The sequence below is a fragment of the Coturnix japonica genome, chromosome 19, assembly GCF_054131305.1.
Source record: "Coturnix japonica strain WE chromosome 19, WE-NBRP24, whole genome shotgun sequence".
NCBI lineage: Eukaryota > Metazoa > Chordata > Aves > Galliformes > Phasianidae > Coturnix > Coturnix japonica.
Genome location: NC_140681.1, coordinates 12,241,999 through 12,302,946, shown reverse-complemented (window position 1 = coordinate 12,302,946; position 60,948 = coordinate 12,241,999). Strand labels below are relative to the sequence as shown.

At 50.4% G+C, this 60,948-nt stretch overlaps 1 protein-coding gene and 2 long non-coding RNA genes across 5 annotated transcripts in view; 1 reads left to right on the top strand and 2 right to left on the bottom strand.

Annotated features, from left to right (window-relative positions):
* Nucleotides 1-513: 513 nt before the first annotated feature.
* On the bottom strand, nt 514-32,788 carry PMEPA1 (prostate transmembrane protein, androgen induced 1). Of its 2 annotated transcripts, none has more exons than XM_015882069.3 (4): nt 32,669-32,788; nt 9,057-9,211; nt 5,036-5,089; nt 514-4,937 (listed from the first exon to the last, which is right to left on the bottom strand). In XM_015882069.3, exons 1-4 carry the CDS (start codon nt 32,769-32,771, stop codon nt 4,389-4,391), a joined length of 861 nt encoding a protein of 286 aa, XP_015737555.2. In that variant the 5' UTR covers nt 32,772-32,788; the 3' UTR covers nt 514-4,388. The 2 variants fall into 2 exon arrangements, with proteins under 2 accessions (XP_015737555.2, XP_015737556.2); XM_015882070.3 differs by having other exon boundaries at nt 514-4,934.
* Nucleotides 32,789-49,828: 17,040 nt separating this feature from the next.
* LOC146757859 (uncharacterized) lies at nt 49,829-51,320 on the top strand. The gene is made up of 2 exons (XR_014935810.1): nt 49,829-49,935; nt 50,995-51,320. It is a non-coding gene; the product is annotated as an uncharacterized LOC146757859 (long non-coding RNA).
* Nucleotides 51,321-54,088: 2,768 nt separating this feature from the next.
* LOC116654289 (uncharacterized) overlaps nt 54,089-60,948 on the bottom strand; it is an 18,254-nt gene continuing 11,394 nt past the window's right edge. Inside the window, exon 2 of one of the 2 annotated variants that reach the window (XR_004309419.2) lies at nt 54,089-56,092. This is a non-coding gene — a long non-coding RNA (uncharacterized LOC116654289). Of the gene's footprint in view, nt 56,093-58,356; nt 59,513-60,948 lie in introns of those variants that run through there. The other variant, XR_014935809.1, reaches the window with a different exon arrangement.

The following is a 60,948-nucleotide window of genomic DNA, read 5'->3' as shown; positions in this document are numbered from 1 at the left end:
AAATGGGGAAAAAAACAACCATCATTTCAAAAGGGTGATTGGAAACCAAAGCTGTTACAAAGCTCCCTTTGTAATGGCTCCCTGAGACATCAGTGTGGGGTCAGGGCTGAGTGCCTGGCCCTACAGGTGGTGGAGCTGCTCTGTGCCACACACACGGGTTGGGATGCACACACCGCTCCCAGCACCAGCACCAGGACGGCCTTCCCTGCAGAGCCCTGCTTTGGGATAAAGCATTGCATGGACAGCAAGTGCACATAGCTCCAGCACTCGTGTAAGCTGCTCAATTGCTAAAAGAAGGGAGCAGGTTTCTGCTCATTTACAGCAAGATTTAGAGAGAAAAAGGCTGACAGCCAGTGTGTGATACAGGGACCAAATGCTGGCACACAGAGCACAAAAATACCCTGAAAACATTCCTTTTCCAAAACTTGCAAAAGAAAATGGGAAGAGCTCCTTAAACGACGCTGAGTTGGCAAACTCTGGTTTTAAGGTAACAAAGTGAAAGCTGAAGGCAAATTGTCCAAAGTATTGTAAAATTTATTGTATAAGTATTGCAGCTTTTAGAATGACATATAATTGCCACTATTGGTTACTGTTACACAATAAGCGTTTACAACAGAATCTTGTAAATTGGCATCAGAGTACATATTCATACTAAACCAGCAAAGTATAGGTAAGTACTGCATTGCGTGTGCGCTCAATAGTTTACATAAGTTTAAACTTGAACAGAACTCGGGATACAGGACTGCCCGTAACAAACTCCAAAGCCAAAGCAATGCGACTGGAAGGCTGAGGAAAGATGAATACAGTGAGGTGTGGCTGTAAGGCAGGCAAACCAGGACTGCAACGCTGCCCCTTATGGGATTCTATAGCACGGCAGCAATTTGAAGTGCCGTTTCTGGACAATGTTTTTGGTTTATGGTAGCGTTGTGTTGTACATAGAGGATGTATGATTGAAACAGAGAAAGGGATTATGAATTCATTCTGTCCTCAGCCAGCACTGCTGGTGCTACACACCTAGAGGCAGTCCTTGTTGGATCCTTACTGAAAACATTGGGCTTCTATTTCTCTCACCCAGCAGTTAGTGCAATGTAGAGGTTGTACACACATACAGAAAGTGAGTGCTCCAGAAATCAGATGGATTTCCATATACCCCCAGTTAAGGTACCTCAGTGAGGCTGTCTCGCACCAGCAGGCTGTGGATGGGACTGAAGCCCCAGTGAAACACACTGCTCCTTGCCAGCCTCATTGAGAAAGCCACGTTCATTCTGGTGGCACACTCAGGATGCTGTTTGCCATACTGTACCCTAAAGAGATCCCTCAGATTAACGACCCCTTCTAAGGCCAACACGATTCCTACAGCTTTGAGCAAAAAGGCTGAGCTGAGCACTGGCAATGCCTTATTTCTCCTGCTTTTGTCACAGTAGGTCACTGCTGCAGCTGCGGGACCTGAGAGCAGCCGTGGGCAGGTCCTGCATAGAGACCAAAGGGAGACAGAGTGTGCAGCCAGCACCTGGCCATGGAGGGGCTGGGGGGTGGGAGACGTGGACCCCGAGGCAAAAATAACATTAAATAGCAATAATAAGGACAACAATAATAAAGAATCATCATAATAATTAAAAAGTGTTATTTCTAAACATCCATTCAGAACTTGGGAGTTGATCTGAGCCCCAGATCTGGTCCTGCATTGGAAACACAAGGTGTGCAGGACTGCAGGATGCAGAAAGGAGCCGGGCACAAGGGGACAAGTTGGCTGTGCTGAGCTGAGCTGGGCTGCCCTGGGGCTGGGGGAGCCCACAGCAGCTCCAGGGGTGTGTGGGACATGGGCTGATGGCAGTGCTGCAATGGCAGCTGTAAGCTCATTCCATGCCCCACATGGCAAAGGAAAGTGGAGCCAGTAACTCAGCAAAGGGGTCAAGGAGCTGTGGGATGCTCGGGGTGAGGTCTGTGAAACTGAAGTTTGCATTGGGAAAGGATGGGGAGGGAAAAGGGAGAAGGAGTTGAAATGCCAAGGACTGATGGAAGACCCGGAGCTGCTCTGACTGCACAATGCCAACACGGCACCGCTTGGTGCCCACTGCCCCAACAGCATCACTAAGAACCCCTGCCTGCCTCGGCTGCTCCACGTGGGACCATGATCCACATCGCAGCCCACACCCGCTGAGGTAACCATTTGGTTTTTGTAGCAAACACACGAGATAAGCTCAGAGAACAGAACACCTCCCGGAAACAAAACCCAACCACACTATGCACGCGTTCTGGCTCAAGAGGGCAGCAGACATTACAGATGTCTTTTGGTTGGTACCTCAAGTCCAACAGCTGCTGGGATTCCTGACCCGTGCCATGGGCAGGAGTCCCCAGGTGACCCAGGCAGCATCCATAACCCATGGGGGGGCAGCTGCCCTGTGCAAGGCGTGCAGAGCAGCACTGCTGGGTGGCAATGCCCAGGATTTCCTTCTCCCCTCTTGCAAAAGGGAGTGATGCCGCTTCGTTCATAAGGCACTAAATAGATATGTTACATAGAGATTCGTTTGTATAAACTCACTTTGCGCCTTCCTGACACACTCGAGTCACTCCTTCACATTTCTGGTTGCTTCTTTTGTGGTTTTGCACGGCTGTAAAGCTGGGAGGACCCCGAGAGCTGCAGAAAAGTGCTCAGAAGGACTGAGAGAATACAGGATTTAGAACAAAAAAGCAAAAAGAAAATAATCAAACTTCAAGTTCAGCTATTCTCCATCTTCATCAACACGTATATAAATACCGTTCAAATGGCCACAACTTCACAACTGTTCTCACATATTTCTCTTTTTCAAGTAATAGAAGAGTTGCTTAACAACAACTTATTGCCTTTTATGTCTTCCACCTTTCTCACTGCTGGGCAACGGCCCCACACCTCCCAGCACTGACACTGCAGCACAGAGCACAGCGGGACGGACGGCTCGCGGAGCTGAGCTGAGCGCAGCACGGATCTTCCCAAGAGGTGAAGGGGTTTTGCTTCTAAAGCACTGAGCCTATCCGGTTAGCTTTTAATTGACCCATCACAGGAACAGGCTCGTTCCCAGCTCACACCTCACACCTGTCTAGTAGGGCTAAGAAAGCAAAAAACAGAGCTGATGGGTGCTGGGAGCAGAGCGCGGCCCCACACAGCACAGCGGTGCAGCAGCCCTGCAGCTGCACTCCAGGTCTGGCTTTGGGGTGAGGGGGTTGAGGTGGGCACAGCCGCTCTGCTGCTTCCACACCTACACGCAGGGCCCTCCAGGCTGAGCATGGAAAGAAATAAACCAAAAACCACTTTGTTCCTTCAGACACAGAAGTTTATTCTCATCCCCGCTGCCGCCATCCCCCCCGGAAAGTTTGAGGTTGTCCAAAAAATAAAAATAAAAAAAATAATAAAGAAAAAAATCAAGTAATTTCTGCCTGCTTTGCCCCCCCAACCCCTCCCAACCCCCCTAGCCCGGCTGCACAGCCCTGCAGCACCCACAGCCCCACTCACTGCTCCTCCATGGACAAACATCCCTTAACAACTGCATGGTAGACATGATAGAGGCTCTGACCAACACAAGCACTGACATATTTATATTAAAAAATAGTGCAAAAATCTCAACATTTATATAAATAACTCTTAAACCCCTGCTTTTGATTTCCTTTTTTTTTTTGTTCTTTTTTTTTGTTTTTTTTTTGTGGTTATTTTTTTGTCCGTCTCTTTTTCACGTCGCCATCCACGCGCTTTGAGTCGGCACCCAAAAAACGGCCATTTCTCTTCTAGTTCAGAAAACAACTATTTTTTTTTTTGTATGGGTTTTTTTTGTGTGGTTTTTTTTTTTTTTTGAATAGGCCTCTTCTAATACAAAAATACTCCAGCTCCGTCCACATACCGCTCTTCTCTTCTTCTTAATATATATTTATATATTTATATTGCAGATCTTTAAACAAAACGTTTTTGTGGTTTTTGTTTTTTTTTTCTTTTTGTTTCTTTTTTTTTGTTTTTCTGTGCAAATATTTTGTCTTTAAAGTTAAGTGAAGGAATCAAACGAAACCAGACCAGCATTCACACACAGCTCAACTACAACAGAAACCAAACGACAACAACAACAACAACAGAAAAAAAAAGGGCTACCCTTGTTTTCTTTTTCCTCTTTAAACGCCAAAGACAGCTCAACGAAGAAACGCTTCTGCAAGCTTTGTGGGCTTGTGCATTCAGACCAGACATCACAGGTAAATATTTATACATGGAGAGATGGGGAAGGGCGTTAGTTTTTCTTTCCTTTGCTCATCTTGTTCAGCTCCCAGTCCCTCTCCTTCTTCCTTTTCACCACAAGTGCAGACTGTTCCACTCCCTTGGCTTTGTTTTTTCTCCTTTTTTCTTTCCCCCCCACTCCCCCTTTATATTTTTAAAACGGGTGCCCTTTCTGTTTCTCCTTCTCTTTGTTCCACGCCGTTGTGCTCTCAAGGCCATTGATTTGTGAGGGATGGAGTCTGCTGCCCTCCAGCAGTGAGGGCACCCCACTGTTGTTCTGCTGGTGCTGATAGAACGTGGCTCCGGGGTAGTGCCCGATCACCTCACTGTATGTGGGGGGCGGTCCCTCCATCCTGCCATTGCTCCCATAGCAGGTCGCGCTGATGCCAGAGTTACTGCTGGGGGGGCACGGCCCCCCGTACACCGAGTTATCTATCAAGTCACTGTCGAAGATGGTTCTGTTGGGGGGTGCGCGCACCGACTCCCTGTTGAGCTCCATTTGCTGCTCGGGGTCGCGCAGCTGCAGCGTGCAGGGTCCCTGGTACGGGGGGGGCTCCTCGCCGTCCGACAGCGAGATGGTGGGGGGCAGGTCGATCTCGTGCTGCAGATAGGGGTAGGTGGGCTGGAACCTGTTGAAGCGGTCCCGCTGCAGGAAGGACGGCACCGCCAGGCGCTCGCTGGGCCGCGGGGTGTAGATCTGCTGCTGGAGGGGAGAGAAAGAGACAAGAAGGGATGGCAGGATATGAGGTGCTGCCCTGGGGTGTGGGGACCGGCGGCACTCAGAGCCCGGGCTGTCCTCACCTCGGCCATCCCGCTCCCTGACACAGTGCTTTCCGACGGCCACAGGCTGCCCTCCTGCATTGGGAAGGAGAAGAGAGGTCGGCGTCAGTACAGCCAGGCAGGGCCCCCCCTGAACCCACTTTCCCCCACCCTGGGAGGAATGGGAATGCTGCTTTTGGAACGCCGCTCCAAGCTGGGCTTCCCTCCCTTCCCATCCCATTTAGATTTGATAAATCAGAATGAACGGGGAGTAACAGCAGCAAACAGCTTTCTCCAGGCTGCAGGCCTCCTCCTCCCAGCCATGCCCGCCCCGTGGGTTCCTCTCCCGACCCCAGCAGTGTTTTTCAATAGGTGATTCATGAGCCATGGGTGATTCACAAGATATCAGCAAATGCTCCATGAAATAATGGCAAGATTGAGAAAAACAGAAAACCTCACACCCACATTCTGATGCAAGCAATCAAGAAAACCATGGGAAAATAAAGGCAGTTAAATGAATACTGAAGTTTAATCTCAACTTGGCTATAAAAAATACATCCCTAGCACCACAATGGTTCTACAGTATTTATTCCCCAGAGGGATCAATGGCCCCTGGTTACAAAGACCGAGGAGCTGAGGCTCTGTTCCTCTGGGTACCAACCCCAGTGCTGCAGCCTGCACCTGGGAGCCCACAGCCCCTGCAAGGAATACGCACAGCCTCCCCAAATGGCCTTACAGCCCACCATCAAAACCAACAAACAAACACTCTTTCCATTGGTTGCTGATACTGTGAGCACACCATTCACTTTTACATTTCTGCCCCAGGACCTGAAGTATTTAAATATACATATTGCAACACTGCTCCAGGAGAGAGAGCTGGAGGAAAACAAGCCTGGAGGGCTCATAAATCCACCTCTGCTGGCTGGCACTTCCCAGCTGTGTGCAGGTGAAGCTTTGGGGCTGGCACAGTCAGACACCAGTGGGAAAAAAAACCTGCCAAGCCCCCCTTTGTATTTCCCTTTTAGGATGAAGTGTCCCAAAAGGTCACTCTCCACCTCATCCTGGGGATGCCCAGGGGTTTCAGCTGTCTGGCAGCAGCCTGCCCCTCGCCCAGCCCTTCAGAGCCATTCCAGCCCTACAGAGCACCCTGCAGTGCTCACCTGCTGCCCCGAACACAGAGTAAGCCCCATGTTAACATTTTCCCCTTTTCTTCGTTTTCCCCAGCTCTGTGACACATTTCTCCCTGGGTATGCAGCCCCATCAAACCGTTTCTGGAATAACTGCACATCTACCTCAGAGTGATCCTGCTTGCAGCACAAGGAAAATGGTGACCTATACCAAAAGGAGATGCCCCAATATCTCCCCCTGCTCAGAGCCCCACTCCGGCTGCAGCCCGCAGTGCCGGCCCTGTGCTGGGCAAGGCAGCAGCATCACACTGCACAGCCCCAGGATGCACACAGCTGTTTACACAGGCACCGACTGTTTAGTCTGGGCTGCTCTAAGCGTACTCCTTGCCTGCAGGCACCGTCTGCATTCAAATTCCCCCAGCAGCACGAGCTGCAGGCAGCAGGGCAAAGCCAGGTCAAGCGGGTGCTCAGTGCCATGCTGGCCTCCTGCGCTCTAAAGAGCCCCTGTCTCATCTTCCTGAGTCAACAGCAGGATGAAAACCACCAGAAACCAACAGCCAGAGGTGGGCAAACCCACAGACATAGAGTGTGTCTGTTCTCAGCCCTGGTGCTGCTGATGAACCCCACCTGGGGCCTGAATTCATCTCTGCAATGGCTGCGCCCCCAAGGCTTTATTTTCTCAGAATGGAAGTTGGGTCTGATGAGCAACTTGGCTGTGAAAGCCCCTTTAAGTATCCCAGGATTCACTTTGGAACCTCAAGACTTCGTTCTGATTTCATTTTACAGCATGTTTGACTTCACAGAACCTCTTGCTTTAGTTATGTCAGAGCATTTCCACTGCCGAGCAGAGCGACACAGATTAAGTTTCTGAGCTGTATTTCCCATTCTGTCTTAGGGGAGGGCCTCTATGCTCCAAAGATGCAGGGACAGGGCCATTCTTTTTCAATAAGAATCCATGTATTTTCAGTCACATTTCTTCAAGAAAAAATAAAGGTACCTGCTACAAGGGGACAGTTTAAGAAGCAGAACAGATAGGACTGTGATGCGCAAACAGGTGCAGCAAAGCAGGCACTCCTTGCTAGCATTAACCACATTAAAAACAAACCACCTTCAGGGAAATGAATTTCTCCTTCAGTTGTAATTTTTGAGCTGCAAGAACTAAAAAAGACGACTGCAGCACATCTTGCAGCACTCTGACCATGGGATGAACTACTTTAATATTTTAAAAGATGAAAAGCGTGTTTGTAGCTCCAGTGCCTGTCTGGTCACGACAGCAAAATGAAGTTTGAGATGTAAAAAGCCCAACACCAGTTCAATGCAAGTTTAATGGCTCACACAAGCCGGTTCTGAGCTGAGTGCAGCCGCTGCCGCACGGCGCACAGTCAGACTGCAGCAGCTCTCCCCAGGAAGGTGCGCTGTGCTGAATCCCAGATGAGCTGCCTTGAAGGTCATTATCACAGCTGATGCTACTGTGAGATCTCCAGGGCTTCTTGTGCCTCCAGGGGAGCTCTGGGGACTTGCAGGAACTCATCACCTCACCTTGCTGTGTCAGGGCAGGGAAGGGGCAAGAGAAGAGGGAGACCAATAATTGCCCCAAATGGGGGTTGCAGAAAGGTGCAAAAGGTTCCGTGCCCTCATGGAGGTCTGGCAGCCGTCTCTTTCCACATTAGCCTCCCTTCTTCTTCTTAAAGAAAATAAAAATAGCCAACCTGAAAAAGGCTTGTCCTGACGTACAGTCTGCTGACACGATGCAGAGTGCTTTGGTTGAGCTTGGGGCACCCGCAGCATTCCTTCCCAACAGGCATCTTCCTCCAGCAGGAGCAGCACGGTGCAGGGACAGCAGTGTGATGGGTATGGCAGGCTGTGCAGCCTTCAGCAGTGCTGTGCTTATTAAACCTGATGGCAGAGCTCTGCTCTCTTAAAATGAAATAAAAACCAGTACAGTACTTGATCGTTTTCCTGGTTCTGCTAGAAGGGAACGCAGCCCTGCAGAGGCCAGCACAAGGCAGCAGTGCCTGCTCAGCCTGCCCTGCACACCTGGAGATAAGAGCAGTGACCTCAAGAAAGCCCCACTGTTTAAAGAACTTTAAGATTTTTCAGGGTGAATGATGCAAAAATCCATCAGCACAAGGTATCCCTGCACAGGGTTATGTAGGCAGCACTGAGCATGCTTACCCTCCATTGAATTGTTGTGTCTTTTCTCTGTAGGTTCCTGTAAATGAGCTGCTGCATCTCACGAACCCTTCAGCTCTGCATTGACCAGCACCTGCCATAGGCTGGAGAGGCTCTCCTTGAGCTGCGGGGGCAATTAACACATTTCTTCTTGGGCTTCTATGAACCACAGAGCCCGAGCTGTGCTGGGAATCTCCCAAGCATCCCCTTGGTGAATTTCCTGCTCATGTGTCTGATGGGCACTTCCTGACACCTCCATCACAGCAATGGCAGCGCTGCTTCACCCCTGGCAAAAACTGGCTATCTTTCAGGATTTCCCATCCTCTCGAAGGCAAGGAGCAGATTAATACACTCATATGGGACTCCCCAACTGGAGCTGCTACCAGACTCAATGGTTTGGTGCTGTAAATGTCCAGGTGTGTGCATCTCCAACATCTTGCAGTGCAAGGTGGTTTCAGCAACAAGGCACACCAACAACAGCCTCATGCGGTCACTTCATTCACAGAAAGTCCAAGCTGCAAAGCTTTGAGCTGCCTGTATACTACACCATACAACACCCTGAAAAGCCAGAGGCATCCCTACAAGGCCCCCATGTCCAGGGGCAGACAAAGCCAAGACCCAGCCTGGTCATCTCTCCATGCAGCAGTGAGCCACGGGCAAACCCAACTGAAACAAACGCCTTTGGCTCTCACATCTCCCAAATTTCACATCACTTGGCAAACAACGCAGTAAGACACAGATGGGAAGAGCAGCGTGTGACTTACTGATGACAGATTCTCATCTCTCCGCCTCCCTTGGCTGTGCCGGCTGATGAAGGATCGCGCAGAGAGTTTGTAGTGGTTCAGCAGGCAGGTGATCACCACCACCATCACCATCATCACCACCACGATGATGATTATCTGTACAAACTCCAACTCCGCTGCAAGAGAGAGAGAGAGAGAGAGACATATTGTGAGCCACCTGAAAAAGCAGCACTTAATGGAGTGTGAGAAGGAGGAATCTGGCCAAGCAGGCGGTGACATAGAACAGCTGCATCCTTCCCCCACAACACTCCCAGACACACACGTGGGCTCTGTGTGCTTCCAGCCCAGCTACTTCATAAAAAAACACATTAATTCATGTCTCTGGTGCCCCAGAGCAGCCTCTAGGAGGGACCTTTAGACACGACTCACAAAGCACAGATTTCCAAACTACAATCCGGGTAAAACTTGATCAAACTCCCCTTCCCCTCCTTGCATGGCCGCCACGCAGCAGGGCTGCAGCACCGCACTGCTGGCCCAGCTGACAGCGGGAGCTTGAGCAGCCTGAACTGGCACACAGGAGAGCTGCCAAAAACCCTCCAAACAAACAGGAACAAGCAAACAGACTACCCACTTAACTCCAGAGACACTTGGCATAGGAAGAGAAAAAACAGTTCTGGGCATTTCCACTTTGCATGTCAGGAAGGACGGCTACAAAATGCACTTTTGGAAGGCTCTGCCTCACACTGCCAGGGACGCAGCCACCTGCACTTTATGCAGACACACACAAGGCACGTGCCCGCATGCAGACTCAAGGTGCCCAAGGGCAGCACCACGCTGCTCGCGGTGCCTGCGATGCCATCTGCTGAGTCAGGCAGATTTGGTTCTTTTAGTGGAAAGTTTTCCCCTGGCAGGTGGCATTTAAGTGCCAGTAAAAGCAAATAAATGTCAAGAAAACAGCCCAGGTGGGAAGTGGGGAAGTGCTGCTGGTTCCCTTGGAGTTCATTCTGCAAGCAGCAGCTCTTTCTGCCGCCGGACAGGCACGATGCCCAGTGTCCCCAGATCCCAGAATGTTTAATCCACATCATCCACCACCTGCATGATGCAGAGTTACGCCCTAAAAGCAGGAGCCTGTCCTCACACGTGGTGCTAAGGAGCCGTGGGAGCTCAGGAACCCATGGCTCTGACACTGGTGGAGCTGCTACCAACTGTGCCGGAGCAAAGCCACCGTGGGTCCCTGGGTAGGAAGGGGCTGGTGGCAAGGCTGACATGGGGGGATGGAGGAAGGGGCTCCCACTCTGTAATTGCACTTATGACCATCCATCAGCAGGAGAAGCAGCTCTGGGAGCAACTGGGGAGCAGCTCTGCAGGCTGACTGCAATCTGCCCGCTTCCAATCGGTCACCAAGGGCACAGCCCATGGGTTTGTGAACCCAGAGCCCCAGGGCGGACAGGAGCCCATGGGCAGGGAAATGCCTTCTTGCAGAGAGCACTGCAGAAAAGCAAAGACAAAAAGCGACAACACAGGGTTTTAGGAAGATGAGTCAATCCAGCCTCAGAACGAAACATGTGCTTTGGCCTCAGCAAGAGGATACAAGAAAAACTGAATGAGGCCAGTGATGGAAAGCTTCCTTTTTAGCCTAAAAAAAGAAAAAAGAAATGAAGAAAAACAAGTAGCGCTTCTGAAGAAAAGCAAGAGGAAGGCAGTTACAAATGAAAGTTCCCTTCCTAGAATGAGAAGCACACTGAGCAAATCCAACCCAGCTCCACTGCTCACAGCAGTGTGGTGATGCTCACAGCATTTCGGCCATCAGGAAGAGCTGCCCCACCTGCACTGCAGAGCTGGGAGGATGCAGCTGGGAGCAGCCAGTGAGGAGGGGGTACCCGTGGAGGAGGAGTAGCTGTGCTGGGTGATGCACTGTGTGCTGCTCGCTTGTCAGACCCCAAACTGGGGGGCTGTGATGTGGAAGTGAGTCCAACCTTACGGCAATCACACTGGTGGTATAAATAGCAGAGGATTTTAATATCCCTTTGTGGGAGGGGGATGACAATTAAGCCGCAAATTAACATGCTGTAAACTGCCACAGCCGCAGCCACACACTTCTCCATTCTCCTTAGCACAGGGAAGCAAACGCCTCAACCACCACAGCAGAGCACATCTGAGCTCATCCCACAGCACAGAGCAGGAGCTGAACGTACCCACGCTCAGCACCACCAGCAACACACCTGCCCTGCTGTCTCTCTTGTTGCTGAAATGAAGAGTTGCTCTTACTGACAAAACCCAGCAGGAATCCCCAACCCCAATGCTCCCACTGCCCAATGTGGCAATTAAATGCAATCCTAAAGAGGTCCGCACACAGCTGATGCTTTTCAAGTTGCAAGAGACTCGCACCCACTCGAGGCGTGAAAGCTGCTGCCAGCTCTCCCTCTGTTTTAACTGGTCTTCATGGGCTCCATGTTCAGAGAGGGGAAAAAACAAACCAAGGTGCAGCAAAGCTGGATATACCTGTGTAAATTTTATCCAAGCAGCTCAGCCAAACTAATGAAGAAAGACCATCAAACAAACCCCACCAAACTTTGAGTTAATGTGCTATTACATAAGTGCAACTCAGCTGCTATGCTAATAACAAACCTTTGGGGAATGAAAAACAAGCCAAACTGCAGAGCACGTCATTTCTAATTCCACTGGTATTCTTAAAACACACACACAACAAAACAGGGAAAAAAATACTCAACGCATTTTGTGTTTGGCTTCCTAATCGTCGTCACTTTTCAATTAGAAGAGACCTCATTCCATTTCTCTCTGTAATTTTCCCCAAGGGAAGTGTTATAAATGCACGAGGCTTTACAAGATGGGCAAACGCAGCCTCCCAACGCAAAGTAAGGTCACACTAATTTAATACTGCATCATTTTCACCCCAGAATCCATTTCACACTCTCAAGTTCAGACACTGCATTGAGGTGACACAACCTGCCTTCCTGTGCTCTCCATCCAACTCTGCAGCCACTGAGCACACACACAACTGCTCTGCAACATCAGCATTGCTCTCCCCTCTATACAGTGTCACTGCTGAAGACAAACACCCCAAGCCCAGCAGGCAGAGAGAGGAATAAAACAGACCCACATTCTTTTTACCTTCAGTCAGGTGTAACACACCCTTGGGTCAAAACTGTTACCTGTGTGCCTCAGTGATGGCTCCTCTATATACTGGAGTTGTGTTTCATCTGAGAAGTGAAACTGCTCAGGAAGTAGTGGCTAAGCTGAACAGATGGATCTATATTAGCAGCAGTTCCTAAGTGAAACAAGCAACACTGCAGCAAACTCTGCTAAAAGTGCAGTTTTTCCAACCCAAAACAGAACAAACCCGAGAATCCCCAGCAGAACACTTTGCTTCTCCCATCCATTTCACTTCCTTTGGGTGTTTTTATCTTTCAAAATCCCTCACAGTGACACGCAGCAGACTGCTGGGCACTGCAGCAGGATGGGTCCACTCATGGGCTGCAAGTGACCATCAGAAACATCCTCGCTCAGATGTGGAGGAAGAGCTGCTGCTGCTGCAAGCAGGCAGCCCCTGCCCAGCAAGGCCACAGGTGGGACAGGAACAGGGCTGGCAAATGTCACTGCTGCAAGGCAGCAACCTTCTTGTTACCTGGGAAGGATGGCATGTGCACCAGTGATTCTGGATGCTCTGCCCAAACCGGGCACAAGGAGTAAGGCTTTCACACCTCGCCTGCTGAAACATGGGCAGGTGTAGTGTGGTGGGCAAAGCACAGCTTCCCTACTCTCTCCTTGCTCTAGTAGCAAGGAGTGTGAAGGACTGTCTGCATTCACGTTAGAAGGAAAATGATGGAGTTAAGCTTCTGCTGGAGGAGCATGAACCCAGCATGGAGCAGAGAGCACCACAGCCAGGATGCAATCCCAGGGCGTGAATGAGGAGCGGCACAGGACTGCCCAGGGCACTATGCCTGGCAGGGCTTGGACTGCCATGGGACTCACCCTGTGCTGCTCCCCGAGGCAGAGTGGAGCTGAGGAGATGCTTTCTGCCACCACAGCCCTTGCTCCAGGCACTCAGCAGCACTTCCCCACTCCTTGCTGTGCATGGTGCAGGGCAGAGCACCAGCAGTTATTTATGGAGCCTGGCTGGGGCAGTGACTCAGCATCATGATTCAACAGATCCCCATCCAGCTCCCGTGGAGACAAAGCGGGGCACCACAGCAGGACAGCCCACAGCACCGGGATGAGCTCCAGCACTGACCCTGCAGCCAGGGGCAGTCGGGCCATGGCGGCTCTGGGGCTCATGCAATTCTCAAGTGAACTGTAATGCTACATTGTACATCCCAACTTCCTCCAGTATCCTTGGGAACCCAAGCTCAAACCTCTCAGCACAGCCCCATTCACAGCCCAGGAAGGTCCCCATGCGCACACACATCAGACATGACAAAATCAACTGGGTGAATTAATAAAGAGTGTTTGCAGCTCTGCAGTAAGTGCTTCCATAACTCACTGCTTCTCCAGGTTTCCATTAACACCTCTGACACCACGGCACTGCCCTGGCAGCGTGACTCTCTCATCCACTCTCATCCCAGGTTTTGGAGATGTTCATCCATCCCCACCTTTGGGCACCTTTTGCTTGAGCAGGTTCCTTGCAGACATCAAGTTACATTAAAATAACAGTAAAGGCAGTTTTTGGTGGAGTACGGACAGGTGGCGGACTGAGGGCATGCTCTGGACCAACCTGTGGCTCTTTGGAAGGATCTGAGGGTTAAAAATACTCAACCAAAGTGAGTCCAGCTGAAATATGATGGTTAAGCCAGATGCTCATCAAAGCATCTGTAAAAGGATGCGGGCTAAGCAGCACAGCCAAACTGCAGACCTCATTTTTTCTATGCAAAGCATGTGAGTGTGAGATGAGCCATGTGAATACAGGCAAACCTTGGAGCTTTGTTTTTCCCAGGGAACAGCCTCACAACCCTTCAGCAAGCAGCTGCAGGGTCTTGGTGTCTGCTGCATCCCACAGCACCAGGACCACATCTGTGCACAGCCCCACGCCAGCACCCTGCTAACACACACTGCATGGAGAACACCCTGGTACAGCAGCATCAAGGTACCCGGCATGAGCATCTCCATCCTGTCCTTCACAACCCCGCCTGGAGGGGGGACATGCCCACTGAGCAGAACATCGCATCTCAACTGCTCTCATTTCAGCAAGAACCAAAACAGCTCCAGGCAACAGCTGCAATCTGAGGGCTGCCAAGGAGGGTGCAGCACCAAGCGCTGCTTTACTGGAGCGATTTCACCCGCGGGATGCCAAGCTCCACTTGTGAGAGTCTGCTGTTCTCTCTCCCCAAGACCAAGGCACAGGAAGAAGAGATGAAAGAACAAAGAAGTTCAGATGGCAGATTGCTCAGCCTTTTGCCTGCTAGGTCATCTGAGGAACAATCAGACCAGGCAAAGTCATGACTGCAGTATTAATGTTTATCTGTTACATTTATCTTCTAAATAATACCTCCACAAAACCACATACGAAGGGCCCATCAGATTGTCAACAATTGTATTTGTTTATAAGACAGCAGGGGAAGTACTATCTACCTTTAGATAGATACAGAGCGTGATACTGCCACTGCTGGCAAATATCAGCAGCATCTTGAAGCTGCAGCTGCAATGTCGAGGCACAACAGAGCAGGATCAGGCCCATGGCAAAGAGCTCGTGCTGGATTCAGTCCTGCCTCATGCATCATCAGCGCAGTTAGCAGCTAAATTACATTTCCAGACTCAGCCCGCTGGTTCTGATGCACAAAGCAGAAGTAACGCCACGTGAGGCAGCGCTGCCTGCAGCAGGACGGCTGGCAGCACCTCTGGCACCAGGGCTCACAGAAGGGGTGGATCTGAGGAAAACCACTGCTGCAGAATGGGCCACGGCGGCCCAAGGAGTCATTCGCATCATGCCAACCCCTGGAGCACAACTGCACCTTTAATACAGTTCCTTTTCATCATCTGTCACCCCAGGCAATCAAGCATCACATCCTCTGAGTCACTGACAGGCAATGGCCTCATCCTGCACCCCCACTCCCTTTTTTTGTTTGCTTTAAAGGAAACGGCCCCATTTCACGCTTACAGCTGTGCAGTCATCAGGCGGGTCAGCAGCTGCCTGGTCACAGCATCGTTTGGACCTGAAGGGTGAGCGCAGCAGGCTGCGGGGCTGGGGCTGCAGCCATGGAGACCCATAGGGAGCAGTGAGCAGAGCCAAAGGGGAACCATCAGCACAGCCACACGCAGCTCTGACATGGGAACTGTAGGCATTACAGCAAGGATCAGCAGCTCCTTCAGCCAGGACACCTTCTGGGGTGGGGGCTCACCCACTGAGCGTGTAGGTGCCTCCAAAACCCTCCTCACTGCCCTGAACACTGGACAGGACTGAAAGCAGCAGGCCTTGATTCTATTCACACACAGCACAGACCGACCATCCCAAAAATGACCAAAAAGACACTCAATATCCAGACTGAACCAAGTGACCCTGGGAGACCAAAGTGGTTTCTTCAGGGATATTTCTTGGGGTAGTAAAAATAAACCCATGAATAAATAAGTACCTTTGGGGACACTGGTGATCAATATGCGGCTTGCTGCCATGGAGGTTTTCTTCCTCCCAGCCAGCAGAAGCCCACGACAAAGGAAAGCACATCTCATTTATGAACTTAGCTATAAATACTTTTGCTAACTGCCATTTAGGAATTTCATTTCCTGCTTGAGCAAGTCCTGTTGAAAGAGGCAATTACCAAATTTGTTTCTAGTTATAGAAATAGATGTTTGTTGCTGCCCACATCTGTTTCGACAGACGAACCGCCAGTCGCGGATGCTCCGTGGAGAGCAAACATTGCACCCAGGGAGGGCTCTGCCACCTCTGCACAGTGCGAGTGCCAATTAAAGGCGGTGTGTGGCAGGGGAGGCCTGGCCCTGGCATGGCAGGGCACACACCTGCAGCTCAGGGTGGGCTGTGAGCCCCCAGCTCCCACCTGCTGCCTCTGATCGGAGGGCAGGCAGCACCGCAGCCCCAAATCACACAACTGCAGGGGCTGGAAGGGACCTCTGGGGATCACTGAGCCCAGCCAATGTTCCCTGGGGTCAATCGTACAGGAAAGCATCCACAGCAAGAGACTCCACCACCCCCTGGCAGCTGTTCCAGCACTGCCAGCCCAATGCCAGCACCCAGCTGACTGGGACCCTGCAGTGGCACAGAGCCGTGGCACCCACATGGCCAGGGGCAGACGGGTGTTGAAATGCAAATTGAGCAAGCTGGCCAGAGCCATGCATGGAAACCAGATTTGCTCAGCTGTCAGCAGGACACCTCTCCTTTCTGTACCTCTTTTTAGGTGCTGTTATCTTCCCCAGAGCTCAGCAGCTTTATGCTTGGACAAGGAGCCATGTTTCACAAGGGCAGCTACTTCCAAAGAACAAATACAACTTTATGTTACGTTCATGCACTGCATAAAAAATGCCAGACATGGGCAAATGCTCACACATACACACTGCATTTGGTCACTGCCATACTCAATTTCAACTCTAAATCTGGTCTGACCACCACTAGACAGGAGGGAATGTATGTGTGCACTCCCATGCAGGTATGTGGAAAAAATAAATGTATTCCTGTTCACATATGCAGGTCAAGGCAAATGGGGAAGGTAAAACCACCCCAAGTCTGGTAAAATTAAGAGGTAACAAATCTCAACCTTGATTGCAGCAACAGCCCTGGAAAGATTTTAAAGAACTCCTGCAGCAGATACACTGGAAGGGCCATATTCTGCTGTGCTGGTTTGCAACTCTTTAAGCAGACACAAAAAAGCATCTTTTCTGCTTGGTAAACCCAGCAGTGCGTGCTGAACAGGGCTGGTTCCCAAAGCCCGGGCTGGTGTTCCTCTCCTCCAGCCAGGCAGCAGGAGATGCCCCACCCCACCATCCCATCTCCCCCCATCCCATCCCATCCCATCCCATCCCACCCACCTGCACCCCTCCTTTGTCCCACTCCCAGACCTTTCCCATGCAGCGCAGCCACCAGAAGGCAGATTGATGACACGGGGCCACAGTGGAAAATTGACGGCTGCCCGGCAAGGTCAGCGCCCACAATGGGCTCCGGGGGAGGCCGTCGGGATGTGGCCATGGTGGTGAGGACCCCTCAGCTCCCCGTGCCCCACAGCCCTGGCTCTGCAAGGAGGGGACGTCCTGTTCTGCTTCAGTGGCCACCGCGGGCGACCGCCACCTGCCCATAGGGACAGGGATGGGGACAGCAGCTGCCCTCACGCTGGGGCGGAGGAAGACTTCGGAGGATGGGGAAGAAGAGCACAGAGGGGAGGATTATCCAACAACACAGCTTGTCCCCTTTTCATTGCATTTAACAATAAAGCAGTAGCTATAGCAACGGGGTTAATTAATGCGCCCTATTTGCATAACTAAAACTCTGACCCATTCAAACCTCGCTGATATTTTCATTCTTAAACCTGGCCCGCAAGGCTGTGCCCTTATCACGGGGAGCACCAACAAAACCATCTCCATATGCACCGATAAACCCACTGATATCTGCATACACCGCTGCTCCACCGCTCCTGCAACGCGACCTGCGGCAGGGCTGGGGGGGATGCGCTGCACATACCTTTATCCCTCCAAACAGCATTAACATCTGTGAATACACATCCTAAAAACAACAACAAAAATGGCAACTGAAGGGTCCTTCCAGAAATAAAACGGGGGAACAGCGGTTTTTTCAGGGATGGAGGGAGGAAGGCGCATTCCAGGACAGAGGGGTAAGGAGACAGGCGATGCAAAGGGCTCAGACTATCGTATAACCAGAGGGGGAAATGTCTTCTCACCACAAACATGCATCTGCATGATGTCTAGACAGTCATAAAAAGGGCAATTAGAGTACTGCAGGCTGCAGTAAGCTGATGTCTCCTCTCTCAGCCTAAACAGTTGAAACACACTGCGCTAACTTCGACAAAAAATATATAGGTGGAGAGAGAAAGACACGTTTGTGAGGAAAAACGTTTTGAAATTCAGTTTTAAATAAGCCGGTAAATGAATTCAACCTTGTCAAATCTTTGCCTTATAACGTATCAAATATTCCGCCTGCGTCCTGTCTAGACTGCGATAACAAAGGGCATTTAAAGCCCTGCAAGATGCGCTGACAGAGTGGCCATTTAAAGATGCAGTATTGCTTTCCCCATCTAAAGCGATTTGTCAGATGGAGTTGAAATGAAAACGATAAGCAATCACCCCGGTTCGCAACCATTTAAACAGGAAAAAAATAACAAAAAAAATAACCAAATGCCCACAGCCTGCAGATATAAATCCCACTCAAGTCGTCCCAATGTATCATCCCAGCAGGATTTGTCTGGCAGCTGCTTATTATTTTTATTCCTCTACTCTGAGCCGCCACCACCTCTGCCCATCACACACATCTCTACACCCCAAGCGGGTTAAGTTTTCAAACAACTTTGGTGTGTTAAGTGCAGTAAAGCGATGCTTTGTGGACAGACGCTATGAAAACCAAGAGGGACAACAATGAAAAGGATTGTTTTTTGCCTTGTACTTGTAAGCTGGAGGGGGAGCTGCCTGACACAGCCAAGCACCAGTTGCCATCGCTGACCCACTCAGCCCAGCCACTCCTGTCCACAGCACAGCAGAACAAATCTCAGCAACCCATGTGCACACACCGCGTTTTTACTTCCTACCATACAAACAAGGGTACTATGGGAAAAGCAGAAGCAGATACAACCCTGCCTAATAGCGAAACACTCCTCCCTTCCTGAGCTTCATCAGCAGCTGGAGAACCCAGATCTCAACAAATAAATGCAAAGTAGGGCTCAGCAGACTGATGCTGCAGCCCCAGGCTCTGGCAGGGAACCTGAGGGCGGCCCCATGCAGGCAGTGCAGCACCGATCCAGGCTTTGCTGCAGGGCTGAGACAGAGCACGAGGAGGGCACACCGGGGCACAGCACCCCTATGGCACAGCCACCCCTATGGCACAGCAGCACGGCACAGCCCAGGGCAGGGAGGGCAGTGAGTTCAGCGCCGGGGTCACGGCAGCTCCTCGCCCTCCAGCATCCCACCAGCATCTCATCTGCACCTCCCTCTGCCTCCCCACCCTTGTTTCTTAATTATTATTTTAATAAGAGCGTTTCCAACTTCACTTGCTCATTCTGCAATAGCCCAAGGGCTACAACTGTTCATTAGGTGGAATTTCTGTTTTAATTGCACCGACACAGATGTGTAGGTTATCTGGAAGACATTACTAAAATGAGCAGTAAAGAATGGGGCTGGATGTTTCCCTCCTGTACAGAGAGATTCATTTAGCACATTCCCTACACAAAATGCACTGCTGGGCCCTTTGCGGTGCCATGTTGGACTAGATGATGTTGTAGGTCCTTTTCTAGCCTTGTGATTCTATGATTCTGTGGTTCATACATGCATACCCTCATGCCCTACAGCCAAGGACTGGCCTCCAGGAAGCCTTTTTCCAGTAGTAGAAGTCAGTCTGTTCTCACCATACATACATATATACACACATTTTATCATTATTATTTCTGACCCTCACCAGGATCTGAGAAGATCAAGCCCTGCAGGAGCAAAGAGGTGTCAATGCTCCTGAGCTGTGCCCAGCAGCCCCCACACCTCATTCTGTCCCCTCGCTCCACTCTGAGGCCCCAGGCTCAGGTGGGACCCTGCCTGCCCCCAGCACAGCACTGTGCCACCAGGCATGGCTGTGCCCCACACAAACCCCACTGCCCAGCAGTGCTGCAGCTGTCAGACCAGCTGTGGGCTGTGCAGGAGCTGCTCTGCAATTTATGCTGGCAAGAGACAGTCACCCCTCAGCCCTGGGCTCACCGAGAAGTGGCTGCCCGTGTTAGTCCTATTTGAAACGTTTGTTTGCGTTCCATTCTTTCACCCTTCACACATCACACTGTGCACAAACACGAGATGTGGGAGCACAGCAGACCCAGGAGCACGTCACTACACCCAGAGCACTGCCTAATAAGGGTTTCGGCACTCTGTAAGTATTTAATAGATTCTAATTCAACAATAAAAAGTATGAGCCTGCTGATTTTTGGCTACATCCTCTTGCCAGGAGCAAAAAGGAACAGCAACAACCTTGGCACCAGTTCTGCCATGCACACCCCCCGTCCCATCCCTCCTGCCCCATGGGGCACCAGGTGCACCAGGTTGCAGCCACAGGGTGGGACAAACACACACCACGGACTCAGGTCCCACCTCTGAACACAGACAGAAGCCATACAGAGCATTCAACTTCAGCTCAGCTCTGCTTTGATTCTGAGCTGGGGGAGTGCCAGCAGGGAAATCACAAATGCTTCCCGTCAGGAAGGCTGAACTAAGGAATACAATCTTTCCTGTGCTGCGACGGGGACTTGCTTTGCTTTGTGTCTGCTGAAAACCTTTAATGTTCCACCATCCTACTTTAACAAAACCCTGAGACTGAAGCATCTCATGTGCTAAAATTCAAGAGACAGAAGTGCACCAGTACCATCCGTTATTTCTAAGTGCTTTGCTCAGGCTCGACTTGGTTTTGTGTCTTGGTCCTAGATGCTTTTTGGCAGTTTGCTCTAGACTTCCTGGCAGGGGCTAAAAGGTTTTTATTTAGCTGGTGTCAGCTGAGCATCTGTGCCTGGGAGAAGTGGAGCGGGGGCGATCCCGACTGCCTTTCAGAAGCACATTTCCTTCTGGGTGCTGCCCAGGTGGTGTTAAATCCAAGCCCAGCCTGAACCCCAAGACACACGGGGTGGATAAGGGATGCTCAGAGCATTATGCACAGATTGTGCAGGGCCGTGCAGTGGGGATGGGGTTGCAGTGGTCATAGGGCATGTCCCAATAGGTGCCAGCAGCTTGGAGGATTCCATGCCCTTCACCTGAGCAGGCAGCCCCATATACGGTAATACTTTGTGAGATGTCATACAAGCTCCCGCTAGAGAACTGCATGAAGAGAAAACAGGAGAGCTGCTAAAAGCTCCTCCATCCCTGCCAGAAGGAAAACGCCGTTACCAAGGATGGAAGAAGTACTTCAGCAGACAGAGGCTCAGAAGCGCCCAGTGCCGTGCCCTGAATGCAGCCCCGGATGGGTGACAGCCATCCCTGCAGCCTCAGCCTCTGCCCCACAGCCGGGCACCTCCTGACACCACGCGTGAATTATTCCTGGTACCACGCACGGGGAGATTGACGGATCCTACAGCGCGGCTTTATCAGCAGTTTGCAGCTATGGAAACAAACCAATTTAGACTAATGTAACAAAATACCCAAACTGACAACAATGAAATAAAGGGCGAAGTCTATGGGTGTTTTCACAGGGGAGCGTGGAAGCGAATGCGGCGTGACCCAACTCCTGGGAGCTGGGTGAGGTCCATGTGGCAGCTGGGACAGACTGTCCCCAGCCTCCAACAGGTGATGCATTTTCCCCATGTCATATTTCTTGCACGGTGAATCCCCTTTTATGCAAACCCTCTACCCCACCCTCTTATTTTTAAGCGTGCAAGTGCTGCACCCCTTCCAAAATCAGCTCTCTGCTGGGGCACCAATGTACCCCACACTCCACTTGAGGCCAGCACCCATGGGAAGCCCAAATCACAGGGCAAGGCTATGGGTGCAAGCTGCACAACCATCAAGCAACAGCAAGGATCTCCTGCAAGAGAGCACAGCTCAGGGCAGTGTGACAACGGGTCTCCAACAGAAAACCCCATACAACAGCTGTCCCAGGAACCCATCGCTCCCCACCACACACAGCACCTGCACCACAACATTCCTCACACCATGCCCAAGTTTTGCAGCTTTTCTGCATAAGCAGAGGCCATTTTGCTGTACAACCAAATTGTGCCACCAGGCTCAAAAGAAAGCAACTGAAATAATTACTTTTTATTTCATGTTTGGTTATGACTTATACTAATAAATGCTTCATAAAAGCCCAGTGAATGATTTGTAGGCATTATAAGCATGTTAAAGATCCGTGTGTGGTTACAAGCAAAGGTCATAAGCCCTATTGACTTTGAGGGCTCTATAAAATTGATTAGTTGTTTATTAAAAGCATTTATTCATCACTTGTAAATACTTTATCCAGTTGGCTCTTCTCTAGCCATTTAGGATACCACACTTAAGCAAAGACTCCTTACTTGTGAGGTATTCTCATAAACTCAGATCTAAATTGAGGGAGAGACCCACAGATGTTATGATGCCTTCTTAAAACAGCAAAGGCAGCTTTGCAAACAGCTGTAATCTCAGACAGACTCAGCAGGGCTTCCAGGGTCCCATTCTGTGTGTCCTGCAGGCTCCATTCTGTCCATCCTAAAGGTCTTGGGATCCCGTTTTGCCTGTCCTGAAGGCCTTGAGATCCCGTTTTGTCAGCCCCTTACACACCGAGCCTCCACAATTAGACACTGGCATCTCCTGAAACACAGCACGTCCCCAGTGTACCAGGGGAGGGATGACCAAATGACTTGGACTACGAGAAAAGCTGAATAAGCAGCACAGCATCCCACAGGGGACGCAGGAACACCTGCACACACAGCTCCCTTTATGAATTCCACAGGGACTGTCTGTCACTGATAAGGGTTAATCACTACTAATTAGTACCTGCCACAGTCTGATTCCAAGGCGTCCTGCTGGCCCATACAGCTGCCTTTAACCCCACACCACAGCCAAGGCTGCCAGAGCCGCAGCCACACCACAGCTTCCAGCACCTCACCAGTCCTCCGTCGGGCTGGGAGAAACCACTTTCCACACACCCAGGAGTGCTGAGATAAGCAACTTTTTCACCATGATTAAGGGTCGGAGAGCGGCCGTAAATTACTGCAGCAGCTAACTAGCTCCAGCTCCGCAGGCTCAGTCAGCTCACTGATTTCAAGTCACACTGATTTAGAGGAACAACTCCAGATGTACGGCACATCGATCCTTCAGGCACAGGAGGCACCGAGGAGCTGCTGAGCTGACATGGGCACTGGGGGCAGCCCTGCTGGGTGGGTGCAGAGCAGCCAGTGAGACTTCGGGCAGTGCCTGGCCAAGGTGCACCCAGCAAAGGAACCAACGGGGGATGATTTACCTTGGGATCAAAACATCAGCCCCACTTCTTGCAGCCGATGTGCTGAAAGGCACTGAGCGTTAAACAGAGGCAAAAAGTACCAACCAGCAACATCTGGAACTTATCCTTCCCTGCCTCTGCAAGGAAAAAAAATCACACCCTATTCTTTTTGAGAAAGAAAACTGGTTATATAGAATTATAATGCTGCAAGGGGAGAAAAGCAGAGATTTTCTTTGAAACTCTGTTTAGACAATTAAAAAGGGATCATTTCAAAGAAGAAACAAATCGTATCTCAGCTTCTCCCACCCCGTCTCAGTGCCAGCTTTCCTCCCATGTGTTGGCTGGGACAAACCGAGTTCTCATTCCTCCAAGACCTTCCATAAGCTGGAGGGATAACCAGCCCCCAACCCCCCCATTCCTTCAGTTTGTGGCAGGAAGGTTGAGAGGAGCCTCGCTTCCCATGGAGAAACTACACCTGGGGACCAGTTGTCCCAGAGAGGAAGGGTCAGTTGTTACCCAAGAGAGCCGATGCTCCGTCTCTCCCAGCAGAAGAACGGAAAGGCTTTAAATATAGAAACAGGAAAGCCTATCTGGATTACTGTAAGGATGCAGGGTCAAAACACGACACCCTTCACTTCCTCAGGCCCCCGGTGACAGTCTGCCCTGAGCCCAGGGCCCACAGAGCAACCTCCCAGCCCACGGAAGTGCCTACAGCCATTGAATTACCGACGTAACCGCATCGAACAGGCTGCAAAACAACACGGCAGCTCTTGGCACACACACTGTCCGGCAGGAACAGCTGCAGGAGCTGCACGTTTCTCACCTGCTGGCAGTAACAGCCCCAATAAAGCCGCCCTGTGACCCAACCGTGCTGTGCCAGGCAGCTCAGTGCTGCAGGGTGAACTGGCGGGCACACACAGGTGAGGTGCAGCCCATCCTCCACTGCCTTTCCAACAGCACAGAGCTGCAGGAGCTGATGGGGATGTCTGCATGGGAACAAGGCTGCTCCTAGCACCACACCCATTCCTTGGGCTCCTCAGCCCTCCATGCCCCCATCTCCCCAGCAACATGGACAGATTACAGGACTTCACTGGGACGCTGAATTCAGAAGCCGTAAAATCACTGCGCAAAAAAATTACAACTATTTTTGTAGCAGCCAATTAAAGCTCGTATTTAGGTCCCCTTGCATAGCCCTGCATTACATAAAGCAATTTTTTCCACTCGAAATGTAGATTTTTAAAGGTCGTTCTGCTTAATTTAATAAAGCCTTCACTTGGGTCTGCAAATCTGTGGAAGCAGAAGCAAGGAGGACGCAGGGCTGCAAGAGGTGGAGCTATACCTCTAAAGCAGACAGCAGGAATTGGGGGGGATGAAAAGCATCTCCTGAGCCACAAACCCGCTGAGCCTGGAGAGCACTTATGGCCTGAAGTGCAGCAGAACCCCATGGCCGGGACAAAAGAGGAATTCCTGAACATCTGCACGGGGCTGTGAACCCACTTGAGGCACTGTGCTGCACAGCAGGATGCACCGCCAGCATGAGCCCACCCTGCCATGCTCCATCATCTGGGAGGGCCTCTTTCTGCACAGCGCTTCTGTCTTTATACATATAGGCAAATATGTGTATATACACACACACACATATATATATGTATGTATGTATAGACACACATATAAACATACTTAAAGCTGCACTAACAAAAAGCACATAGTGAATTATTAAATGGAGGCTGCCCGTTATGTTTATGGTTCCTTACAGCTCAGGCCTGGATGGCAAGTCAATGGATGCTCAGTAATATTTATCAAGAAAACCTATGAAATGTGAGGATTAAGAGCCACCAGCAGAGCAAATGGCACGTACCCCACAGAATGCCCCACACATGGGCAAGCACCGCAGACCCAGCCTCATGCTGAGCCCTTCCACATGGCAGCTCCCACTGCACAGGCTGAAGGAAAGAGCCCCAGAGCGAGATTTCTGTGTGTGTGTTATACCGAAAGGCTCTAAATTGTGTCAAGGGCAGAAATACAGACAGGGCAGGAGCTGCTCCAGGACAGCAGTGAGACATCCTACTGCAGGGACGCCCAGGACACCTGGGGACAGTGACAACACCGAGCCCAGCCCTGCGCCTGGTTATCACCAGCTATAACCCTAACAATCCCAGCACCACCCAGGGAGGATCTCCCAGCCCCATCTGCACAGAGCAGAGCCTGGGCTCACCCCCAGCACGGCCAGAGGCAGACAGAGGAGGCAGCAGCTTTGGGATGCCTGGAATCGCTCATCCCAGCACTCTGCACTCAGACATCTTTCAGGAACTCACCCAAACAGCCCGGCTCCCTCCCCACCTGCCCTGCAGGTAAATCCAGCATGCTGCTTGTGCAACGTGTTGACTTAAAGCCAGGGCAGAGGCAGCGAGCTGTGCAGACAGCAGGAGAGGCTTTCAGCAGTCTGGGTCACTTCCCTCTGATGCACAACATGCGTCGGGCCAGGCCTGGCTCCCTGAGTGAATGTGCAGCAGGACAGTCATGGCCTTCAAGGCTTCGGCCAAAGGACAACAAGGACATGTTGCCAAATGTGCACTTCTGGCCCGGCTGCTTTCTGTGGCTATAAACACCAACTGCCTCCTGCTCACACCCAGCTCACACCTGAGTGCCTTCCCCAGCTCCACACCAACAAGGCAAGCAAACTGCTCAACACACCAAAACCCGAACGGTGTGATTCTGAATCAAACGCAGCCAGAACTGCTTTTGACATCAGTTACCAGGGGGAAAATTAATGCTCACAAAGAGTGAAATGGGACAGAGATAGAAGAAAGCTGTTTCGCACGATGCCGGTCTCCTCCCTTGGGTTTCAGAGCACTCCTTCAGATGCATCTGGCAGGAAAACCAGCTCACCTGAGCACCACCATCTCTACGGAGATGTCACACAGCCATTTAGCACGACGTGCAAATAAGAAATGCTACCGCTCACTAACAAGTTAATTACACATTAAGCCAAAATCTGAATATAAAAGATATAGAGTGAGGTCTGCCATAGTGAAGACCAGGACTTTGCCACTATGAACACACACTGTGCATGTTCACATCTGCATCTCAAGAAGGTTACGGGTAATAGCAAAGCAGTTATGAAGGGGAGCTCCTTAGGAGACAAGCCAGACAATTTATTTCTTGTATCAGACCTACGTTAGCATTTAAATAGGGCCTACTGCAGCAATATTTAGCAATGCGCAGATGTGGTTTTTGAGTAATGGTTAGTGTTACTTAACTGGTTATACTCACTAATGTAATTGACACCTATTCCATCATCCTTAATACACCCACTTCTTTCTCCGATACCATAAATAGATTAGAAAAGTTTCTGCAGATGGCCATGACCCCATTTGTTTGTGCACTTAGCCATGTATGAATCACTCTTGGCTTGTAGCAGCACTCTGGAATTACTGAAAGATAACTAGTCGGCACAGACACCAATAAATGAATCATGCTTTCCACAAGACCAAACCTTTGGGCTTTTACAGACTCCAATTACAAAGTAAGAAGAAAAGAACAAAGAAATTACTCAGTCTATTTGCACAAAGTCATGCAGAGTTGATTCATAGTTTTGCAGAATTATTACTGACAACCATTTGTAGGGGGTTCCAGTAACAAACCAGCTACTTAACATATTGGGCAGAAGGAAGGGAGGGAAAATGTCCCCAAACCACGTCCTGCATGTCATTCTTGAAAAGTTGTATTGATCCCTGTGCAAAGGCCTCTTTTCTCTGCCACTATGTTCCAAGCCTGGTTGTTAAGCAGCTCTCATTCTCCAGGGCTAAGCTGTGTTTGGCTGAGTTGCTTGGGCCAAGTTGGCAAATGTGGGAAATCCTGTTGCACCTGCTGAAGTGCCCACGCCTCATGCCAGCAAAACGCTGCACACACAGCTCCTCATCCTCATGTGCATGAGCAGGGCCGCAGGAATGGATCACAGAGCTGACACGTGCAGAAACACATTTCTAAATGCGCATTCTTGGGTATATACTGCACGGAAAAGATCAGCCAGTCAGCAGTACTCCATTAAAGATATGTGCGAGACTGAATACACTGAACACAAATGTGTGAACCACTTGGAAGGACTGTGGACATCCACCAACACTGACAACTTGTGAGGCGAGTTTCTGAAGATGTGCAAGATAGCTTTATGTAATGCAGCGCCTGTGACAACACCAACACACACCGCAGACAGAACACCCTGCTCTGCATGCACTGAGTCCAGTCCTGCACCAGCTGGAAATCTGAAGTCAGCTTACTTGCAGGAGACAGGTGACTCTCCATCAATTACAACCTTAGCAATATTATCCTCCTTGACACGCTCCACGAGCTGTGCTAAGTTATATGGATCCATAGGTGAAGCGGGGCATGGTGCCTGCCTGACCCCCACAATAAGCACCAGCACATTGAGTGTCACAACTGCATCTGCAGATCACACGGCCACGCTGCCCTGCATCCAGCCCATCAGCATCCTGCCCCAGAAACTGATGCAGAATGATGAGGATGAATCCAGCAGCAGGTTGCTGACATTTTGGACCAGGATGCAGCAGATGAGTATATGCTACGGTCTGTCTCAGGCAGTGCCATACCCTTTGCCCTCTAAGGCCCATCCCTGCAGGCTGACTGCTTGCAGGTGAGTGGTGCAGCCTTTCTGCATGCCAGCTGAGCTTGCTCTGCAGATTGCTGCCAGCCTTGTATATCTCGAATCAGAGCTCAGGAGAGGATAAAGCCAGCACCACAAGAGCAAATACAAAGCTCTGCATCCACCGGGGAACACTTAACTATTTGTCCTTCACTCATAAGGCCACTGATTCCCCAGCAGAGGGAAGTCCTACTCAAACTGGCTGCAAGAAGGAATGATGCCACACAAGATTTAAACAAAAACCTTAAACCCTCTTTACAGGAATAAGCAGAGTTTATCTGAAAATGTGCTGGAGATGAACAGGGAAGAAAAAGGTTCCCACTGGCACCACTAGAGCAGCAGGCTGTCATCAGAAAGCTTCTTGTTTGCTAGACTCAGGGTGCAGCAGGAGACCACAAGGCTGCATGTGCCACATGGGAACATCAATTTTCAGGTGTAAAAAAACCAATCAATCAGGTATTTGCGATGCTGGGTGGGTGCTCTGCTCAATGTTGCAGGCCATACTGCAGCAGAAATGCTTCTCACATTGGAGATGTTTCAGAAGACTCCCAAAGCTTTGATAATATTTAACATCTCTACTAATTTCCTTTCTGGCGTAATCGTGAATGTACCACAGTAGCCAACAGATCTGGGATGAAGTACAAGTTCTCGCTGGCTGCAAAGCAGGCAGGAATCCTGTGTGCTCGTACTGTTTTCTCCCACAACATACCTCTGCACAACTGACTTACGACGAGAAAAGAAATGGTGAAACTGTCATTACAAAGAAGCGTTTTAAATGCAGATCAAAGTGCCGCCCTGGAAGCCGTATTCCTGGCCAAACCATCAGAGCTCTCCTGACTCTCAATAGTTCCCCAAATCCTTCCATTTGGACCATGAACTACAGCTGAAATTTATCTGCTCTAAAAAAAAAAAAGAACAAGACATCTCAAGTCCTTCCTCCGCCTACCAACCACTTCTCTCCCAACTCCATTTTATACAACTTTCTCATATTGCTCTATCAATTAACTTTCACAAACGGGTTCACGTCTGTGCACACACAGATGCTGCCCCAATGCTGCAGCCCATCTCCAGCGTTTCCTCCCCAGGTAATGACAAAATGATCCCACATCAATTCGGCCACACAGCCGGGACGAGCGCTGCGTCCAGCATCCCCACTGACACCAATGCCCCCTTTGCTTTATGGCTGCCTGGCAGAGCGTTGATGGCATGAACAAAGTTTCTGCCCAGCTGTGGTCCTGCTCATCCCTCCTGCGGGCAGAGATGCACCAGCAGCAGGTGCCCCATGTCAGCACCAAGGGCTGCAGTGACCCAACAGCACAGACCTCCCTGCAGGCAGGCAGTGAGGTGCGAGCCAGTCTGTCAACAGAAAGCCACTACAAATAAATGCCCTTTTTTAGCTCACAAGGGTTACCAAATTCTGCCAGATGCCATTACCTGAAACAAGACCAGCAGGGACAACAGCACAGTGAGTTACTGAGGAAAGCAGCTGGGCTGTAATTATGCCTATTAGTGACACCATGTACTTTGGTACTTCCCTTGAAAAGGTCTCCTCGTGTCTACCCATTTATAATTTAGGTTTACAAATTCATTCTCAGGCTGGATTTAACTTGCCACCGACTCTCAGTGCTGGAAAGCTAAAAATGTTACCACGTTGGGTGCGCAACAGCAAATAAAAACCAATAAGGAGAGAGAACACTCCTCTGTAGGCACTCCTCTCCATCTGCAAAGCAAGCAGCTCATTTATACACTGAGCATCTCGAGGTGTGCCAGACCCCAACAGAGCTCCTGGCTCTGAGGGACGCAGTGTGGGTGCTGTGTGTCACAACTACAGGGTCACCACTGTCACAGTCAGCACTTGCAAACAGCAACGGGTGAAATGACTGCAGGGTTGGGTGAGGGCTGGACAATGTGCTGCCCCTGGTACAGCCTGCAGCCCCCATGCCCTGCTCTGCACCTCCTGCTGGGGCAGCCAGCACTGCGCTGTGCTGGCCCTGGGCACCGCTGCTGTGTGTGCAGTAGGGTCCTGCTGCAATGCCATCCAGGTGTTCACCCAGAAATAATAATAATAATAATAATAATAATAATAATAATAATAATAATAATAATCTGGACCGTTTTCCTCCCATTTCTTCCACTACGTCTTTTCATTCTCCCATTCAGCCCTGATTATAGCAGCAGGATTACATCACTGCTCAAGGGCACCAAACCAAGTCTGGCTTTATGACCCCAGTGCTGCAGGACTGGAGCATGGCCAGCCCCCAGGACAGCGCCCGCCCCCACCCTGCTCCTCACAGGCACCCCTGGGGATGATGCTGACCTGCACATGGAGCAGCGCTGCCTGCAGGGACACATGGCACGCTACCGGCTTTGGCTGCAGCCAAACTGAGAACCACAACCGGAGCACACTTAGAGAACACTCTACATCTTGCTAAGACACTCAGCCTCCCTACAGCCTCCTGCAGGAAACATCACAGGAGGGAGGAAAAAAAAGCGTTACCCACTGCCCTGAGCCAGGCTGTAACTGCTGCTGACACTGTGTCAGGACAGAGACATCGCTGCCAAAACGCAGTCTGAAGTGGTAAGGAGACGTGATCCTCGGTGGAGCCATCAGCACTGTTTGTTACTAAACCCAGGAATGCAAAAACCTCGAAGCCCTCACTCCAGGCAGAGCTCCCACCAGAGCCGCCCAGCGCAGCACAGCAGCTCCCAGGCAGCCCCCAGCACAGCCCAGCACCAGCACATCCCCTGCACACCCACACCCAGAGCTGCCCCATTCCTGCACCAAACCTCCCCGTTGCCCCATCTCCCTCAGCAGCTGAACCCCTTTGGGAACATCCCGAGGGGTCTGACGCAGTCCTGGCATGGGTGAGGTCCCCGTGGAGGTGGTGGGATGCTGCAACACCCCCCGGCAGCAGTGATGAGCTCCCTGGCACACACCTCAGTCTGTCACCCACCACACAATGAGTTCTTTACGGACTCTTCTGACACCAGGCTCGGCCCTGACCAATGTCACTCCACAGAAGCAATTCATTACCATTGCTGTACCCAGTGCTGCCCAGCACCGCTGCGTGGGCTCGGACTCTCCTTCCCAAACCCCTCATCCAGGAGCTCTGCAGGGCACAGCTGCTGCCCGCTGCTCAGGGAGAGCCAGCGAAGAAACATTCTGGGGGCTCAGATATGGGGTTAACCTAATGAGAGAGCTCAATTAGTTTACAGCTCTGCCGCTATCTCAAAGCCTTCCTGCCTGGAAACTTTTGGCTGGGAACTGAGATGGCATCTGATGGGAGCTGCCCAGAGGTCCCCTCAGAGCTGTATTAGAAGAATAAATAGGAACATGCGACTGGGGGAGGATAAAGCCATAATATGACTTTCTGTGAGAGTGGATTGGGTTCAGCTCTTCCCTCCCCTCCACAGCCAGACTATCAGGTAACAAACAGCTCCTGCAGGACCACCACAGCCCACCCGTGCAACCACGGTGAGCAGCAGCAGAAAGGTAAATGACATTAGTGACAAAGGAGAAGCCCGGGATGGACAGGAGAGCAGCCCCAGCACAAAGCCCAGCCCCAGCAGCTCTGGGCTTTGAACACAGCGTGGGCAGCGCTGCAGGGCCAGCCCTCAGGACTGCGGGCACTGCATCCCACTAAGCCCATGTCAGAAAATGCAGAAACCAAACCCAAGATACAATCTCTAAGGAGTATGAAATTCAAAGCTGGGGTGGTTGCAACAACAACCTCACGGCAACAGAGTGGGAGAGCAGCTCTGTCTCCAGCAGACACTGCTCGTGTCAGCTCCCAGCGCTGCCACATCCCAGCCCGGTACCGGGCGCAGCCTGAGCCCCGCAGCGCTGCACCCAAGGAACGGTCCTCATTATGTACCCGCCGCTATTGGTATGCACATCCCGCCCGGCCGCTGGAGTCAGGGGAGAAGAATGGTCTATTCAGTCCCGGCAGTGTTAATAAAATCAGGCAAATCCAGCTTAGTTTTGTCTGAACACGAATGAGATTAAATCAAGATTAAACGCACGCAGTACAAAGGGAATGGTTTATGCTAAAATTCAGTGTGAATCCATTTTAACACCCGGCGAGGAGCCGCCCCCAGCTCTCCCGCAGGACGCGGACACCTGAACCCGACGGCGGCGGAACCGGAGACGGCGGAGGCTGCCGGGCAGCGGGTTGAGCACGGACCGCCGGCAATGAGCCCGGTGCCATCAGCCGGCACCGACAGAACCCATTTCCTGCCGGGATGCGCAGCCCTCCCGAGCCTTTGGGCCATTTAGCACCAGCCTCGGTGGATTTAAATCCTAGAGCACCGCGCTGACAGCCCGCCCGGCCCCACCATCTTTCCCTATACAGGAAAACCCCTTCGGTTTTCAGCCCCGGAGCAGCCACCGCGCCTCGCTCCTCGGCAGTGCCATCATCCTGCGCTCCATCTCCGCGAGGCAAAGAGCAACAGAACGGCGGTACCGGGCCAGGCGCTGCGCCTTCCTACTCCGTGCGGGCCGAAAAATATTCATTCCCGAAGGCGAGCAGCGTCCAGAAGGGACGGGAAAAAAGGGAAAAAGAACCGAAAAAAGCCCCGCAACCACAACGACACCGGGAGATGGGGGAAGGGGGGGGCTCCGATCCGCGCGTCCTCACGCCGAGACAGGGGGAGGGCCCCGCGGGGACGGGGGAGCCCCGGGAGAGGGGGGTCGGGGCCGCGGGCACCGCGCGGGGGAGGCGGAGCGGAGAGGAGCAGAGCGCACCTTCGGCAGCGGCCCCGCCGAGACACCAACACGCGTGGGGAGCAAACAGCGGCCACAGCCCCGGGAAGTTCCCCGGCCCCGCTCCCACCGCCCGCTCCCACCCGCAAACCCAGCGCAGCCGGCACCGCACGCCCAGCCCCGTAGGGCCGCAGGACGGTACTTACTGATCTCCATGCTCTGGAACAAAGACCTTTTGCAGTTGCATGTGCAGGACACATTGGGCTGAATAGCGACGGCCGTGCTGTTCAGACCCATTAAGTTATACATTTAAAAAAAAAAAAAAAGGAAAAAATAAAAAATAAAAAGGAGGCGACGGCGACTCACACACACTCACACTCACTCACACACACACACACTAACACACACACATACAAAAAGCACTTCAGGGCCGCCGAGCGCTCCCCGGGCAGCAGCACATAAAGCCGGGGCTCCTCCTCGGCGCGGGGGGGGGCGGGGGAGGGCAATGCAGCTGCGATTAAAAATTGGAAATCACAACGGCAGCGCAACGCAGCGCCCCCCGCAGCGCCTTCTGCCCAAGGCGCTTCTGCCCGGCTCGGCTCCGCCCGGCTCGGCTCCGCGCCCCCTCCGGCCCGGCCGGCGCAGTGCTGGGCCCGACCCGCGGCAGCCCCTCACTTTTGTGGGGCTCGGCGGAGCGGCACATCGCTGCACATCGCGGCCCGCCCGCTCCCCGTTCCCCGTTCTCCGCTCTCCGCCCCCCGCGCTCATTCACGGCCACGGGGACGCGGCCGCGCGTCTCCGCCAGCCGCGGGCGGGCCCCGTTGACGTCAGCGCCAGACGGGGACTGCCCCGAGTCCTCGAGCCGCCGCCGTCGGGGGGGATGGGGGGAATGGAGGGGGGGATGCGGGGAGGGCACGGACGAAGGGGGGGGGGGGCACCGAGTGCCGCGATCCGACGGGAATGAAGGGGGAAGGACGCAGCGCGGGGCTCCGGATCTCAACCCATAGTTCTGAATCCCTTAGTTTTTATTTTATTTTATTATATTTTATTTTATTTTAATTAATTATTTTTGCTCCAGAGCGATCGCTTTATAATGGAGCAGCCCTGTCTGCTTTTAAAAAGGGAAATACTCCATCTGCTCCCCCGGGGGCAACACGTGCCGGGGGTCAGCACGGACAGCACTGATGTTCTTATTCCACAAAGGGACCCGGCGTTGTGAGCACCGCAGAGGTCAAGCTCAGAAGCTCCACCCGGTACCTGGTACCTCCAATACAAACTAGGTCGATTTTCCCGTGGTGGTTTCCAAACCCTCGGTAACGATGTGTCTGCACTTTGCAATGCCTCATCCAGCCCTGCCTGGGGATATTGCTGGGCACTGTCAGACCGAGCTGCCCCTCTGTGCCACCCGCAGTCACCATCCTGCAGAGCACTGGGACGCTGTGCCTGGTGGGAGCTGCACTGCTCAGCTCCAGGTGTGTGTGTGTGTGCCCACTGCCACCATTGCTCCAACAGAGACAATGTTGTGTGTTCAAAGCCTTTGGCAGCTGAATATTAGAGACCCGATCCCAATGGGCTTCACCTGGTGGCCCCAAAAGGTGCCTGTGAGCTCACCCACTGCCTGCAGCTGGCAGCATACGAGCACAGGGCATGGTGACAGTGTGGTGCCAGCCCTGCAGTGCCAGCCCCCCATGTGGGGACACAATCCATGCAGCCCCACAGCTTGCAGGGCTCTGCAGGAGTAAGGCTGCATGGGAGGAAGGCTCTGGTTGCAGACACAGGCTGCTGCAAGTCCACACATCGCCCTCACCTTGCAGGAGACAAAGCAGAACGGTCTGCAAGTCGATGCTGGCCTACAAACACCCCAGTTCCCTCTATCCTGACTGCATCGGAACCGCTCATGTGGCTTTACAACAGTCAGCATTTTTCCACCGTGATTTAAGAACAAATAATTAAAGTCATCCTAGATGGGCTGGTCAAATCAGTGTACCTCAGCTAACTGCAGTAACACCTCCCTGCCCCCCACAGTGCTCAGGGCAGAACCACACACTGCAGTGCTTCTCAGTGTGTCTCTGCATTCTGACCCCTGTGCTCCATCCCAGCTGAGCTCAGGCTCCTTGGACAACCTGCACAGCACACAGTGATGCTGTCTGGACCATGGGGCCAACTGCACTGTCTCCAGGCCTGCAGGCAGTCACTGCTCACACAGTCATGCTTCAGTCTTTGCTTTCATTCGTCATGGCAGCACTTCAGCATAACAGATTGCAGTGACCCTGCATCATCATTGCAGTGCTATGCCAGGGCAGACTGATAACCATAACTGGAAAGAGAGGGCCATAATGGACACAATCCTAAGAGTCAAACCATCTCCGCAGAGTGGCTGAGGAGATCTAAAGAAACACAAAGACAGCTCCCCAAAGGTTTGTTAACCAATCAGCTGCCATGGAGGAGATGGAATATCTCAGCATTACTCTTTGGATTAATATTAAATAGATACACACCAACGCAACAGGGCAATAGTTACCATGGTGAATAATTTTATATGATTCCCCATTTATTTCTAACAGTCCATGGTTCCCTCTTTCTGGTGACCAACCTCTTCATTTAGGTTTATAAACTGTTTGGGACAAGGCACTGCAATGCTCTCCCTGGCAGCAATACTGAGATCTGTGCAGAGAACAGTGCTGGGCAGGGATGGTGCCCGGCAGCCCCTCGCTTCCCTCTGCAAGTTTGCACAGATTGCTCTCATGTACGATTTAAAGCCCAGCAGCCATTCAGAATTCACTCCTCAGCAGATGAGCCCTCATTGTTGTCTGGAACATCAGACACATCTTCCTTCTCAGAGTTCATCCTCTGCAGTTAAGCGTTGAGAACCACCACAATCAAAGCTTTCACCTCTGCAGTGCTCAGCCGAGTCTCTGCTAATGAATTGTGGCTATGAATGGTGGCTCTGCTGCTCCCATCTTGTGCCCTACACAGCACCACCCATGACCCAAACCCTCTGCCCATGAGTGCTGCCCCAACACTCCCATAGCTCCATGCCTGTCAATGTCACTATAGATCAGAGCTCAGTGCAGAGCCCAGTGCAGGATGCTTCTACCCCAGCAGTGCCCAGGGGAGCACAACCCCGCTCCAGCTCCAACCCCAATCACCCCCACGGCTCCCCAGATAAACGCGTTTTATTTTCTTGCACTGAAAACCAAAACCAGGCAGGGAATTTTGGGTGGTTTTATGGGGGGCCGGGACCCCACGATCCCTGCAGGCCCCTTTTGACCCGGGGTATCCCGGCCTTATGCACGTGAAATAAAGCAGCGCTGTGCCCTCGCACTGTTCTCGGCCCCCGTCGGCCCCCTATAACCACAGTCCCCCCCTGGTCGCAGTCGGTGCCGCGGTCCCTTTAAGGCCCCCAGACGGGGCGGGGGCGGCCCCAGACGGCGCCCGATGTCACGAGTGGGGCGTTCCCTCACCCTCCGCATGTCAACGACGCGAGAGATCGGCCAATCACGAGTGGGAAACCCGGCCGTCGGGCTGCGGACAGTCAATGGGAGGAAGGAGGCGGAGCACGGCCGGCCATGTGGGCTTTCCGTCCACGTGGGGCGGGGCCGTGACCGCGCGGTGACCCGGTACCGTCACAAAGGAGCGGAGCGAGACGATGGAGGGGACGGAGCGACGGGGAGAGACGGGGAGGGGGGGGGGGTGCGGGAGGGGCCGAACCGAACCGAGCCGAGCCGAGCCGTACGGAGCTGAGCCGTACGGAGCCGCTTTGGGGCTGATCCGCTCATCTCGGAGCGCAGCACCAGAGCGACGGGAACACAAACAAACGGGCGGACGAGCAGAGAGGGAGGATCGTGGAACGCAGACGCTCCCATCGATGCCGTTTCCGTCCCTCTATTTACTCAGCTGCTGCGGTGACTTCAGCCCCGCCATCGCCCGACGGGCCGATAGCCCCATCCGTCCGTCCGTCCCTGCGTGACGGTGCAGCGCTCCGTGCGGCTCCACCTGCGGGCTGTGCTGCCCCTCGGTTGTGCAGGGCCGCGTATCGCCCCTCCCCGACGTGAACCGCAGCCCCCCCACCCCCCACCCCGCAGCACCGGGCGCTGCTGCGGTCCCTGCCGGCCCGAGGGGAATCTCATCACCCGAACGAAACGAGTTCTAATGTCAGTTAAAAGCAAAGCGTTCTGCTGCTGCAGATCTTCTCCTGCTGGATTTGCGCAGCTCATCCATCGCCGGTGTTTCCAAGGAAACCGATGCGCCCTGTTCTCACCGAACCATATCTCACTATTAAAACAATTATAAACTTAATGTGGGTTCCCTTCCTTGCTCCCTCCTTTCAGTTTTATCACAGGTGTTTTAATTAAAAGCACGATAGCAACAAGTATTTTACACATACGTACACTACGCCATAAGTTACCTAAAGGAAGCTTGACTCCAGAGTATGATAATTGGGAATCACATCTACTTCCACAGCTGCATAAAAACAAGTGAGCGGGACTCGTGCTGAGCTGCTGACAACCATTGGTCCCAAAGGCTGTTAGAGCTCAGGGTGCTGCGGGGACTGCAGCACTGCTGTGTTCCAATGCAGCCAACAGCCCCAGTTGTAGCTGGGCTGGCAGTGCAGGCCGGGAGCTCTGCAGCCTGCTGCCCTCTGCGTCCTGCAGCTGAAAGCCAAAGCCAACCAGCAGCTCACACACTGTGCCCCGAGGGCTGTGGGACACAGCAGGGCCAGGCCTGGCAGCCTTCACCCTCTGTGGGGTGTTTGTAGGGAGTTCCTACAAACTAATTTGAGCCCCAGGGACTAATGCCAGGGAGCTTAAAGCCTTGAAGCACACGCAGAGCTTGGGCTCTTTGTGCTCAATGCATTTTGCTGGTTTGATCTGAAGAGGCAGCGCACGGATCCAGGCACGGGGCTGCTAAGGAGAGGGATCTGCAGGTCAAGAGGCTCCTGAAAAGAGGAAGCCGGCTCTGAGCAGAAGTGAATGCCACCAGGAAGGCAGCAAACACAGCCCTGCTCTTTGTTTCCCTGCATTGTGCTCTGCCTGCCGCGCTGACTGTGCTGCTCTGTTCCCTTGTGCACAGCTCCACTCCTGTGACGAGGGACTGAGCAGGGAGGAAGGAGCAGTCGGCACGAAGACGTTTCATCTACATCCAGGAGCTAAATCCATCCCCAGCTGGTGTGCTGCCCCGATTCTCTAAGGAGCAGAAGGGAAACATGGCCCGGGTGGCTTCCTCTGCCATTGTCTGAGCGGTGGCAGAGGGCAGGGGACAGGACAGCGTGTCTGGGGACAGTGTCTGGGGCACTTCCAGCTCACCCCGTGCCCGGCAGGGCTGACTTTGCAAAGCTCCCTCCGAGGGGATCCAGAGCAATGAGTGTTGCTCACTGCTGTGTGCACCCCTCGGGGCAGTGTGTGTTGCTGTGTGTGTTGCTGTGTGTGTTGCTGTGTGTTGCTGTGTGTGTTGCTGTGTGCTCCTCACAAACACAGTTTTCTGTGAAAAAACCTCCAGCTTTGCTCGTATCCCATCCCACACAGAAGGTGATACCCCCCCATTCATGCACACTTCCCACCGCTCTGACACACAGCACTGTACAAGCAAAGAAAGCATACGGCACGTCGGCACTCAGAAATGCCCCTTCCTCCAGTGGGTCGGGGTGACTTGGGGTGATTCAGGAGGGTTTTTCCCCCCTTGTTCCAGAAGAGGCTGGAAAATTACTTTCCACCATCTGCCCTGCCAGAGCCGGGAAATATTTGGAATACATTCCATTCTCCTAATGAACACGCAGCAGCAGGGGTGCAGCAAATAAGAGAGAAAATCTTTCTAATGAACAACAAATGAACTAGAAATCAGATCTGCATAGCTTCGGCTTTTGTTGCTTATAGCTTTGGGGTGATTCGTGGAGACAAAAATCAATGGACGTGCTGTAGACCCAGGCCTGGCACGGCGTGCAGGTCTTGCCGTGACCCAGGCCGTGTTTGTTTTGGGTACAAACACCGACTCTTGCTGGCTTCCTTCTCATTTAATTGAACAGAAGCGGGGGAAGAATTTCTTAAGTATGATTCCTACAAGTCTTGTTAACGCTCTTCAAAACGTGTTGAATTTATAGGATACTGTCAAATGCATATTAGTATTCATGACAAATCACATTGCTTCCAACTGGGATAGAGCTGTGTCGTGCTCTTTTGTTTAAAAAAGAAAACAAGATAATGTGCTCAAAGTGAAGGAAGTGGTGGGCTTTTCTCAGAGAAAGGACCCCAAATTCTTCTTGATCCGTGCTGAGTGTGGCCAGAGGTGAATTTCCGGATCCTCCACAGCAGAAATTAAGGGTTTCTCTCAAGCACTGTGTGTGCCATTATGAATATGCAATTAGCTGTTCCTCTTTTCAGAGCTCTGCCTGCTGCAAACCATCTAGACATAAGCAAGTTTCCACACAATGTTTTTGGTGTCAGCTCCAGCCTCAGATGCTGTGTGAAGCAGTGACCCATATCAGCTGGCCCCAGTGCAGAAGCATTACTAAAGCTGTAACCCACCAGCAAAACCTTTGTTTGGATCCTGGGACTTTTCCACACGCTTCCTTACTGATGTACCAGTCCAGAAGCTCAAGACCAAAATGCTCAAGAAGTGACAAGTGCCACCAAAGAGCTCAAGCCACCACCCCTGCAGCAGCAGCAGCATCTCAGCTGGTCCCTGAGACGAAGAGCTATTAGAGCACAGGAGCTGCTGCCAGCCCACATTGAATGCCAGCAGAGCAGGCGCAGCAGGCCAAGAGCAGCACTCCCCATCCATGTCGCTTTGGGTGCCAGCACAGAGATGTCCAACAGATGTTCTCTTAGGAGATACTACAATCACTGCCTACACTGCCCTGACATCCTGCATGGGCACTGCACACTCCTGGCTCCAAGAACACTGAGTTCCTCATGGGAAACATCACCACCAGCTGAGACAGGGGGCTATTTTCAACAAGAAACAACCACCTCACCCTGCCCTCACAGGTGTCTGAAAGTGCAGAGCCCAGAGATACACATAGAGCAGCCCAATGTGCAGCTGTGGAGAGATGACGGGCAGACACGCTTTGTTCTACAGACAGGGCAGTCCCTGCTGTGCCCTAAGCAGCCCTGGTGCCCTGTGGGCTGGCTGCAGGAGGGTAGGACAGGAGGTGTACGCCAGCTGTCCTCTGTGCACCTGCCATTTCACCTGGCTGTGTGCTGAGCTGCCGATTTTCTGCTGCGTGCATTCCCTGACACTGCAATTCCTTCAAACATCAAACCTGCAGGAAAGCCAGCAGGGCTCTCCTGTAAGAGCATCGTGGTGAGGCCTCTTTATTTAATGCCATCTTCTGCATACCTGCTTGCCTTCCTCACCTTAATTCCTTCTAGATTCCCCCAGTGGAAAAAGGAGCTGCATTCAGCATCAAACACACCCTGATGGCTGCTTTGTCCCCCCCCTGCTCCAGGTCTGTCACACTGGTGTATGTGTTACAAGGGGGGAAAAAAAATGAAAGAAAAAGAGACAGAACGTTCCTACAAAAAGCAGTTTCTTGGCTGGCCGCTTTTTTTCTACTCCCCTCAATATGGCAGGAGATATTTCTGTCTGAACAAACCCTCCCAACCCATCCAGCTCTCCCCATTCTGCACCGCAGTCGTGCTGTTTGTATCAGTCTGTTGCTGTGAAAATTAATGTGACAACACAGAACGCAGCATAATGACTGAAGGTGTGTGAAACAGACCCGGAGAACTGAGCAGTGACTTCAAATGCAAGGTATTTCCTCCTTCCCCTCTCTCTCATCCTACAAGCTGCCGCAGCTCTGAAAATGGGACAGTTTTCAAATAGGCTATATTTGCAGAGCAAAAATGGATGCTATTTTTATTGCAAATTAGCAGATTTTTTAGCAGATTCAACCTCATTTGCAAGTGAAAATGACTCTACTTACCATGCAGATATAGGTCTCATGTTGGAAACTCATGGAAATTCATGTTTTGAACATACTTACAGAAGAAAAAAATAGACCCTGCCTTTATTTCTGGCTGAGCCTCGCTCTGCTGAAGAAGCACCGGTGGGGCAGTGAGTAACACTGCTCTGCTGCATGGCATGAGTGAGAGCAGGGGATCCTCAAGCAGTTCTCTATGGACTCCAGGGGGCTGCTGGGCTTTAAGAGTTTGCAGAGATGGGAAAGGGCGGATGCTGATGGCAGACGGAAACCTGCAATCCGGGGATCCACGGGGATCCACATTCCCCCTGGAAATATTGGACTGTTCTGCGTGCTGGAGAAGACTGACACCTGACTGTGCTAACAGGGCTAGAGAGGGTTGTTGAGGGAATCAGAACACTCCATGGAAGTGTTACGGAATCAAAAGCTGCTCAGGCTTTTGTCTCAAAGTGAGACATTGGAGCAAAAAGTCAGCCTGCAACTAAGGAGATTAAAAAGAAATACTCTTCATTTTAATATGGGCATTGCAAGGGGAAAGCGAAAAGCAAGCAGCAGGCAGAGAGAGCAGGGATCTGCTTCTGAGAAGTGGGACATCATGCCAGGAGTGCCATTCCTACCTGCTGGATTTGCATATGCATTCCTGGAACCCGGAGCCATCCTGCAGGTGTGAACCTGTTTGTACTCCTCCCAGCAGAGCTCAATGGAGGGAAACCAGTGGTGCAGGTACTCAGGTATGCTCACCAGTGCTGTGGGCAGACGCCAGTTTGGCAGTTACCTGCTGCACATGAAGGAGCAGGAGGTGCGTGCCAGCCCTGCTGCCAGGCTGAAAGGGCTGAGCTCAGCCCTTCTTTTTCCCTGTCCCATCCCTATGTATTCTGGGGGCATACAGCTCCCAGTTTATCTTGTCCATTACAAGGCACAGATCACATTCCTGAACACACTAGTTGCTCCAGGCTTTGATATTTTCATCACAAGCAAATCTGAAATGGGACACAACATTTTTAGAGCACCTATGTTCGTGTTGCAAAAACAGCCAGATACCCACTATTCAAACTTAAAGGGCTTTGATTGTTCCTAAACAGGGCCTCAGACAGCACCCCACACTGCTGCACCCCTCCTGCCCACACACACCCCCAGTTCAACACCTGTCCCATGCAGAGACCACATCCCATGGCAGTGATGGCACTGCAGGTCAGCACACAGCAGGGTGGGCTTTGTCACTGCAACAGTGAGGCCAAGGAGGTTGTGGATGCCCCATCCCTGCAGGCATTCAAGGCCAGGCTGGATGTGGCTCTGGGCATCCTGGTCTGGTGGCTGGCAACCCTCTACATAGCAGGGGGTTGGAACTGGATAAGCATTATAGTCCTTTTCAACCCAGGCAGTTCTATGATTCTATTATTATATGATTCTATGATTCCATGAACAACAGCAGCATCTCAGAAGACGCCAGGCCACCCTTCTCAGTTCAGTTTTACCACTCCTATTTTCCTTACCAGAGGTTCAGAGAATATGATTTCATAGCGCTGACAAACAGACCCGGCTGTTCTTTCTTGAGCACGAGGCTTTGTATAGTTTGTAGCAAGCATGAATTATTGCCTCCATCCAAACAAGTGAACATCTGTATCCCATTTTCATTGGCACCGCGAGGTACCTGGCGCAGCCCCAGAGCGCAGTGTTTAGCTACAAGGGTTTAAAATATGCAGTAATTTGCTGTTGTGTTATCTAATGGTATTCTATGCTTTGGGAAAAAAATAAAATAATATTTTATCAGCGAAGTCCTCCCACCGTCTATTTGCCTTGCTCTAATACACAGTGAAATGAATCAAGGCAAACAGCACTGAAAGCCTCATTTGTTTTCCCTCCTGAAGAGCAATGCTCAGGAAGCTGAGCTGTGTGCTGTGGGGTTGGGATGCTGTGCCCCCCCAGTCCTCAGGGCAGGGCTGCAGGGAGCAGAGTGTTCTGTGCACACAGGGACACTCCTGAGCTGGCTCTGGGAGTGATGCTCAGGGATGTGGCAGTGCTGAGCTGTTTTTTCTCTGCTGATGGCTTCAGCTCTCAAGTTTGGCTATCAAGTAACAGTTACAACGGTAGGGAAATTCCTGCTATTAGATGTCCACAAACTGTCCAATTAGAAACAAACTCACAAATATCAGCAAAAAGTATGCTGAGATGCAGCAACAGGAATTACAGAAGGGGAAGCACTGTTAAATCAGTGCAGGTGTCACTGCCCTGGAAACACTCTCATCTCAGGGCATGGGGGGCTTGGGACGTGGCTTCAGGAGAACGATCGAATGCCATCACTATAGAAGCTATCCCCAAATACCTGAATCAACTCCAGTTGCTCCTTTATCCAACACCGGCTATTTCCTTGTTGGGGGTGAGGTCTCCTCCCCATAGCACAGATCCCCCAGGAATGGCTGTGGAGGATTCCCCGCTCTGAGCTCAGCTCTCAGCTGACGCCTGCCTGCCCCAGCGCTCCCATCCCTGGAGCATCACTGGGGAAGGAATGCCACTTGCTTAAACGTGATAGACTATTGCTGCAGGCAGGAGTAACTTGTGCTGTCAGTGTTCAATTAGCACCAAGTTAAACTAAATGTCTTGTGAATATTTCATAACGATCTGCCAGCATCGTATCTGAACTCTCTGGCTTTTACCAAGCCATTTCCCTTCGGAAGTGACACAGTGTGGAATTAAAGGATGATGAGCCAACCTCGCTTGTTTGAGTGTCTGTTCAGAATCGCGCTATATAATAAAAAAAGTAACAATTAAAAACTGGCACAAAATGTCCCAGCAGCAGCAGCCACTGAGGCTTATGCTCTGAAAATAAACTCTCACCTTGTTTAAAGGAAGCTTATATGGAAAACAGCTCTTCCTTTTCTGACTGTAAGTTTATGGTAGCCTTCCCCATTTACTTAGTGATAGTGAGCCATAGCAAGGCTGCAGTGACCATAGGCACTAAGCTGGTTCCCTTCCCAATACAAAATGTCCCATGGCTAGTTTCACCTAGCAACACTGTACCTCATCTCTAGCCTCATCTCTGCTGGATTTTACAGCAAAATAGTACAAATTAGGTAACTGCCCATAAAGAAAATACAAGTCACACCTATTTGGCAATGAAGGCTTAATAGGAGAGCCCACGTGGGAGCTATTCTATGGCAGCAGCTGAATTGATTGAACAGATAAAAGGTACCTGCACAGGCAGGATGTGCGCCTTGCCATGTTAAGAATAGAACTTTAGTACATAACATGTATAGATTCACACCAACATTTCACCTCTGGCCTCCCTCCCCCAGCACACTGCCATGCACGCATTGCCGTGAGCACTGTGCTGCTGGGGGCAGCAGGGGATCCCACTGCTGACGTGCTGCTGTGGTTTGCTTAGCAGAACTGGAGAGCTACAGCACTAACTGCTATGGATCCAGATGTAACACAAACAGCAAAGCAAACCCAAGTGTGGCTGGGCTGGAATATTAATGCCTTCCTCCAAGGGCAATGGAAATAGGGATGAGCCCGTGGTACACAGACACAGGAGGGATTTTGCCAGGGACAGGCAGCCTCAATTAACAGCAGAATGCCCCAACCCTGCTCCATAGAAATACTGACACTGGCTCTCCCCAAATGGCTGAACCAATCTACTGAGAGCAGTGATGGCATCCTTCCAGCAGATGGGACTGGGGTTTTTGACCCAGCCCCCTGTCTGAGCGCCAGCATCTGTAACACAACCCAGGAGGCCTTTATGGCTCCAAAGCGGAGCCATGTGGGACCGCTTCCATTTTCTGTTTGACAGCCACAAAGAAAGGGAATGCTACTGAAGTCATAGAATAGATTTGCCCGACTCTGTGTTCAGCTGTGTAATAGTTGCCAGAGTAAATCCAAGGATGTGCTTTAGAGTGCCAAAGTATATTAGTAACGCTCATCTATGAAAATAATGATTATAGGAAAGGGATTTGTTTGTACGCCTTAAAGAGAAAACACAATTCATCCCATCTTTGGCTGGAAAAGAAGAAACTCCCATACAAACAGAACCTCGCTCCTGGAGTTCGGAGCTGAACAGAAGGGGTTGGACCCTCTGACCCACCCAGCCCCATGGGCTTCAGCTGCTTGTCAGAAACAATCAGGAGGCTGCACAAATAGTATTTCTAACTTGATTAATAACGATGTTCCTCTTCACCACTGCGCTGCTGCTGTTTTGTTGTCCTTGATAACCAAAGGGTGGTGGCTGACGCTGTGTCCTTGCCACCAGGCTTTGTTTAAGCCCTCAGGAGTGAAAAATCTAAGGGAAGGGTCCCAGGGGGATGGGGACAGGATGGATGATGCTGCAGCTTTACAAGAACAAGTAGCACAGGTGGAACTGCTCTCACAGACACTGAGATGGGGCAGGATGGTGAAGGAAGGGAGTCCTGCTTGCTGCCCAAAGAGCTGCCCTGCAGTGGGGCCGAGCCCCACACTCAGCACTGGGTCACCCTGCAGCTCAGTGGGCTGAAATGAATTCCTGCCTGTGCTCACCTGGCACCTCCAGGCATCCGTGGGATGCTTTATTGCATTCGTGTTGTCAAATGGTGACATTTCTGAGTGTAAGTCGTAGGGTTGTTGTTAATGCCAATTTAATGGCGCTAAAATGATTAAATATGGCAGGCTTTTAAATAATAAGGTACATAAAAGGTGTTAATAACCTCTTAAGTGCTTTAATAATATTCTGTGCTATCATAAAATGTTAGTAATTGGGCCTCTTAACTTTCATCTGCCATAAAGTAATGAAAGGAAAAAAAATCTCTACAGAGGTGCTGAATGGCTGAAAATTTTGCTCAAATAAAAGAAAAAAAAGGGGGGGGGGGAACAATGGTAAAACTGAGGCCTAATTGTTAAAAAAAGAAGAAGAAGGAATTAACTGGAAAGCCCAACGGAACGTGCATTTTAATATCATGCAAACTGTTAGCGTTTGGTACTGCAAGAACAAAGGATACGGAGGAAGGCGCGATGGTTCACCACAAAGCCCAACACGGGGGGCTGCCAAACTGAAGGAAGGCAAAGGTGTGAGGAGGCAAAGCAGAACAGGTGCTTTGAGAGGAGAGTGGAAGTGGGACTCATAGGGATAGCTGGGCAGCACACTGAGCCATGGCAGCCTACTTGTGCCATGCACAGAGCACTGGGGCACCAGCAGCCTCTTGGGAAGGCAGGCACAGAGCAGGAGCCAGCCCACGTCAGCATGGCCACCAATGGCTCCACAGGAATAGCAATAGGAAATGGCAGTGCCCATAGGCATTGAAAAAATTACAATGAGCAAATCGATTTTGAGTAGTCTAAATTTGCTTGGAGATAAATCAGGAACAGAACAAATGCTCTATCTAACAGAGAAATGATTCACCAAGTACAGTGTTCCTAGATCCATGCAGAAGGCTCTTGGCTGCTGTGAATGCTGGCTCCTTTTTTTTATTGGCTTCGTATCGCAGACCATTATTATTATTTTCTCGTTACAGGTCTAGTGCTGATCCCATTGAAGTCAATGACAAATTCTCCATTAGCTTCAATGAAGGACTTGGCCTCATAAAAGCAATTATTCATCCATCCATAAAGTACTTCCTTGACTCTTGCATTTGAGAGAGAGAGACCGCTCCCCCCTTGCCAGCATCTCTTCCAACATAGCTACAGTTTGCAAAGGCTCTTTGTGCCCTACTGCAGTCCCCAGCATCCCAGAATGGGATCACAGTCCTCTTGTTCAGATGCTCCTTGGTTCATTTAAGTCACCCATTATTTGAGAACACTCTCATTTTGCCCATTAGGTAAATTCTGGATGACATTATTATTCTGGCTTGCTGTGTTCCAGTCCCTCCGAATCCATCTTTATGTTTATCAGGATCTTAGAAATGCAATCTAATTTGTGCTAAAGCACAGAAATTCAGCTCCCCTACGATCTGTGCCATTCACGTGTCACTGCTATGTCTGCAGCGTAGCCCTAATGTGTACACAGCAGTGGGAGAAGCAGTGGGGTTACAGTGCAGCAGGAAACCCCACTGAGACAAGTAGCTGAGCCCCAGTGAGCCTTGGGACCAGGAGGAACCAGCTGGTTCACAGATGGCAGTTATTTTTTAACTCTTTATCAACTCTTCCCCAAACACTCATTTTTAAATCTCGACTGGGAATCATCAAACTCCTTTTGTGTCTGTAAGTGCCATTTATATTTTGAGCCGTGTTCAGGCTGTGTCAGAAGATGTGCAAAGCCCAACTAGGATGCTCAGGTGTTTTGTTAAACCATCACTTCACCTTTTTTTTTGTTCTCAGGTTGCATTCAGTGCAAGCTTCTGCCTTGTTCCTGCTCCCAGAGCTCTGTGCACACCCTCAGCAATGTGGAGAAACACAGCCAACCAAATGTGCCAGTCGCTAGTAGTGATCAGATTCTGGTGTTGATTGGATGAGTTAATTAGAGCAGAAGTTATTTTGCTAGGATAGGTTAAAAAACACAGAGCAAATGTTTCATTTAGTGATTAGGTGCTGTGATTAGCTTTGGCTTCTGGAGGAATACAGCTCAGTGCTGCAGTGACTGCAGGCTGTGGCACTGCCCCTCAGCACCCCATGGCACGGGATAGGGAGCTTCCTGCAGGATTTCACCTCTGAACTTTCAAACATGACAAACTGCTCATGTCAACACCGTATGTGACAGTAACTCCCTCCTCTGGTACCCTCTCAGGACTTTGTCACCCAGATTTTGCCAGGCAGAACTGCTGCCCACTGGACACACGCAGAAGCACTTAGTGCCTGTGTTAGGAGCAGGTCCCTGAGGCAGGCAGGCTCCTTTCCTTACAGTATCCCCACAGTGTTTAATGCTTCGTGCTCTACATCACATAAAAGAGGAGATCAATTCAAAATCAGCAGAGTGCCTGCAGAGGTGCTTTGTACGGAGCTTCACATGTGTATTTAGAAGCCCTCATCCCCACCAAATTCTGTTCTTGGAGAGTTAAGAACTGGGATATTCTCTGCAGCCAAAAGTAAAGTCATAAAGAAGTTTGCTCACGTTCCTCGACACACGAGATACAGAGTTAATTAAAAATTGTTCTCTGTACAACAGGTTTGTTTCACTGGAAAATGTCACTGATGTAAGGCTGTTCTACTCTTGTTGCCAACTACATCGAATTGACTCCATTATAAGCTTCCTCCTCCTCCCTTCCCATTACTTTTCTTCCAATAATAAACTAAGGAGACCTCAGATCCCACTTTTTTTGTTGGAGAAGGTGCATTAGGAGGAGCTGAGTGGAGCAGTCCCTGTTTATCTGTGTTTCTACATGAGAAGCAAAGCCTTGCCCCAGCCCCGCACGGTGTAAATGAGATATTTGATCCTCCGGGCGTGGTGCTGCTAAAAGATTCTTAATTAGATAAATACATTTTATAAAAAGATTTTGCAGAATAGTTGCCTCTAGCAACTGTGACAATCTTCAAGCTTCATCCTCCAAAAGGAAAGAAAACTCCTGCAGGAAGTGAATGAGTTACATCCAAATGAAAGCTGGTGTTACGGGATGGACCATGCAGATGGCTGCGCTGGGGAAGGACTTGGCCCTCCCTGCACTCTGGCCTGGTGCTCCATGGAGGAGTTGGGATGCCCTCCTCCAAACACAACGTGATGTCCCCCACCCCAGCCCTGCACACAGCCGTGCCTCTGCGCCGTGCGGGCACTGCGGGATTTCCCTCTCCCACTTTCAGATCCTGGTGAATGATGCATGCCACGAGCTGGGGAGTTTGGTCTGCTTGGAGCAGGGTGGCAGCTGGCATGGGAACTTTTCCATCCTCACCCCCATAGTCAGTATATTTAGCCCTGACCTAGAAAGACCATCCTTTCTGGGGCTGAGCTGTGATTCAGACAGTCTGCTCGTGGAGCAGAGACTGCCAACTGTGCCGAATCCTCGCTGATTAGAGGTGGGAGAGCGCCTGCAAAACAATACACCCAGGCAAATGCGGTGGGTTTGGAGCGGTTCACAAAAATTATATTTAACACCATTTTGGTGGCTTAAAGAGAAATTAAAACAAACAACCCTCGCACCTTCCAAAATAACCCTACCTGTCTGAGGTGGGAGAGAGGAGACTGGCAAAGTGCTGCTATTTTAAATCACAGTGAAACGAGATGAGAAAAAAATACACATACAGATAGGTGGATTGAGGTACAGGTTCAACCTTATCTCTAGGCCTTGGAGAAAGCAGGAGAGGGGAGGCACTGTGCTTATGAACCAGTAATACAGCCAGGGAATTAGACTGGGAAGTACTGTACTGTAAAGAGCAGAACATGAGACCAAACACAACAGTTTAACGAATAATTGCAGGTCCTTTCTATGGGCTCGGATTTGTAATCCGCCTTCATCCACCTCTCTTTGCATGGTTTAGAATTACAATGCCAAAGGGATCACAGGGAATCATGAAATAATGTCCTGCGTTTGAGTGCAGAGCAGACAGCCTCGCAGGGTTTTAGGCAGTCCATCTGATACTCTTTTCATGAAACATTTACCGTGTTGTACCAAAGCGTCCGCTCCATTGTAGCTCAGCAAACAGAGCGCGCTGTTACACTCACATGTACGGGATGTTTGCAGCCATTAAAAGTGATGAGACAAAACCCGACCTGGTAGATGCTCCTGGATTTAGATTCAGCTGAGTGTGGGCCCTGAGCAGTATCCTTGCACTACATTTGCTACGCCATAAAACAGAGTGCAGCAATATCTTGCATTTCCACAAACACTCCGTCTCCAAGGACCTCCACCTCCATTTGCTGCACACGGTATGGAGTACAGCTTCCAGTCATCTACGTTTTTAATGCTAACTGCATGGAGATGGTGGGCTGACAGCAGAGGTGCTGAGTGGGTTTGGGGGCTGCAGGGTTCCCCGACCCTCCAGAAATCCCATCCTCTGCAGAACAGCTCAGCAGCTCCGCTCTTGTGCTCTGTGCTCTGCGCTGCCAGCAGCTGCTGGGCAGGGGCACAGAGATGGGGGACACACAGCACCTCCATAGGCGCTCACATATAGGAAACAGAACAGCTACAGAAGCAGTCGTGGCTAATAGACAAGATAATGTTAATAAAAGAAATGCTAATATAATAGCTCTAAAAATGGCTCGGTAGAAGGAACTCGCAATGAATATCAGAAGTTGTTGAGGAGTCAAAAAGGAATGAGAATTATCTGAAGTCAAAGAAAAGATGCTGTTCTGCTATAAATAAGAGGCTTTTTTTAACACCCTAAGTGGTTTTTAAACACTTCTAGCTAATGCTGGAGGACATTTCACAATGACAGTTTGCACCAAATGGAAATACTTTGTTTAGAAACATCTTCACAAACATTTCACATTTTTCATACTGCTTGCTTTTTTTTTTTCCCCCCTTACACAAACAGTGCAGAAAATTGCCATTGCTTTGGGAAACACTGTTGCGTTTTTGGCCCCAAATATTTCACCCAAACCACGCGTGCGCTTCCAATTGGAAGAAGTGTCTCTGAAGGACTTCTACCACAACAGGCCTTCCTCGAGGCACAAGCTGAAGTCCATTTGATGTCAGTGAGCTGAGCACAGACTTAAGGAAGCGATTGGTGAGTGCGGTGCGGGGCGGTGTGCGGCCGGGGCTGTGCTGGAGTTCAGGGTGGGAAGGGAGCACAAAGCACGAGAAGAAAGAATCGGCAAATAAGCCCGGCGCTGTGAGCTGCGGAGCTTTGTTTGTACAGTATTTCTAAGGTGTGTTTTGTATGTCTGAAAACCCACGTTATTCAGGAGCCCGGCATCGCTCCCCCATGCCCAGCAGTGCTGAATAGCGAGGCACAGCGGGCGGCCCTTTATTCCCAGGGAGCCTTAATCGCTCCCTCCCGAAACCGCGGCTCCATTTGAGTGACAGAATTAAACGCAATCCACATATTGGAGGGGAAAAAAGAAAGGCAGCCCCATTTGGTTGTCAGACTGTGGGTACATACACAAAGCTTTTAGCAAAGAAAGAGAGAAGAAAAAAGAAGGAAAAGTTGTTGCCCTCCTAAATCACATCTATATTAATGACATGAATGACAGGCTTAAAGGGAAAATTATAAATCTTTCTTTCCAGCTTTGCTTCTATTGCCCAACCATATCGTTCAGCTCTGCAGAGAGCGGTGCCATTAAGCACGCAGCTGGCAGAGGCGGGTGCTGAAGATAAGCAGCAGTGAGGCCCCTCCTGCCCCCTTCTGCCTTGGGCAGTGCCAGCCCCACAGCCCCTGCAGCACCCTGCTGTTCTCTGCCCCATCACCCCGTGTGCTGAGGACTGAGTGAGATGCAGCCTCTGTCCCATAGCAGAGCAATGATTTGGGGCTGTACCCACCAGCTGCCTCCTGAGCTCTCACAGGATGTCCCATGTGCCATCAAGGCGGTACATGCCCGTGGTGTGGCAGTGCTTTGGCTTTGTGATGGATAGAAGAGGGCTGGCTGCCTTCTCCCATCCCATGGAAGAGAAGCCACCAGATCTCTGTGTTTCTGCTTTGTTCATTTTCCTACGTTGGTCTCAAGGGAAAGCAGAGAGGAAGGAAAAGGAACCGCCAAGTCTTGGGGGATCACAGAAGTAGATTTTATCACCTTCAGTTAAACCTAATTCCTTTCAATTTCCCCTAACCCAAGTTTTGCTTTTGCAGGAGGCAACACAGGACTGACATGACCGCTGGGCCTGCCATGTGTATGTATATGTACGTATATATCCATGCACACACTGCCGTTCCCTTTCTGTGCCAGTCTCCTGTCGAAGGCTGCTCTGGCCATACTCAGACACTGCAAAGACACTTCCCTGGTCTATGCTGTCTGTGACCACCACACTCCTGTTGTATGGCAGCCTCATTACAGACAATCCACTTTAAATGCTGACATGCGGTGTTAAGTCATTCTGCAGGTGAAAGAGTGGACAGAGCATTTCTGTGTGTTCTCTCAAATCCTGTAGCGTTATTAAAAGGCTTCGTCAGCGGCACGACTGTCTGGAGAAATTAATCCGTTTCAAAGTGGTCCTTGATTTCCCATCACCGGTGGCACTGAGTGCACAGCGTTTGGGGAGCGGTGGTTGGGTTGGGTTGTTTTTTTCCATGAAGGAAGTGGAAGATTGAAAAAAAATAATTAAATAGTTTCATTTGAAACCTCCTGCAGAGCTTAGTTTGTAACAATAAAAGGCAATGATGGCTCCTTACACATCAATTGAAGGGAAAAGCAGAATTAAGAGAGGGTGGCAGTGAGGACGCCAGGTGCTGCAGTGTGCAGCTCGTTGGTCTGTGCAGCCCAAACCTTACAGCTCCCACCTCTGTGCCAGCACCGCTGCAACACACAACAAAATCATTCCATTTTCTGTGACTCTTTTCATCTGAACAGACACCCAGAGACTTCTCAGCTGTGACAAAGTGCACGGAGCCTCTCTCTGCAGCATGGAGAGGCACGGGGAAACAGAAGGATTGAGTGGAAATGCAGGAGAAGCTCTGTGATGAAAGAACAGGCTTTCAAACCTTGGGAACACCTGATGGACAATACACAGCACGGGGGAATAAAGTGTGCTGCTACCCCAGAGAAATCTGCATTTCTCAGAGCAGGCAGATTTCTCAGGGCTGTGGAGCACCACTGCAGGCCGTGGGCCCCCATAGAGCACCGTGTGGCAGCAGGGAGCCCTCACCCCCCAGGCACAGTCTGGCACATTAAAAACCCAACAGGATCTTTCTGTTTTCAGTTCGCTGCTCCTGAGGCTTTCTAATGTGTTATCACTGCCCTGTGCTCATCCCCAGCGCAGTATAAATAGCTGCCAGTAGATGACAGATAGGGCATGGACATGATGCCCGGGTCCTCCCCCCATCCCGCTCTCAGACATTGGGGAAAGCAGGGACTCAGAAGGGGCTGAGCAGGGAACTGCTCCTGCTGTTCCTGAAACCCTGCTGGAGGTGAATGTAGAGGTGAATATCTGAGCCAAGCAATAGCCCCAGGGCTAACTGGGGCTTGGTGTAATCCAGGAGTTGGACATAACTAGGACTGTGTGTAATTTTATGTCAGGTGTTTCAGTGAGTCCCCAGTTCTGCTTGGTTTTTATCCTAAGACCCTCCAGCAAGGCCATCTCTGCAATAATGGAGAGTTTAAACATCAGCTCCTTGTCCTGTGCTAATCGTCTTTGCCCCCAACCCTCCATCCAGAGCAGCACAATTCCAGCAGGATGCTCAGCTTCTGGCACCAGAATTTGAGATGGACACAGTTTGACTGGCAAGAAGCCAGAGAAGAGTAAACAGGAATGGTGAGAGGTTTGGAAAACAGGATCTGTAAGGAAAGGCTGTAGGAATTGGGTTTGCTTAGTCTAGAAGAGACAAGCTGGCAGTGTATTGAGGACACGCGGGGCATCAAAGAAACCACATTTGCTCTGTTTAGACTGCCACTGGCTCCCCTCTGTTGACAGCAGTCCAGATTTGGGGGCTGGTCTCTCTCCCACTGCATTCAACAGGGAACTTTTCCATTGGCTTCAGTGGGGGCAGTAACAAGCCGTAGTATCTGTCAGCGCAGATTGCCAATGGAAGACAAACTGGAATTGCTAAGCACTGTCTGTAACGAGAGATCATTTTTTTCCCTCCCTCCTCCTCTCCCCCCAGTCCATTTTCAGACCATAACCACATTTTAATGAATAAAAAGTTGTTGTTTCAAATCCTTGCAGAACTGCAGCCCCTGCCAAGCCTGTTTTTCTTCTGGAAAGACAGATGGATGTGCTCACATTATGGTAGTTGTTTCTTGCGTGCCATATATTTTCAGTGATGTTCATGAAACTCGAATTAGTGACACTAATAATGACAAATCAGAGGGCTAATATTGTTTAACCCTGTTAAAGAGTGTTATTACATTTACATGCTCCCACAGAGTAAATGCTGTTTGGCTCAGACATATGTCTTGCTATCTGTTTATTTTTATGAATCAGAAATGAATCAGCAGTCTGTCTAAGAGTGTCCCTTACATTCACTTGTCTTACATACCACCTCAGGAGGAAAAGAAGAAATCAACCAAAGATACATACCAGGGTTTATCAAATCATTCTGTGTTCAGTAGAAGCATATTATTTCTGCATTAATTCTAATAGATACAAGAAAGTTGCAGGTCTACAAGGACTTATCCCAAAATGCTGAGCCACAAAGCTAGACCGTGCTCTAACTGATGCAGTATGCATTCCTTTAGAGATAGTAAAGGCAAAGCAAAACCTTCGAATTAGGCCTTGGGTGTGCGTCTGTCTGGTTTGCACTGCTTATGAGCAGCCCCTTTTCCTCTAGCCGACAGGTCTCTCAGAATGCAAAGCACAGATGCACCACATCGTCTCTGGCATTATGTCCTACAAGACCTACAGTGATTTAGAGCTGGGGAATGATTCCCTCTCAGCACTGCATACAGCAGATAAATGGAAGGAAATGACAGGTCCTGTTGAGATGCTCCCAGCCAAATCTTGCTTCCATCCTCAGGGACTTTCAGGAAAAGGGCTCGGATCTCTGGAAAGGCCTTTGAGAGGAGCACCCTGCCTTTCCTGATGCCCAGGCCCTGCTTCTTCTTGGTAAGGAGCCAGTTATAGGCCCGATGATTTTTGCCTTAAAGCCTAAAATCAATTTACCGCTTCAGAAAATTGACCAAGAGAGTTATGTAAGAGGTACAAAAAACATCACACTTTCTTAGAGCAGTAGACATTCCAAGAATTGCAGAAGGTAATTTAAATTCAACTCAGCCACCACTGTTGCAATATTGAGGTTTTAAAGTCAGTTTATTTATATTTTAACTTTGCAGTTTCCCATAAGGTATGGTCAAAGTCTTTAACACAATCACTGACATTAGGAATTCTCGTCCTCCTTTTCCCTTGCTCCTTATCAAGCGCACTTTGTTTCCTGCAATGGTTTATTGGGACCATCTGCATCTCCTCCTGTTTTCTCTCAGGCATGGAGATAAGATTTCACCTTTGGCTGTCTGGTTGAAGTCCAGCTGGCAGTCGGGACGCGTTCGGCCGCGGCTCTGCGCCTGTTGCATGCCTGTGCCAGGCTCACATGGTGCCAACAGAAGGGCCCACGTGAGCCACTCTTCATGCTTAAGACCTGCTTCGTTTTCCTCTTCCGGGCATCAGAGCTTCAGAACTCACTGCTTGAAATAAACATCTCAAGTCCTTATCTGAGAGGTTGAGCAATCGGCTGCGTGTTGCAGTCTGTGGTCCTCACTGATGTGAGAAGGGATGGCGAGTCCTGCTGGGATGACGAGGGCACTGTTTGCCAAACCAGCACCCAATCTGCTTTCTGAATATTTTCAAGCTGCTGTTGGTCCCCGCAGCTGCCCCATCTCTGCTCATTGCCCTCATTCCTGACCTTGTTGCCTATGCTGAAAGCACCGTCACCACCTGTGTGCTTGGGCCTTACAGCCCCGTGTCCCAACAGTCAACTCTGTGCCAGAGAAGAGCAAGCAAGCTACAGCCATGCAGAGATGCCCAGGATGGGTAAATAGCCATAGGAAGTCCTGTCATTTACCCTACCCAGCTCAGAGTGCTTCTGGATGTTTGGCTGTCTTGCTACTCTCCCCTGGTACTGACTTTTGCCTTATGCAGTACTTGAACGTAAAGCAGAAAAGCCTTGATTTCAGCCTTGGAATGCTTTGCAGCAGCAGCCCGCTGCAATGAGCTGCACTGAGCAGCTGGGAAGGAACGCAGCCCCCCTGAGCCAGGGCACAGCTCCCAGCAGTGGGGAGGGAGGAGGCAGAGCCCTCCCCCAGCTCACCCAGCAGCCCTGCAGAAATGCTGCGGTCTTTGAAGGTAATAGGAACAAAACCATTTCCTTTCTTCCTTCCTTCCCTCGCTCCTTTTTGGAGACACATTATCCGCACAGAGGGTCAAGTATCTAGTTAAATGCTTTTCAGAAGCCCAAAGTGAAGGTTTGCAATGCAGACAGGCCGTCTCGAGCCTCACTGTACATTTTCCCAAGAAACTGAAGGAACACTTCATGTACTGATTCTTTTGTTTCCTGGCTTCTTTCCTTTAATATCTTTATTCTTATTTTTTAGTATCTCATGAAATCGAAGAACCCGCCAGTCTTTGCTCTATTTGATGTTTTAGAAAAGCCAAAAAGACAAATCTGTAAAAGCACTTTCTATGTTTGTCGGATTCTTTTTTCTCCTTAAACACAGGCTGCAAGTCTCAGAAGAAGTCAAGGACTCGGTTTTCTCTTTGTTTTTAGTGCCTGGCTGCTTCCAACTGCATTAAAGTGTCAGCTCCAGATAAGTAAAGGAAATGAAAACAGAGAAGGTCTGTGTAAAAGAAAATGTCTGTCCTTCAAAGTCTGGAGAGATAGAAGCAAATTTATAGTCCCCTGAGCAACGTCCAGGGAATGTTTTGGAGCTTTGAGGCCAACAGTGGATGCTGGAGCAACAGTCCTCAGCAGTTCTGTGCATCCTTAATGCTGCACTAAGGCCTGAGCTGCTTCTCATCCAGAGAAGCAAAAAGCAGATTAAACCTGGAAAGGGGCAAGGAGAGGAGGTCCCTATGGGCCACTGCAGTGGTGAAAGCATGGACTGCGAAGGGCCCAGGGATTGGAGGCAGCCGCTGGGCAGTACAAAGCGCTATGGAGCTGTGTGTTAGACAAGTTCATCCCATACACCAGGATGGTCACTTCTTGCTCAGTCTTTTTTGGGATGTGCAAAGGAAGGGCTGACATGGCTGTACCATCTCTGGATCTCGACAGACTTGGATGAAGGTGGTCTTCCCTTAAGTACCTGCATACGAGCATCACAGCTTATATAATCATTGCTATTAGCATGATGCAGTCTTGCTTATTTGGACTCATGATTACCTGAGAACCAAGGCTGAATTAATTTACAAACAAAAAAAGGCACAGTAGGTGTCTGTCTCATAGCTACAGAGAAACGCTTGAGGGAAAAGTGAACTTCCCACTGTTCTTCCACAGGAATATTTCTGAGGTGGTTTTCCCTCAACACCTGGAATTCTGTGCACTCTGCAGCGGGCAGCCCTGCCTTGGTGTGGACATGCAGGTTGTACCACACAGCGCTGGGCACAGCACGGAATGTTTTAAAGCCACAGCATGCAGAATTGCACTATCTGTGGAATCAAGACTAATGCATAAGAGTTACCATAACAACAACACCTCGACACGCTGCTTGCACAAATACCTGAATGGATTCAGCGCCCCGTTGGGTGAAAAACATTTACCCATTGAAGGGGTGGCTGCTGCAAATGCATGACTGCTTGAGTCCTGATTTTGTAGCAGGAAATCAGTCTGTGAGAAAAGGCCTTCACAAATTACTGATTGGAACTGTATTGCTTTTACCCAAGCAGTGGAGGTGCTGGCTGCTGTCACCCACTTGCTGGCTGAGTTCTGCTACTGGAGAGCTTGTAGGGTTCATGGCAGCAGAACAGAGCTCTGTGGTGGTAGGCACTGCATGAACATATGACAGCAGGAAAAGAAAGAAAGGTCCCAGAGATAACCCAGCACAGGGCAGGGAGGGAAACAAAGCACAACTATATGGCAAATGACAGGTTATCTTCGGGAATATGTGCCTGTTGGAGGAAAAAGTGTAGCTATCCAAAGTAATCTAATGGAAAGAGATGTAACAGGAGCAGAGACAAGGGGGAACTGAGCAGGGAAGAGAGGGCAGCACAGAAACAGGTGAAGTGATGGGGGTAGCTGAAAAGAGGTGATCCCAGCAGCCCAGCAAACAGCCCTGCTGTCCCACCCAGTCGTGGCTGCTTTTAAAATCCCTTAATGACTCCCATTTCCCTTTGTTATTGCAGTTTTCTCCTAAAACACCACATTTCACAAGACTCTTTGCCCTATGGAAAGGTTTGGGGGTAAGAATTCCTTTTCCTTTTGGGTTTTTATTTTGTTTTAATTAGGCATTTTGCTGGTGCTCAGCGTTTTGCTATCTTAATCCCACAGGTTTTCTGTTTAGAAGCCAGGCAGCTAAATGCCACACAGTTCCTTCCCCTTCAAATAATTCTTCCACCCATCCTGGCCATAGTGAGGCAGCTCACACTGCACAGCTGTGCACTGTATTCACTCCCATTGAAGAGAACTCAACAGGGCAAACCCCACACCCAGCCCTGTGCCTTCATTCTTCTCCTTTTCCTTGCAAACAAAGTGTGAGGCCTTCGGTTTCCTTTAAGTTTCCACAAGCACTGCACTAACAGAGATCCCTGCCTGTTTATTTGTTCCCAGAAGAACAGTGCTGGATTTTGCTTACAGTCCATCACTGCTGTTACAAAAAAGATCTCAAGTCATTTCTGCTCCGCTCGCTTTGAGAGTGATACTCAGCAGTGAGAGTCTTTGTGTATAAGAAACCCAGAAGTGGCTTTTCCTAGCATTATAATTTGTTGTACTTGGGTGTTACTGAGCTGCTTGCTGTAGTCTGCAGGATCCCACAAGCTTCTCTTTGTCCAAGTTGGTCACACAGTAGTTTTAGGTTCCCTCTGCAGCAAATGGAGGAAAAAAAGGGCTTCCTTGGATCTGAAATTTATCCCACTTCAGATCAGAACTATTCTGAGGGGTCTCTCTTCCCCACCGAGCATAAAGGCATCGCAGGGCAGGTGCCCTGCTAGGAACTTCACAGGGCTGGCTGATGGCTGCCCTAAGCTGCTCACCACCTCAACAGATAGGAAAAGAAGTTAATGGGAAAGAGAAGTGAGACGCAATAGCAGGAGGTGGGTGAGGAGACTCAGAGAGATCGGGCACTGCCTGGAAGTGGCACCCAGCACAGGGCTGAGATGGCACCCAGATCTCCTGATGAGCCCCCTTGCCTGCAGTCTGTACTGCATGGCTCTCCACTCTGTCAGACAAAAAGGATATCATCATCTATTTCCTTTTTCTCTTTCTTTCCAGTAGTTGCTTGTTAATTAAGCACTTAAAATTTTCCAGAGCAGATGTAAGACCAGAAACCTCTAAGTTAGATGGAAAGAACTCGGCATTTCAGCCAACGTGAAGTATCCAGCAAAAATAAGCATGCGGGAAAAAGAAAACACAACACATTGTGCAAATAATATTGCTGAGGGAAATATAAAAATTACATGAGAAGGGCAGACAGGGGCATTGCGCAAAGGTTAAGGAAGGAGAGTTAGGACAGAGGAAGGGTTGCTAATTTCACTTTGTAAGCACGGTTGCTGAACAATCCCCATTCCCACCCCCCACCCCAAGGTCTCTGACCCCACAGCACAGCCTTACAACCATGTGGGTCCCACAGCCTTCAGCAGCTGGGAAGTGGGGACAGGATGGGAGATGGCAATCCGGAATAGGCCCCTTGCCAAGCACCCTGCCACCAAGCACTGTGCTGTCCTGCACACAGCTGACTCGTCCCATGAGCTCCTTGCTGAAACTTCCCATCTCATTCATTGTACCAAATGCTAGATTTGTCTGTTGTGTGGCTACAGAGGCAGAAACCTCTACAAAATGACAGCCAAGGGTAAACTGATTATTGGTGGTGGCCTGACCCGATTTCAAACATAACCCTGCCCTGAGTGGACAGCAGGACTGGGTGATCTCCAGATGTCTCCAACTTGATGTTCTGATTCTCTGACACAGGTTACCATAAAGAGCTGTAGAGATTCAGGAAAACAACTCTTCAGAGAACGAGAAACAAATGGTATTTCAAACCACAGTTGATGTTCCTTAACAGAAAAATCCCCAGATGAACTCAGCTCCCCTGAAATCGTGAAGTAAAGAGAATCTCTGCGAAGAGGTCATCAAGCCACACTGTGATGGGTGAGCCAAGGAAACCCACGAGCCCAGTCACAGCGGTTTGGATCACAGCTGCCCCTTCAATGCCAGTGAGTGAATGAACACCTCGAGACATCCAGGAAAGGATCTCTGCAGCACAGGAGAACAAACTTTGCTCAAAAGAGGTTATCAATGGGACCCCAGGAGAGCAGTCACTGTGAAGCTCTACTTCATTCCGTAAATGTTTTGGAAGCAATTACTTCATCTTGTTCTTTATTCACAGGATTCACTTAACTGATGACATTATAGCTCAGTCCATTAAGTAAATGGGTTATATATTTTCTCCTGGTTTTGGTGAAGTAATGTTGCAGCCCATGTCGCTATCATTGTCAGCAGTCAGTGGGGACCGATCCTCATTTGTTTAGTGAGGTTTACCTCAGCTGGGATTGTAAATATGAAATAAGTGGCTCTGGATATTTTATAACATTGGAGCAGGATTAAAAAAAAAAAAAAAAAAAAAAAAAGAAAGAAAAAAAAAGAAGAAAGCAAGTGTTATTTTCACAGAAATTCCTGGCAGCTGCACTGTTTATTATGAGAGGAAAACGGAGCAAGAAAAATTGGCGTGTCATTCCTTAAATGAATTTATATCCTCATTTCCTTTAGAAAATGAATCCATGCTCCATCTAGCCATTTTCCATCAGTCTGCAGGGGCAAAGTTTGCGGAGCACAATCGAAACACACAGTTATAGCGTAGGCCAGCGTGCCACATAAGGCTTTATAATAAGATCCTCCCCCACCACTACTGCCAGTAGCACTTATAAAGGCTTTCTTTCCCATCAGTTAGCCAGGCAGCAGCAGCTCAGAAAATAATTGGAGACATGCAGTCAGAGCACTGGTCAGCAGGGCCAGAACGAATTGGAGTGCAGTCACTGCGCGTCCCTGTGCCATCATGGCACTGCACTGTAGTTCCTCTATAATGTCTCTGTTTCCCAGGGAGGAGAGGCAGCAGGCTGGGGAGATTTGCCAACAGATAAGCAAACTGAGGAGGCAGTTAGAAGCACTGAGTTTGGGAACTGTCACAGAACGCTGTCACTCAAAAGAAGTGTCTCACAAAATCTCCCCAACAACCTCATCCTCCTCCACACTCATCCGCCTCCTCCGAGGGGTGGTGGTTAATATCCTAAATACAACACAACCGCCTGGAAAGCGCTTTTCATTTTGAGTCACCACTTTGCTATTTCTGCAGCCACACAGACAGGACGGTGGAGCTGATGTCATGAATCTGCTCCATACAGGAACAACCTGGGGAGCTGGGGCTGCAGTTCTGAGGAAAAGGAGGCCCTGGAAATGTCTTCTGGGGATGCTGGGATGCAGGAAATGCAATGCTTCGCTGCCAGGAACATAAAGGAAAAGGAGGATAATAGCACTGTAATGTCAGTTCTGCCTGACTCCAGTTTGTTTTAAAGCACTCTCCAATCAGAAAAGAAAAAAAAACAACAAAAAAAAACAACAAAAAAAAGGGAAGAAAACCTAAAAAAAAATAATAATAAAGGAAAACAGGAGAAAAAATGTTGCATTTGTTGCCAACACTTTTTGGATCCAGCCTTTTTATTCTTTTTAGCTGAGATTTTAAAAAACACCCAAGAAAGAAGTTCAAAGCCCAAAGTGATTTCAAAACAAGAAGCTGAAGGCTCCTGCTCCAGCAGGCAGCTCGCTGGGACGGGGTGGCAGACGGGGTGGGAATGCCAGACATCAGGTCCTGGCAGCCTGACAAACACAAGGGAGGGCCTGAGAGCAACAAAGCTGGGACACGAAACCCACAGACTCTGGGCGATTTGGGTCAGCATATGGCTCAACGCGCTGACTTTGGCCAACCTCAACGTGTTTCAGCCTCCAAGGTGCCAC

Bases quoted from the DNA above. Each gene is read 5' to 3' on its own strand.
- PMEPA1 (XM_015882069.3), bottom strand. From the start codon at position 32,771: ATGTATAACTTAATGGGTCTGAACAGCACGGCCGTCGCTATTCAGCCC. The intron at 9,212-32,668 runs GTAAGTACCGTC...TCTCTCTTGCAG, and splicing joins GTTCCAGAGCATGGAGATCA to CGGAGTTGGAGTTTGTACAG. The intron at 5,090-9,056 runs GTAAGTCACACG...TTCCCAATGCAG, and splicing joins GAGATGAGAATCTGTCATCA to GAGGGCAGCCTGTGGCCGTC.